This window comes from Telopea speciosissima, chromosome 5, assembly GCF_018873765.1.
Source record: "Telopea speciosissima isolate NSW1024214 ecotype Mountain lineage chromosome 5, Tspe_v1, whole genome shotgun sequence".
Lineage (NCBI taxonomy): Eukaryota > Viridiplantae > Streptophyta > Magnoliopsida > Proteales > Proteaceae > Telopea > Telopea speciosissima.
In genome coordinates, this window is record NC_057920.1 from 64,821,652 (window position 1) to 64,893,740 (window position 72,089).

At 38.8% G+C, this 72,089-nt stretch overlaps 2 protein-coding genes across 2 annotated transcripts; both read left to right on the forward strand.

Annotated features, from left to right (window-relative positions):
- Positions 1-10,909: 10,909 nt before the first annotated feature.
- On the forward strand, positions 10,910-23,941 carry LOC122663272. The gene is made up of 2 exons (XM_043858956.1): positions 10,910-10,937; positions 22,157-23,941. The coding sequence occupies exon 2, from the start codon at positions 22,160-22,162 to the stop codon at positions 23,939-23,941; it is 1,782 nt and encodes a 593-aa protein (XP_043714891.1). The 5' UTR covers positions 10,910-10,937; positions 22,157-22,159.
- An 8,515-nt stretch (positions 23,942-32,456) lies between these two features.
- On the forward strand, positions 32,457-52,268 carry LOC122661412 (chloroplastic group IIB intron splicing facilitator CRS2, chloroplastic-like). Its single transcript, XM_043856797.1, has 7 exons — positions 32,457-32,663; positions 32,799-32,883; positions 32,956-33,023; positions 44,327-44,377; positions 44,479-44,552; positions 51,986-52,054; positions 52,151-52,268. The coding sequence occupies exons 1-7, from the start codon at positions 32,463-32,465 to the stop codon at positions 52,248-52,250; spliced, it is 648 nt and encodes a 215-aa protein (XP_043712732.1). The 5' UTR covers positions 32,457-32,462; the 3' UTR covers positions 52,251-52,268.
- The last annotated feature ends 19,821 nt before the right edge of the window (positions 52,269-72,089 follow it).

Below are 72,089 nucleotides of genomic sequence, written 5' to 3' on the forward strand. Positions count from 1 at the left end.
ATTGTTCGGGTTACACAAGAGGACGTGTATTGTTGATGCGGTGCAATATTGTCTACCATACCAATCAGATAAGTCTTGTATTTACTATTTATTTATAGTATTTTTAGTCTTATACTTGCTGCCCATGATATTTTAGGCTTATACAATGAGATCTTAAATAAGGAGATTAATTCAGTACTCCTGAGAATATACAATACTGTTATTACCGGGGGAAAATATTATAATACTGTTACAACTAGGCAACTGCCAACTAGAAATATAATATTGCATTTTCAGCATTATTGGATGGCTCTCATATTCTTATCCACAAGCGAAAGGAAGTAAGAGATTTTGATCTCAATCATTTAAAATTGGTCATATTACCATGATTTTGAAAACCCGCCCTATAAGTCTGGTTTTATACTTTTATGAATTAAAACAAAAAAACCAAAAGAAAAAAAAAAAAAAGGAAAACGAAAGACCTTTCTAAAAGTATATTCTCCACTAAAGAGTAGAGGCTCTACTTTACTAAAGTTGTTAAGGTTTGAACCAGCACAAAATCCTCCTCCGATCGCTTCAAATCGTTTCTCCCCCTCCGGTAATATCTATCTGACGCGCCCCCGCGCCCCCTCCCTCCTCAAAACCCTTTTTATTCCCGTGAAAAACCTACTCTGTTACTTTCCCGCACGAACTCTCTCAGCTCTTCTTCTTATCATTTCCTCTTCCTATTTCCCATCCTCATCTCCTTCGCTCTTCTCTCTCCAGTAGTCTGCAAACAAGCTGGTTGGGGATTTTGGTAGTAAAGAGTAAAAGGTATGATTCTATCTTTCATCTTTATTTATCTGTCTCTGTGGATGAATCTGTGTTGATTTATAACATATGAAGACATTGGTCTTATTACTATATCTGTCCCTGTTTAAGTCTCTGTTGGTTTATTTTTATTAAATTACATTCCGTATTTACAATTCACTAAGATAGGACTTGCTAAGCCTGGATCTAATGGTGAGTGACTTGGTTTTAGTAGTCTCTACTCCTCAGCTCATTGACTGGATTGATCAACCAGAATAGGTCAAGGGTCTCACTTTGATTTCGAAAGCAGAAAAATATTCAGAAAAGATAAAAGAAGGGTATGGTTATCATGATCGGTTAGTTCATTACCTTGAGCTGTCCTAGTATTGAAGAGACATTTACTATTCTTGCTGAATTGGACAGCTGAAGGAGGGGAATCTACACAAGTTTGCACTGCTTGTGGACTTTATGAGCAGATCATATTTTCTCCTTCAATACAGGTCTCATTGTAGAGAAAAGAACTTTCAAGTGATCTTTCTATTACATTAGTCGATAGCAAGAAAAAGTAGCAAGGTAAGAAGCTGAAGGGGAAAATAGCTTTTAAGTGCATACTCTAGCATCTCTTGTGAATTATGGCTTCATCTGCAGAAAACTGAACTGTTTATCCAGTGACGATTCCTTTAACATCTGTTAGGGCAAATGTTAGAAGATGAAGTGAAAGTTTAGCAATATTCCGATTTCTGTTGCTCACCTATAATTTTATTCTAAACTATCAGAAAATTTCTGATGGATTGGTGCCACAGCATGGTTCCTAACATTTGATCCCGTTGATACACCCGCTCAAACTTCTATTTGGTCTTGTATGGTGAAGTAGAATTATGATAGATTTCCCTGCATTACTAAGGAAATGCAATTCTATCTCTTAGTATGAACAATAGGAAAGTGCAACACAAGGTCAATTCTAAAAGCAATGTGGATTGAGGCACTAAAGACACAAAAAATCTAGATCAGATTCAATTATCTAGAATGTATGGTGCTGAGATAATGCTACCTGTATTAATCAAGAAGGAAAAAGGCATTTGAGGAATGCTTTAGAGAACAACCACCCAATAAACTTGTAAACTTCTTTCCTGCTACTTATCATAATATTTTTAGATTTTTTTTTCCTGAAATTATATTTTAGTTGTTATTGATATTTTGAAATATTTCTTCTTAAGTTCAAAATTTATATTAATGCGCTTTACAATGTTCTTAAACATTCCAGGACCACAAATAGATCTCACATAGAGATTTCCTAGTTAAGAAGTCCTTACTCCTTACTTGTGAACGATGATTGCTCTCCATAGACTATCTTCCCCTGCCGATACAGCTATTTTGTATGAATTATTTATTGAATTGACTTTAGTGTCCAAAGCCCATCCCTCTGATCTCTTGGTTTGAGTACTTGCTTCCAGTCTATTAGAGAGTATTATAGATATATTAGGTATATTAGTAATATACCTATCTCTAATACAATCTACAAGATGGAACTTGTTCTCTACCTCCATCCTTCCCGAAGATAAAATCCCTTTGCAGTTATTGACCTGATTACCAGCCCTCGAACTGCTTCTCCATCCTTTCAACCAATGTGTCCACTGTCCAACACACTCGTGTACAAGGCATTGGACCAGACCTACAATGATGGGAATCTCACTAATCTGCCTCAAAGCATCTTAGAGTACATCTAAGATATCACAATTACCTATTCAGAGCCTCGCAATAGATCTAAGTATGAACAACAAATGGCAAGTGGCTGATGGCTGGACTGCCTTTAGTAATCATAGACCTGTTAATAAGATTTTGTTGGCTACTTTCTTAATTAGTCTTCTCCAAGTTTAAATAAACAAGTTGAAAGGAAACATGGAAGTAAGTATCCTTGAGACATTAACCAAAAAAAAAAGTATCCTTGAGACGGGGCTTTTGAAATAAAAGAGCATCTTTGACGCTCAACACTGATATGAATAAAGAAGGATCCATCTAAATGTGTAGTTTACGATGCCCCTCACTCGTTGGCGTCACAAGAACTCACACTCAAGTGCACAACTACAACATAACAACCAAATCACATGCTGTATAAATACTCTTTTCATCTCTCCTTAATGTTCTCTTCCTTATTAGTACTGTATCATCATCGGCTTTAATACATGTAACATGGTTGGAAATTATTGATAGAATATCATGTGAAGGTCATCCACAACCAATTAATTGAAAATAATCTGTTTTAATCATGCATAAGTCATATTCTGTTTTTGTTTTTTGTAAACATATAAGTCATATTCAATGTTCTAAACCATCCCATGTAACAATCACAAATGTTTGGCACCATGTGCCTATTATAAAAGATTAAATCATGTGCCAAGAAATTAAGACTAGGTTTGGATGCCAAGAAAAAAAAAATTAACTTGACAAAGAGATAGATAGATAAAGTCACTACATCATCATAATTTTTGTCTGATTATGTTTTTCTTTTCTTTTCTTTTCTTTTCTTAGCATCCAAACATAGCCTAAGTGACAAATTATCTACCGATACCAGTTCTTGGGTTTGCACAAGATTACATACATTTACCAAAACCAACTGACCCATTGTAATTTTGCATGCTGGTTTTATTCCTCATTTGGCTGCTATATATAAGAATGTCTTTCCCACACTTCATTACAAAGCACATTGTTTCACAGTGGTTAAGCATTGGTTTGAGTATCTCAATCCCATTGCTTTGTGATTGTTTGTCTGTGTTTATTTTTGAGTAGGAAATGAGTTGGTCATCGAGTGATGATTTTTTTGTGAGCTCAAAGTTAGAGGTTTTCGCAGTTGACCTCTATTCTGAACCATTAGAATTGACACGGTGCAAAGCGGTCGTCTATGATGGGCCAAAGGGTGATGATTTCAAGAGGTTCTTGCGGTTTAAGAACTTTCGAGTAAACCGTCAAGGAAAGGCTATTGTACGTGTCCAAAAGCGTGACGACGATGGTGAATTCCTTGAAGGTGAGTATGATACCTTCGTTTTAGAAACGGTGGTACCATTGGGTCCTTTTGGTTTCCAAAATGTACCGTTATTGAAGCCACAAGCCATGAACGAATTGCAAAGCCTCCTAGACAATACCAAGGCTGAATTGGCAAAGAAGAATGATGAGCTTAATGAAATGCAAAGCATCCTGGATAATACCAAGGCAGAGTTGGCAAAGAAAAATGATGCACTTAATGAATTGCAAAGACTCTTGGACAATACCAAAGATGAATTAGCGAAGAAGAATGATACTTTTAATGAATTAATGAAGCAGAAGATTAATCAAGATTGGAATCCTGAACAGTTTAGCAGACTGAATACTGTTGCGATCACGAACTTAGTGAAGAGAGTGTTTGTTGACTTTGGTCTTGAACAATCGGCAAGTGTAGATCCAGAATCTATGCTAAAGTTTATCGAGATGTTACATGATTTGATCCTTCACCAAGAATTTGGTGCTACTTTCTTAGTATCCGCGAATGGAATACTGGCCTCAATTGCAAGTATATTTGACAAACGCACCGGCTTAAGCATTGGCATGGAAACCAATAGTTCGACTGCAGCCCAACTCATAAAGAATCTACTTACCTTAAGAAGCTTTATGGATTCTCACTTCTTTATTGATGGCAGTGTGATAGTCAAGGATTTTCGTCTAATGAACGAGGAGGACCTCCCAGTAATCTTTCGGGATTCCGCAGTTGGTGTGCCTGAGCTGAAGCAGAAGGAGAAAGGTACGAAATTAATCGATAACATCGACGGAAACTCCAACTTCTATGGGTATTTCAATATTCCAATGGTGGGGATGTTCAAAGGTGTTTTGACGAGAGTTCATGTGAACCTGTCGGATGAGATCATGGTGAAACTTAGAGTAGGCAAACATAACCTTAATGATAAAAGGTTTTGGTTTGTCTATGCTAATGGGTCAGGTATATTTCAAAAGGAGCCACTATGTCCTCCTGAATCGACGGTAGACAATAAGCTAGAGGATGTCAAATTCCCCCTTTCTCGGATCTTAGGTGGCGAGACCGACTTTTTAGGGTTTATGCTTAAGATGAATCGAACCTTCGTTAACAAGAAGGGGAAATATCTCAAGTTTGATTTTATTGCAACCAAGGGTTCAACAGTGAAGGAGGACAATATCTTTTACTATTTTGACAAGGATTTTGCATTGCATAGTCCTTTTAAGTTGGTGCAATTTGATGCGAATGAAAGTGCAACCGATATCGTAGAACGGAAGGTTTCAATGCATGATTCATGGACGGATAATAGTGAGAAAAACGCCTCCTGGATTGTAAATGAAGCTCTGGGTAATAACTGTGCTTTCACATTGAAGGGTATCTGGTTTATTGGGACAATAACAAAAGTCTCCAGTACTTTTCGCAATAATGCTCTGGTCAGTGTATTCTTCGAACATAACCAACACGGGGAGAATTGTTATGTCGATGCTCTAGCAACAACTTTCTTTGTTTTAAAAACAGAGAAAATAAAGTCTTGGAACAATGGTGAAAAGAAGGCTCTGGAATTTATTTAATAGGGTCTATGGATAGTTTTTTTTTTTTTTTTTAATGTGTGTTTTATTTTATTTTAGTCTATTTAAGTTTTGTTAGATTGTGTAAACATTGTGGCTAGCTTGAATAGACTGGTCGCACTATTTGTATTCTCTTCTTAGGAGGTATAAATTTGATTGTGTTTTAGTGGGTTCTGCACTTTCTACCCATGAATCCGATCAAACAACTTGGACAAAAACTTCATGTTTCAACTTTGGGGATGGAAGTCCTTTTTCAACTGAAGGCCTTGGAAACTCATAGAAAGTCTTGAATGAAGAAGGATTGTGCGGATATCTAGTGGCAAACGGGTGATACATGGTTGCTTGATAAGCTCAAGAGCTCACTGTGTCGGATTCACTAAGCCAGAGTACAAATAAACACATTAAGAACAGCTCTAGTAGGCACAACCTCATTTAAAAGCAACTACCATAATATGTTGAAATTTGAATTTAATTTTATCCTCCTTAACTTTGAACAAGGATAGGAACTAGGTGTTCTTGCCAAAAGCTGGCAATCCAGGTATCGTCCTATAAAAGTTGTAATAGATAATTTTATTTTTAATTATTTCATTAAATGAACCAATTTGGTCCTAAAAAAAAAGTAACAAATAATTTTATTTTTATTATTTTTGGTGCACTAATAATTTTTTTAATTAATTATTTTATTAACAATATCAAGAGGCACAATACTTTGTAGTAGTTACACATTTCAACCCTTATATTGTTATCAATGAATTCATTACCAAATTGTAAACATGGACTAGGGTTAATCTGTTTAGGAATTTTGCAATTCTCTAATGTGGGATTGATCCATGAATCCTACCAAAATTTTATTTCGTAATTCTCTAATGTTATTAATTCTTCCTTTAAGTTAAGCAAACTGTTTCAAATCCAAAAATCTCTTTGGATTTTGAAATTATCAATGAAATTATGATTTGGAAGTAATTTGCTTTAAATATCAGCCCATAACTAAGATGAGTTATAAGCCAGTCTCCAACTCAAAAGAATTCTCTACAGTGCACCAGTGAGTTCAGTGTGCATCAGGTCGCTGGAAGTATCCTTGGGGCATGTGCTAGACAGCTCCAGCTATCTGATGCGCCCTGCACTCACTGGCGCACTAGAGAGGATCGGGCCTCGGCCTCGTCTCCAACCTAGCCTTAAGGGTAAGGATTTGACGTGTATGATGATCTTTTGAAAACCAAATCCCCCCCTTGTTTTAAGGCTTACACATGGTTTCCTAGTATGACACCACCAGATTTTGGATTGTAGTGAATCAATTTCTTTACATACTTTACCTGGAAATGGAAACACAACCTTCCCCCCCCCCCCCCCACCTCCCCCGTTCGGATCTTTGACTCCATTGATTATATATTTCTTCTAATGTTGCACCTAGCCGTTAAAACCTAGTGTATCTACCTCTCTCTCTTTGATGTATTGTTCTATAGATTTCTGCATTCAAAACATTTCTTTTGCTTCTAACATATTTTTAAGTTTCGATCTGTTCCACTTGTGCTAATTCATCTCTGACATCTTGAGTTGGTTCACTTCAATTAAAAAAAAAAAAGTGTTGCTCAGACACCACTTTATTTGATTTTTTTAAGTAACAATGTGACACTATTTAGAATCAGATATAGGAAATCATTTTTTTAATTTTTTTTTGAAAAAACTCAAAAGAATAAAAAATTAAGGAAAAGTATATTTTTGAATACCAAAAAACTGTAAAACATTTATCATTTTAATAAGCCAAGTACAATACTTGTGTAAAAAATTGGTAAAAATGCCTAAAATTTCAGAAAAATATGTATTTGAATATCAAAAAATTTTTAAAATACAAATTAAAATACTTAAAGCTAAAGTGCAAGAAATGTTTAAAATAAATTGAAAAAACCTAGAATTTTCTTTTGTTAAACAAAGAAAAAAAATGGCACTGTAGACTTATGTGGGTGACTACATACGCAATCACATAACAAATAACAATGCATTCCATCATTTTCATAACCAAAATTCGCCATGTCACATAATTTCACAAAATTAGTTGGTTATACCACTGTAGAATTAAACACCATTTTATTGTAATTGCTTTACGAGATTTAGTTAATGTTACTTGGAAATAGCAGTGTGTCCTTTGTTCCATATTATCCTAATATTTGCATAACACCATGAGAGACAAATTATTTAATTTATTAAAGTATCAATTTACTTACACTTTCAAGCAAATTGCATACATAAATATAATAATAGTAGATAATACATACTATAGAATAAAGTGGACATCATATAGTCCTCAAACCTCAAACAAATAATTTTGTTGCACTTTTTGCATGGCCTCCCATGTGTGCTAGTGCATTTTGAGCCAGTTGATACCCCTAAGATAATTTTGTTGCACAATTTACATTGTACCTTCTTGTCTCCTAATTTCCATCCATAGGTCGCATATACTAGTTGGTATCCACTTACTGATCAAGTCGATGAACATCAGCCATCTATTTAGCATGAATAAAAAATTAATATATAGTGGTAATATTTTGATCTCCTACTACATATCGAATTTGAGCTGACCACAGGTTGTTAGTAGTTTCTATTTCAATGATACCATCATTTAAGCAGCGGGAGCCCCGAGATTTGGTCATGATGATACTTTTTTTTAGTGGAAGACAGAAAATTCTCTTGAGACTGATCGTGTATCTCCTGCAGACACCGAAGAGATCTCCATAAGGTAGGCTAAAAGAGTAAGGGGACAACAAGCAAAGAGTTATGCTTTCATTTCTTTGTTGAGATTGAAATCAAGCGAAGAACCAAGCAACGAAAAAACACACTATCTGATCTACGAGCACCGTTGCTTCTTTGGTCTACAATCAACTCACAATTTATAATTATAGATTGTAATATTTACCAAAAAGTATTTTAATCTAACCATTTTTCCATATAATTATCTTATCCTATTTTTAATTATTTTTAAAAATTCGTAAATATACTATGTAATTTAAATTGTAAAATTTCACCAAAATTCAAGTTAAACCATTCATCTACATATTAGAAGAGGAGATCAAGGATTTCCACACAATATTAACATTTTTCCCAATAACACTGTGGATCTTTTATGGGCGAGAGAATGCTGCCTAGTCCTCTAGAATTTGCATGCGTGCGCTAGCCAATGAGAACATTCATTTTATTTTTTTTTGATAAAACAATGAGAACATTCACGTAAGCATCAATCTGGATGGGATTTTCGCTTTTCCATGGGGGCGAGGGACTGAACGAAATTTTGCTACTACACCTGTAGTAGGAATGGGCGACAACCAAGGAAATGAAATCTTAAAGGGTATTTTAAGAAATACAATAGCCTAGAAGGGTATTTATAAACCAAAAGGGGAACTTAGTTATTCCATTTCCTTTGCTGTCAGTTTTGTAGCAGGACCATAGGAAAATTTTTTCCCGAGGGACAGGACAGATCTGTGTCTTTTGCCCATCTTTTATTTTTCCTTTTTCATTAGAAGTATATTTATCCAAAGGCATTACTTTTTTTTTTTTTTAAGAGTAAATTACTCCCCCCTCCCCTCGATTATGCTCTAATGACAAACCCCTCCCCTGGGTATTGAGTAATGACTCTCCCCTCCCCTGTATTAACAAGATTCTATCAACCGTACCCATTCTGTTAAAAATGGCTGTTAAGTGATGACATCACCTTAAAAATATTCATTTAAACCCCAAGATGCCCTTATTTTTGTGATATTCCAATAATACCCCTAACCATATCAAAACCCTAAAAACATCTCTAGGCCGTTTCTCCAGTGTGAGTAATGGTCACCACCACCACCGCCACCACCACTTCCGTAGCCACTGTCACCACCACCGCCGCCCTCACAACGCCCATAACCATTGTCGCATCCACCGCAGAGCAAGAAAGCCACCCAATCTTAGAGAACGGTTGGATTTTTTTTTTGTTTTGGTTGAACGGTTGGTGATTTCAAGGTTGGGTACTGCAGGTGATGGCAGCCTTTCAGATAAGGTGGTGATTTCTGATCATATCCTTTTTTCACTTGTTTCTCGTTCTTCTTATCTTTTCTTCTCGAGACGCAGTCGATCATAATCTCTCTATCCCGCACATAACTTCCTAATTTGTTCTTTGCAGTTATTGAGCTATTGGTTGTGTTTCTTGTTCTATAACTTTAGATTTCAACTCTGTTTTCAAAATCAATCATCAAAACCCAATCTTTTCACTGTTTTCCAAGAATGCTTCTTCAAGTAGGAATTCTAAATTTCTCAATCTTAGAATCTAATTTTTTAATTATGTTTTCAAATCTAGGTATCGTTTGGAATCTTAATTTATCGTTGTTTTCAAAACCGAGATCTTTCTCTCGATTTCATGGAATCCTAATTCCAACTTGATTTCTTAAATCTCCTGTTTTGAATCAAATATTGAGTTTTGAGTTAAACCTCGAGAGAGTTGAGTGTTGCCTGGTGGAACAGCGTGTGGGATGTGGGACTGTTGGTATCTTCCCTAGCTTCCTCCTTTCCCTCCAGTAAGCCTTCTAATCTCCCTTTTCTCTTCTGTTCCTTCTTCCTTTTCTTTCTTTTCCTCCTCCTTCCTTTACCTCATATCATCCCTAATGCTTGCGCTAGTTACTGTAACAAGAGAGGCATCGATCTCCCTACGATTTCCTTCTTTTAATCTCAAGTTTTGGGACTTTATTATCTAGCGATGGGTGATCCCTTTCTTCAAGCTCGTTCGAGATCCTGCTGGATGGGAAGTTTCATTCGAATTTCGTCGGTTCTTCATTCTACCGCTAGAACTAGTTTCGATCTCCTCCGGTTCCTTTGTTGTTGGTTGTTCGACATTATAATGCTTCTATTTGGGAGGACTAGTAGTGGGGATCTCTCACCGGAATTTCATATTCAACCTTGACCATATGACGAAACATCTGAATTTCTTGGACTTCGGTTTGGAATTATTCTGCATTGCGTGGTGATATCTTGTGTGTGTCGAGTTATCATTTTCTCACCATGGAGACCCTTTGCGTCGGCCAGCAGGGAAAGGGCAAGGAGAGAGCATGAGTGGGGACGGTGAGAGGGGTTGCGTTGGCAGCAGGGTGGGGGCAGAGTTGCAGGAAAGGGATTGTAGGAGGAGGAAGAAGAAGAAGAAGAAGGAGGGGGTAATATAGTCTTTTCCTATCACTTAACAGTCCTTTTTAACGGAATGGGTACGGTTGATAGAATCTTGTTAATACAGGGGAGGGGAGAGTCATTACTCAATACCCAGGGGAGGGGTTTGTCATTAGAGCATAATCGAGGGGAGGGGGGAGTAATTTACTCTTTTTTTAATGTGACTAAAGGCATTACTTTACTTACTTGCTAAGGTTTCTTTTCCCGCAAGATCGATCAAAAAGCAAAATCCTCCTCCGATCGCTTCAAATCCTCAGTCCTCGCTCGGGTAATATCTCTCCACTCCTACACTTCCCGCGCGAACCCTCTCTGCCTCTTGTTCTTATCATTTCCTTTTCCTCATCTCCTGCGATTCTCTCTCTAGTTGTCTGCAAACAAGTTAGTTGGAGATTTTGGTTTCAGACGCAGGAACAGTAAAGGTACGATTCCATCTCTCTTCTTTGTTTATATGTCTCTGTTTAAGTGGCTCTGTTGGTTTATTTTTAAATTACATCTCATATTTACAATTCACTAAGATAAGACTTGTTAAGCCTGGAACTAAGCTGAGTCACTTGGACTGTTCGTTCTGGTTCTTCTCTGATCGATCCCTGTTCTTGGAACTCTCTAGTTTCTGATCCTATCAATTTCAAATTCTGGGAACTAAATCGTTTCCCTGCTGTGATAACGAACCAGGGTTCCACACTGATTCTGCAAGTTACTGTCAATTGCAGTTTCAGGTTGCTGGTTCTCTGTTGTTGCCTAATCTTTTGGGTAAATACCAGTAGATCTTCATAACATAAGGAACGAAGGATTGTTCGACTGAAATCTTAAGTCGAATACTGCTTGATCGAAGGAGTTCTTCTTCTAAACCTTTGCGCTTGTTTTTTCCGTCTCTGGTTTTGGGTGTTAGAGAGGTTGCCGTCTCTTTCCCTTTTCTCCATGAATTTTTATTTTTTTTTAAACTTATTTTGTTCTTTTAATTTCCATTAATACCCCTCACATCTACCAATACCATTTTCCTAGTTTATCCTAATTTTGCATACCCTTCCAAGTTCGTCTCTAGACAATAAATAACAATCCCTATCATAGCCCTTTCTCTCAACTGGCCTAGTAAACTCCTGAAAAATCTAGTTATTGACAATTGTGCCACAGCATCTTAGATTTGAGCTGTCTATTATTTGAGTGGGACCAGAAGCGATCCGAATGGGTATCAGAATCCCGGATCCGCATCAAGTTCTCTAATTCCTCGTCTACAATGAAGGCATTTGACCAGATCTATAATGATATGAATCTCACTAATCTCATTCTCCATCTTGGATGTGTGTGTGTTGTTGAAATATTATGGAATTATGAGTCAACTTGGCCCTACTACTGGTTAACAATATTAATATATTTCCTTGATTGATCTGAACATTCAGTTCTCTTCCCCATTCTAATCGTTGTTCTTTACTTTGTAAACATTTAAACATGGAAAGTGCATAGATTATCATGTGAAGGTCATCCACAATCATGTAATTGAAAATAATTTGTTTTAATCATCAACAAATCATATTCATTGTTTTAAACAAACCCATGTAAGAGTCACAAGTTGTTGCACCATGTGTGTATTACAAAAGAATAATTGATGTGCCAACAAATTAAGTGACAAATTATCTACCAGTACCTGGTCTTGGGTTTGAACAAGATTATTTATATTTACCAAAACCAAGTGGCTTGTTATTTTGCTCGATAGTTGCCTTCCCCACAACACTTCAAAGCACATTGGTTCATATTGTTTAAGCATTATTTTAGTATCTCAATCCCATTGCTTTGTGATTTGCTTATTGTGTTTACTTTTTAATAGGAAATGAGTTGGTCGTCAAATGATAATATTTTTGTGAGCTCAAAGTTAGAGGTCTTTGCAGTCGACCTCTTTTCTGAACCATTAGAATTGACACAATGCAAAGCTGTCATCTACGACGGGCCAAAGGGTGAAGATTTCAAGAGGTTCTTGCGGTCTAAGAACTTTCGAGTAAATCGTCAGGGAAAGGTTATTGTGCGTGTTCAAAAGCGTGATGACGATGGTGAATTCCTTGAAGGTGAGTATCACAACTTTGTCCTAGAAACGGTGGTACCATTGGGCCCTTTTGGTTTCCAGAACATACAATTGTCGAAGCCGCAAGAGGTGAATGAATTGCAAAGCCTCTTGGACAATACCAAAGCTGAATTAGCAAAGAAGAATGACGAGCTTAATGAATTGAAAAGCCTCCTGGACAATACTGAGGTTGAATTGGCGAAGAAGAATGACGTGCTTAATGAATTAATGAAGTGTGACGACGGTGGTGAATTCTTTGATTGTCAGGATGATTCCTTCATTCTTGAAACGGTGGTACCATTGGACACTTTTGGTTTCCAAAATGTACCATTACCAAAGTCGCAAGCTGTGAACGAATTGCAAAGCATCCTAAAAAATACCAAGGCTGAATTGGCGAAGAAGAACGATGAGCTTAATGAATTGCAAAGCGTCTTCAATAATACCAAGGCGGAGTTGGAAAATAAAAATGTTGCACTTAATGAATTGCAAAGCCTTCTCGACAATACGAAGGATGAACTGGCGAAGAAGAATGATGCATTTACTGAATTAATGAAGCATAAGATTGATCAGGATTGGAATCCTGAACAGTTCAGCCGACTGAATACCGTTGCGATCACAAACTCAGTGAAGAGAGTGTTTGTTGACTTTGGTCTTGAACCACCGGCAAGTGGAGATCCATAATCTGTTTTGAAGTTTTTCGAGATGTTACATGATCTGATCCTTCACCAAGAATTCGGTGCCACTTTCTTAGTGTCCACGAATGGGATACTGGACTCGATTGTAGGTATATTTGAAAAATGCACTGGCTTAAGCATTGGCATGGAAACAAATGATTCGACTGCAGCCCAACTCATAAAGAATCTACTTACCTTAAGAGGCTTTATGGATTCCCACTTCTTTATTGATAGCAGTGTGATAGTCAGGGATTTTCTTCTGATGAACGAGGAGGACCTCCCAATAATCTTTCGGGATTCAGCAGCAGGTGTGGCTGAGCTGAAGCAGAAGGAGATAGGTACGAAATCAATCGACAACATCGACGGAAACTCCATCTTCTATGGGTATTTCAACATTCCAACGGTGGGGATGTTCAAAGGTGTTTTGACGAGAGTTCATGTGAACCTGCCGGATAAGATCATGGTGAAACTTAGAGTAGGCAAACATAACCTTGATGATAAAAGGTTTTGGTTTGTCTATGCCAACGGTTCAGGTATATTTCAAAAGGAGCCTTTAAGTCCTTCCGAATTGATTATAGACAATAAGCTAGAAGATGTCAAATTCCCCATTTCTCGGATCTTAGGTGGCGAGACCGACTTCTTAGGCTTTTTGCTTAAGATGAATCGAACCTTCGTTAACAAGAAGGGAAAATATCTCAAGTTTGATTTTATTGCAATCAAGAGTCCAATAGAGGTGAACAACGCCGACAATATCCTTCACTATTTTGACAAGGATTTTGTATTGCTTGGTCCTTTTAAGTTGGTGCAATTTGATGTGAATGAAAGTGCAATCAATATGTCAGAACGAAAGGTTTCAATGCATGGGTCATGGACGGGTCAGAGTGAGAAATATGCCTCCAGGATTGTAAATGAAGCTTTGGGTAACGACTGTTTATTCATGTTGAAGGGTATTTGTTTTGTTGGGAAAATAACAAAAGTCTCCGGTACTTTCCGCAATAATGCTCTGGTCAGCGTCTTCTTCGAACATAACCAACACGGGGAGAATTGTTATGTCGATGCTCTAGCAACAACTTTCTTTGTTTTAAAAACAGAGAAAATAGATCCGGGGGTCGATGATAAAAAGATGGCTGTGGAATTTATTTAATACGGGGCCTCTATATGGTTTATTTTGTGTTTTATTTTATTTTAGTCTATATATGTTTTGTTAAATTGTGTAAATTCTAAGTCTAGCTTGAATGGACTGGTCACACCCTTTGTATTGTCTCTTCCTAGTAGGTATCAATTTGATTGTGCTTTAGTGGGTTCTGTCACTTCTACACACTGTACCCCATGAATCCGATCAGACAACGTGGAGAAAAAGTAACATCTTGTTCATCAAAACCATCTTAAATCGGTTATGAGGAAGACTTCATTTTCACCTTTGGGGATGGAAGTCCTTTTCCAATTGAAGCCTTCAAAACTCATAGAAAGTCTTGAATGAGAAGTGCAAATTGCATACATAAATATAATCATAGTAGAGAATACATATTATAGAATAAAATGGAAATCATATAATCAAACCTCAAACAAATAATTTTGGGTGCTAGTTCATTTTGAGCAAGTTCATACCCCCTAAGATAATTTTGTGTTGCACAATTTTCATTGTACCTTCTTGTCTCCTAATTTCCATTAATAGGTCGCGTATATCTAGTTTGTATTCACTTACTAATCAAGTTGATGAAAATCAGCCATCTATTTTGTATGAATAAAAAATTAATATATAGTAGTTAATATTTGGGTAAAGTACACATACCCCCTTATAATGCACCCAATATTCCTTGTACCCCCCTAAACTTCTGGTAAGTCCACGTACCACCCCTCAATATTCCACATACCACCCCTGCTTTATCCCCTAATGCCATTTAGGTCCACATCAGGTATTAAAAGTAGGCCTGTCAAAAAAGCCCACTCGGCCCGAACCCACCCCAACCCGCCCTTAGCCCGGCCCTGACCCGACCCTGATTTTTCAACCCAAAGGGCGGATTAGGGTTTAGAAATAACTTGACCCTGGCAGGGTCGGGTCGGGTCCTGGATAAGGCATTGGGCTTAGCCCGGCCCGGCCCGACCCTGTATTAATATAAATATATAATACTGTATATATCTGAGACAAATTAAATAGGAAAAGACGAAAAAATCCTAAGGGCAAAGTGGCAAACCCTAAATGGCTAAATCTCTTTACAATTTCATTTTCTATTGAAGCATCTTAACGCTTAATGGTTTAAGGGACTTAGGGCGCCGATTGTTTGCTCGTTGCTTTCCTCTTCCTCCTTCCCTGAGTAATCGGCTTAACACCTTAACCTCGATTCGTTGCCGGAGAAGTCGTCTGCCTGGTGCCTCTCCTTTTTTTTTGGCTTGGTTTATAAATTTCGTTTGCAGATACGACATATATAAATTTCTATCGAGTGTGACTGAAGAGAGAGAGAGAAAGAGAGTGGTAACGAAGTGAAGCACTAAAGTGCTGAACCCTGAAGACCGCGAATTGATAAAATAGTTTGGTGCCTCTCTTTTGATTGTTTTTTTTTTTGGCAAAAAGTTTCATACACGGTCGTGTATAAGAGGAATCTTTTACACTAGATTTTATTAACCGTTAGATTCAAGGGTTTTAATCTGAACCGTTCAAGGATAAAGTAAGGTATATACTCCTCCTACACAATTACATTTTCAAATACGTGTAAAAGATTACCTTTGGTATTTATCAATAATAATTAAAAAAAAAAAACGAAACAACGTCCATGTTTTTCTCTGCAACTCCCTCTTAGAAAGAAACGAAATACCTGTAAAAGATTGCCTGCAAAATTCAGAAGAGATTGTGGAACTATTTCCATTCTGCCATGTGAAATTGAAACGAAAGAAAGAAATAAGCAAGGATTGGTACAAAGGGTAAAAAGGGCGGGAAGAACACAGGACCGGTGCTCTGTTAACAGCTCCGACGATGGAAACGGCGGTAGCCATTGTGAGATCCGACTGGTTGTGATAGAAGGTGGAGCGAACTGAAAAGAAACGAGAAAAAAGGATGAAAAGATTCATGGTCGATTGAGAGTTGAGATTGAGGTGAAGAAACCGTGTTTTGCGGAAGAGAAGAAGAGAGAAAAGATTTATTTGGGCAAGAGAAAAGGGAGTTGCAGAGAACAAAAAATATGGAAGTTATTTCGTTTTATTCTACAAAAAAAATATCATTTTTTTTAATCAATAAATACAAAGTGTAGACGTATTTGAAAGAGTAACCGAAAGTAACAGTATAGGATAAGTATCTATCATTATTTTATTCTTGGACGGTTCAGATTAAAACAATTCAATCTGACGGTTACTAAAAACCAGTGTAAAAGATTCCTTTTATACACGATGTACATGAAAACCATCCCTTTTTTTTTTTTAAATAATCTTTCATGACATTAATTTTTTTTTTTTTTTTGGTTTGTTTTGGGTGATCCTGGTTTACTTTTTGTTTCTTCTCCAAGTTCATTGTTATAAGAGGGAATTAAATTAGAATAGGCCATAGTTCATTGTCTCCTGTTTCTTTTAGCAACATTGTTGATTTTTCTTTTTTAATTTTGGGAAACTGCTATTCTTTGTGTTTGTAAATGGATAATTGTGAAACCAGCCTTAATTTGTACCGTGATTACCCATTATTTTTTTCTCAAATATCTGTCACTATACTCTCCCTCATTCTATTCTATTGCCTCCCGTATAAAAGGGTTATTTGATATATATCAATCAGGGTCAAAACAGGGTCAAGACAGGGTCAATCAGGGCCAACCTGACCCTGCCCGACCCTATCAAGGTCGGGTCGGGCCGAGTCAGGTTAGGGAAAACCCTGGTAGGGTCGGGTCAGGGTTGAGGGTTTCTTGGCCCTACCAGGATTGGGTCAAGGTCAGGGTTTAGGTTAAGGCCTCTAGGGTCAGGGTCAGGGTTTAGGCAGGCCCGGCCCAACCAGACCCATTGACACCCCTACTTAAAAGCTAAAAGATGACCAAACTACCCTTTCTTTTATCTCTTCTAAAATTTGAAAAGATCTCATTGCCCTGATCTATTTGCTAAAATTTGAAAAAACCAAAATGCCCTCATCTTCCCCAAATCATCTTCTTTTACATACCCACCACCACCACCGCTTTAGAACGGATATGCAGATACCACCACCTCACTCTGTTATTTTTAGTTTGGAAAAGACTATTTTACCTTTGTGCTAAAACATTAGATATAAAATTACGCTGCTACCCTTTTCATCATCTTCAACTTAAAACACCCATATCTATCTTTCTCCTCCACCGCCACCACCACCACTAGCACTACTGCCGCCGCCTCCTCCACTGCCTTTGTTCTGAGTGTTTATAGTGTTGTTCAAAGGGCAGAGCTGCAAGCATAGTGGAATCATTCTTACAATAACAAATGATGTATCTATACCACCGAAAAAGAATTCTGGTAAATCTGTCAATCTAAACCCTAATATGCAAATCTAATCGATCGCCCACCTTGCCCTATTTGCACCACTAGACATATGAATGCAATAATGAACGGGTTACATTTCAAGAATGGGGATGAAGCTCGGTTGGACAATTTGATGATTTGAACAAAAATCACCCACAAGGCCGCAATGTTTGTGAATGTTGAGTTTCCATTGGACTTGGGAATTGTGAGGAAGAGAGAGAGAGATGCGTATTTGATTTCTACCAGTGCCACCGTCTTGATCGCCCCTCTTTTTGGTTGTTTTTCAATTTCTTCTTTCTTTGTTTCTTTTTTTTTTTTTCTCCATTTTTTCCTTTCGTTTTTCCTCCAATCATGCCTAGATTTCGTAAGCGAGTAAAACTCAATTAATCCCAATTTTTTCACTTTTGCCCAAATGAAATTGAATTTAATCCGTTCTAGAGACCAGATGTCCGATTCCCAGAAATTAGGTTAACCCACCAAACCTCTGTTCACTTTCTATGACGTAACCATAGCTAACTAATTATCACCCCAAATATTTATTGGGTTCTCGGCATCTACTGAAACTTCTGCAGAGGCACGGAGAGTTCTAGCTTGGTGGAGGTTCATAGATGAAGGAAGTCATAGATGAAGGAAGCGCTAAAGACATACAAACGGCAAAATAGATCAGGGAAATGAGGTTTTTTCAAATTTTAAAAAAAATAAGAGAAAGGGTAGTTTGGTCATCTTTTAACATTTAATACCTGGTATGGACTTAAATGGCATTAGGGGGGTAAAGCAGGGGTGGTATGTGGAATATTGAGGGGTGGTACGTGGACTTATCAGAGGCTTAGGGGGGTACGAGGAATATTGGGTGCATTATAGGGGGATACGTGTACTTTACCCTTAACATTTTGATCTCCTACTGCATACCGGATTTGAGGTGACCACAGGTTGCTTAGGAGGTTCTATTTCAATGATACCATCATTTAAGCAGTGGGTGCCCCAAGATTTAGTCATGATGATACCATTTTTATTAGAAGATCGAAAATTCTCTTGAGACTGATCGGATCTGCCGCAAACACACAAGAGACCTCAATAAGGTAGGCTAAAAGAGTAAGAGGACAAGAAGTAAAAGAGTTATACTTTCATTTCTTTGTTGAGATTGAAATCAAGCAAAGAACCAAGCAACAAAAAAACACACTAGTTGATCTTTGAGCACCCTATCTTCTTTGATCTACAATTAGCTCACAATTTATAATTAGAGATTGTAATATTTATCAAAATCTATTTCAACATAATCATTTTTTTCCATATAAGTTTCTTATTCTATTTGTAATTATTTGTAAGAACTCATAAATATACTATTTTTGTGTTAAACAAATGCAATTTCATGTAAAATTTCACCTAAGAACAAGTTAAACCATTCATCTACGGTCTACAAGAGGAGATCAAGGAATTCCAAACAATATTAATATTTTTCCCAATAATATTGTAGATCTTTTATGGGCTAGAGAACGCTGCCTAGGCCTCTAGAGCCTACACACGGGTGCCAGCCAATGAAAGCATTCATATAAGCATCGATCTGGGTGAGATTTTTATTTTTCCATGAATTGAGGTACATGGCAGAAATATATCTAGGTACAAGAGCCACAAGGTTAGCCACGCAACCAGGTAGTATTATTTTTCCCATCTTTTATGTAACTTTTCATTTAAAGTAAATTTATCCACTAAAGGCGTTACTTTACTTACTCTTTTTTTTTTTTTTTGGTGGGGTGCAAACTTTACTTACTTTACGTACTTAGTTGCAAAGGTTTCATTTCGAGCACAAAATCCTCCTCCGATCGCTTCAAACCCTCTTTCCTCCCTCCGGTTCTATCTCTCCACTCCTACACTTCCCGCACGAACCTTCGCAGCCTCTTATTCTTATCATTTACTCTTCCTCATCTCCTGCTCTTCTCTCTCTAGTTGTCTGCAAACAAATTGGTTGCGGAATTTGGTTTCAAACGCAGGAACAGTAAAGACACGAACAGTAAAGGTATCATTCCATCTCTCTTCTTTGTTTATCTGCCTCTGTTTAAGTGGCTCTGATGTTTATTTTTAAATTATATAGCGTATTTACAATTCACTAAGATAGCACTTGCTAAGCCTGGAGCTAAGCTGTGTCACTTGGTTTTAGTAGTCTTCTACTCCTCAGCTCATTGACTGGATTGATCAACCAGAATAGGTCAAGAGTCTCACTTTCAAGAGATCTATCTACTACATTAGTCGTTAGCAAGAAAAAGTAGCAAGGTAAAGACAGATCGACCTCCTCTTGTTCCTCATACCTTTTTTTTTTTTTTTGGTGTCTCTGAGTGAGGGATTTGAAGAAGGATCCAGCTTTCCCCTTTAGGGAGAAATATCTTTTAAGTTATGGCTTCATCTGCAGAAGATGAAGTGAAGGAAGGTTTAGCAATATTCCGATTTCTGTTGCTCACCTATACTTGTATTCTAAACTATCAGAAAATTTCTGATGGATTTGGTGCCACAGTATGGTACCCATAAGCCCCAATTACTTCTTGAAGTATACTTATTGGAGGTTCTTTGGCCTGTCAACCATTTAATTGTCCCTACCTAACATTTGATCTACGTTGATACACCCACTCAAACTTCTATTTGTCTTGTGTAGTGAAGTATTGAAGAATTATGATAGACTCCCCTGCATTACTATGGAAATGCAACTCTATCTCTTAGCATGAACAAAAGGAAAGTCCAACACAAGGTCAATTCTAAAAGTGATGTGGATTGAGGCACTAAAAACACAATAAATCTAGATCAGATTCTATTCTCCAGAAAGCATAAATCTTATCATAATATTCTTGGATGTTTTTTTTTCTTTTTTGAAATATTTATATTTTAGTTGTTATTGATATTTTGAATTATTTCTTCTTATGTTCATGATTGATGTTAATATGGCAAAAGCATAGTAAATAATCTATTAATATGAAAAACCTAAACATCTGAATTGTTGGTGAACTAGTGCCACTCTTAAGAAAGGAGTCTATGCGCTTTACAATGTTCTTACACATTCCAAGACCACAGGTGGATCTCACATGGAGGATTTCCTAGTTAAGAAGTCCTTACTCGTTATTTGTGAGCAATGACTGCTCTCCATAGGCTATTTTGTATGCTTTATTTATTTCATTGATTTTAGTATTCAAAGCCCATCTCTCTGATCTCTTGGTTTGAATACTTGCTTCCGGTCTACAAGATGGAACTTGTTCTCTACTTCCATCCTTTTCGAAGATAAAATCCCTTTGCAGTTATTGACCTGATTTCCAACCCTCAAACTGCTTCTCCATCCTTTCAACCACTGTGTCCACTGTCCAACATACTCATGTACAATGAAGGCATTGGACCAGATCTGCAATGATGGGAATCTCACTAATCTGCCTCAAAGCATCTTAGAGTACATCTGAGATATCACAATTATCTATTCAGAGCCATGCAATAGGTCTAGGTATGAACAACAAATGGCAAGTGGCTGATGGCTGGACTGTCTTTAGGAATCATAGACCAGTCAATAAGATTTCGTTAGCTGCTTTCTTAATTAGTCTTCTCCAAGTTTAAATAACCAAGTTGAAAGGAAACATTGAAGTAAGTATCCTTGAGACAGGCCTTCTAAAATAAAAGAGCATCTTTTTTTTTTTTTGGTGAAGAATAAAAATAAAAGACCATCTTTGATGCTCAACACCGATATGAATAAAGAAGGATCCATCTAAATGTGTAGTTTACAATGCCCCTCACTTGTTGGCTTCACAAGCACTGAGGTGCACTACTACAAAATAACCGCCAAATCACAAGCTGTAGAAATACTCCTTCCATCTCTCCTTAATGTTCTCATCCTTATTAATACTCTGTTACATCACTTTTAATAAATGTAGCATGGTCGGAAATAAATGATAGAATATCATGTGAAGGTCATCCGCAATCAATTTATTGAAAATAATTTGTTTTAACCATCCACAAGTCATATTCAATGTTCTAAAAAATCCCATGTAACAGTCACAAGTGATTGGCACCATGTGCCTATTAGAAAAGAATAATTGATGCGCCAACAAAAGAAAAAATTCAAAAAAAAAAAAATTTTAATTTGAGGAAAGAGATGGTTAGATAAAACAATCATTGCATCATCATAATTTTTGTTTGATTATGTTTTTCTTTTCTTTTCTTGCCATCTAAACATAGCCTAAGTGATAAATTTTCTACCCAATACCAGTTCTTGGGTTTGCACAAGATTACATACATTTACCAATACCAACTTACCCATTGTTTTGCATGTTGGTTTTATTCCTCCTTTTGGCTGTAATATATAAGAATGCATTTCCCACACTTCACTTCAAAGCACATTGTTTCACAGTGGTTAAGCATTGCTTTGAGTATCTCAATCCCATTGTTTTGTGATGGTTTGTTTGTATTTATTTTTTAATAGGAAATGAGTTGGTCGTCAAGTGATGAATTTTTTGTGAGCTCAAAGTTAGAGGTCTTCGCGGTTGACCTCTTTTCCGAACCATTAGAATTGACACGGTGCAAAGCTGTCATCTATGATGGGCCGAAGGGTGATGATTTCAAGAGGTTCTTGCGGTCTAAGAACTTTAGAGTAAACCGTCAGGGAAAGGCTATTGTACGTGTCCAAAAGCGTGACGACGATGGTGAATTACTTGAAGGTGAGTATGATACCTTCGTTCTAGAAACGGTGGTACCATTGGGCCCTTTTGGTTTCCAGAATTTACCGTTATCGAAGCCACAAGCTGTGAACGAATGGCAAAGCCTCCTAGACAATACCAAGGCTGAATTGGCGAAGAAGAATGATGAGCTCAATAAATTGCAAAGCCTCCTGGCCAATATAAAGGCGGAGTTGGCAAAGAAAAATGATGCACTTAATGAATTGCAAAGCCTTTTGGACAATACCAAGGTTGAATTGGCGAAGAAGAATGATGCATTTAATGAATTAATGAAGCAGAAGATTGATCAGGACTGGAATCCTGAACAGTTTGGCCGACTGAATACTGCTGCGATCACAAACTCTGTGAAGAGAGTATTTGTTGACTTTGGTCTTGAACCACCAGCAAGTGGAGATCCAAAATCTGTGTTGAAGTTTCTTGAGATGTTACATGATCTGATCCTTTACAAAGAATTTAGTGCCACTTTTTTAGTCGCCGCAAACGAGATACTGGTCTCGATTGCAAGTATATTTGACAAACGCACTGGCTTAAGCATAGGCATGGAAACGAATAGTTTGACTGCAGCCCAACTCATAAAGAATCTACTTACTTTAAGAGGCTTTATGGATTCCCACTTCTTTATTGATGGTAGTGTGATAGTTAGGGTTTTTCGTCTGATGAACGAGGACGACCTCCCAGTTATCTTTCGAGATTCTGCATCAGATGTGGCTGAGCTCAAGCAGAAGGAGATAGGTACGAAATCAATCGATGATATCGACAAAAACTCCATCTTTTGTGGGTATTTCAACATTCCAATGGTGGGGATGTTCAAAGGTGTTTCGACGAGAGTTCATGTGAACCTGCCGGATGAGATCATGGTGAAACTTAGAGTAGGCAAACATAACCTTAATGATAAAAGGTTTTGGTATGTCTATGCCAACGGGTCAGGTATATTTCAAAAGGAGCCTTTAAGTTCTTCTGAATCGACGGTAGGCAATAAGCTAGAAGATGTCAAATTCCCCCTTTCTAGGATCTTAGGTGGTGAGACCGATTTCTTAGGGTTTTTGCTTAAGATGAATCGAATCTTCGTTAACAAGGAGGGGACATATCTCAAGTTTGATTTTATTGCAACCAAGAGTTCAATAAGGGTGAAAGAGAATATCCTTTACTATTTTGACAAGGATTTTGGATTGCGTGAGCCTTTTAAGTTGGTTCAATTTGATGTGAATGAAAGTGCAACCAATATCATAGAACGAAAGGTTTCAAACCATGGGTCATGGACGGGTACGAGTGAGAAATATGCCTCCTGGATTGTAGATGAAGCCTTGGGTAACGACAGTGCTTTTTTGTTGAAGGGTATATGTTTTATTGGGAAAATAACAAAAGCCTCTGGTACCTTCCGCAATAATGCTCTAGTCAGTGTATTCTTTGAACATAGCCAACACAGGGAGAATTGTTATGTCGATGCTCTAGCAACAACTTTCTTTGTTTTGAAAACAGAAAAAGTACTTTCGTGGATCAATGGTGAAAAGAAGGCTCTGGAATTTATTTAATAGGGGGCCTCTATATGGTTTATTTTGTGTTTTATTTTATTTTAGTTTGTTTTTGTTAAATTGTGTAAACTCTAAGGGTAGCTTGAATTGACTGGTCGCACTATTTGTATTCTCTTCCTAGGAGGTATACATTTGATTGTGTTTTTTAGTGGGTTCTACACTCTCTACCCATGAATACGATCAGACAACTTGAAGAAAGACTTCATTTTCACCTTTGGGGATGGAAGTGCTTTTCCAATTGAAGCCTTGGAAACTCATAGAAAGTCTTGAATTAAGAAGGAATGTGCGGATATCACTATGTCGGATTCACTGAGCCAAACTCCAAAAAAACACATTAAGAACAGCTCTAGTTGTGGTTACACATTTCAACCCCCCATTGTTGTCATTAATTCATTATCAAAATGTAAACATGGACTAGGGTTAATCTGTTTCGGAATTTTGCTACTCTCTAAATTGGGATTCCATGGATCCTACCAAAATTTTATTTTGTAATTCTTCCTTTAAGTTAAGCAAGCTGTTTCAAATCCAAAAGCCTTTTTAAAAAAAAATATTTACAAAGAAATTATAATTCTGAAAGTATTTTGCTTTATATATCTCAACCCATAACTGAGATGAGTAATAAGCGTCTCTGAATCCCCCCTTGGTTTTTAGGCTTACCCAAGATTCCAAGGATATAAAATGGATCTTTTCGCTCCTCCGAAGTATGACCTAGTAGAATTTGGATTGTAAAGGATCTATTTCTTGACAAACTTTCCTGAGAAATTGAAACCCAAGTCACCCATTCGGTCTTTGACTCCAAGGATTTCTTCTAATGTTACACCTAGCCATTTTATGATAGAACCAAGTGTATCTACCTCCCTCTTTGATATAATTGTTCAATAGATTTCTGCATCCAAAACATTTCTTCTGCTTCCATAACATTCGTAAGTTTCAATTCCACTTGTGCTAATTCATCTACAACATCTTGAGTTAGTTGCGTAGATAACTCTTAAGAGTTGGTTACAAATATTCACTTCGATAAAAAAAAAAGAAGTGTTGCTCAAGCTCTGCTTTATTTCATTTTCTAAGAAACAATGTGATACCACTTAAAATCAGATATTGGAAAATTATTTATTAAAAAAATTTGAAAAATCTAGGTAAGTATTCCTAGCAGCTTAGAAATGGATTAGCTTTTTAAAGGAATGAATCGATGGGACTTTGTCTAAGAGTAAGGGATTATGATCAGATCCAATTGATGTCGAGGTGTTCCTCAATTCTATATGGAGCCCTTTGTTTATTTGATCATGTAAACAATGGTCCTAAGTTTGATTTCTTCTAGAACAAAGTCATTCATCAGATCTCTAAATTTATTTGTTGGTTTTGAATTTGTGGTAGATTTAATATCCTCAAATTTATCAGCCTCAATCAATTATTTTTTTAAAAATCTCCAATGATGAAAATATGTTTATAAATGATGACAGAAAAAGTTCAAGTTCAATTTGAAAATAGGGTTCTCAAATTTTGTTTAGGGGGAACACAAATGGAAACCATGCACAAAGTTATTCATATAGCATAACCATGTATAGAAATGACAATGAACCTCTGTGGGCAAGGCATTCCAAATGTTATTAAGCACAGGGTGGAGGGAGCGGAGGAGCCCAATCAACAAGATCTAGGATATCAACCACCATAGAATGCTTGGGGAGACCCAAACTATAAATAGTTCTATAACTGATCAAATGGATAAGAATCCCCATAGAATGCCAATGATCTAGCCAGAGGGACGTAGAGTTACAATAGTTCATAGAAGAAAATAAAAGCAGAGTGAATATCTAAGGCATGAATCATGAAGGATTCGAACCATCATCTCCTAAGAACAAACCTAGGTGCTCTTCCTTTTTGAGCTAAAGACTCATCTATCTACATAAACCGTGTTAGTTAAGGTCTACAATAAAAATGAAATGTAGAGGTGAGGAATTTTGCTCTTGGCAAGTAGTCAAGGTCTTCCACATTGATCAATACCGCTTGTAGCAAGGTTTTAAAACCAGGAATTGGGATTTGAGTTGGGTTCGGTTGATTTCCATCTGAATAGGGTCGGATTGGTCTAGATGGATAGAATCGGCACGACTGATCCAAAGTAAATCAATCGAAAAATTATTTATTTTTTTTAAAATAATAATAAAAAAATCCAAAAAAGCATATGTTTGAATATGAAAAAATGTAAACTATTTATTTGATAAATTAAAATTTTAAGGGAAAATTACATACCCATCCTCGGTACTTTGGCCTAATTACACCTTTCTCCCTACATTTTCCCTAATTATATACCCCTCCTCTATACTTTGAAAAAATTATTATTACACCCCTACCTTTAGCATCCATCTGTTAAGTGCTAACGTGGCGTTGTTAGATTTTTCATAATCCCCAAACTAATCCTGGGTCCTTGTGAGATGACCCATTTACCCTTTTCATAACCCTCAAACTAACCCTAGGTCCATGTAAATAGACCCTTTTACCCTTCTTCTTCTCCTCTTCCAACCCCTTTCCTGCAACTCCGCCCCAACCCTGCTCCTTCAACCCCTAAGGAATGTCTCCAAATACCTAAGCACTTTCATCTCGTATGCTCAACGATCCTTCAATTCTAGTTTCTTGGATTCTATTTCAACCTTCAATCTCAGCAACATGGAAAGGAAACACCTTGAAATTCAGCGGGGTGAGGGAAGAGCTGTTGCCATTTTCCTCCACACATCGTCTGTACTTTACTCCTCTCAGTTACCATCAAATCTCAAGAGAGCGGCGATCGAGGTACTCTCTCTGTCTTTGCAATTTTCCAATTGGGATTCGTAGTTGCTTGAGTAACTGACCTGAGTCAGTTGCTTGAGTAACTAACCTGAGTCAGTTGCAAGTCTTTGAGCTCTTTTGGATGTTGTTCCATGTAGTGGTGAAATCTCTCTCCCTCTCTTGGTTTGTTGTTTGTACTCTATACTTGAAGTGTTTAATTCAAACTTAGTTCAAGTGTTATCGTGTGTTCTCTTTAGGGTCAGTATTTTCTTGAGCAGGTTTTCAACTAATGGGCGTGGAGTCCGGTGGGTCTTCGCGTGTATTCAAAAACTACTTGGGCTATTTGGGTTTCCATCAATAACAATCCCTAATCTACGATACTGACTAAATTGGGATTGCTGCGTAATCAAGCCCATCTAAGACAAAGATTCTGGTTCAGAGTGTACTCTGGTGCTTCTTCAGCATCGCTTTTAGAGGAACACTCATTCGATTTAACACCAAGCCATGAAACTAGAATTACTGTTGAAAATTATGCTCTAGGAGACATTTTATTTGTCATCCTCTGATTTTCGTTTGAACAACACTATAAACACACAGAATAGAGGCAATGGAGGAGGAGGCAGCGGCAACAGTGGTGGCAATGGTGGTGGTGCTAGCAGCGGCGGAGGAGGAGGCATCGACAGCAGTGGTGGTGGTGCTAGCAGTGGATGAGGAAAGAAATAGCTGTTTTAGGTTGAGGATGATGAAAAAGGTATCATTGTAATTCTATTTGTGGCGTTTTAGAACAAAGGTAAAATAGTCTTTTTAAAACAATAACTAACACCAGATTAACACTGTTCGCCAGAGGGGGTTTGGAGAATGAAAGGGAGGAAAGTGTAGTTAGGCTATAGTACAGGGGAGGGAGATGTAATTTTCCCAAATTGTAATAATCCAATCCAATTACAATAATTGTGTAAAAATGCCTACAGTTCCATATTATTCTTTCCTTTTCCTTTTCAATAAAGGTATCTATCCACTTTTTTTCACCAAAAAAGAAAGAAAGAAAGAAGCTATCTATTTATTAAAGGCCTTACATTTTTCAGTTGCGAAGTTTTCATTTCCCGCAAAAAATCGTCTTCCGATTGCTTCAAACCCTCTATCCTCCCTCATCCTCCCTCTGGTAGTATCTCTCTGCAGCGATCCCTTCCACCTCAAAACCCTAAATTCCCGTGAAAACCCTACCCTGTTGCTTCTCTCCACTTCGTCACTTTCCCGCACGAACCCTCCTTGCCTCTTATTCTTATCATTTCCTCTTCCTCATCTCTTGCTATTCTCTCTCTAGTTGTCTGCAAACAAGTTGGTTGGGGATTTTGGTTTCAGGTGCAGGAACAGTAAAGACAAGAACAGGGCACGAACAGTGAAGGTACGATTCCATCTCTCTTCTTTGTTTATCTGTCTCTGTGTATGAGAGGCTCTGTTGATTCTGTTAGTTTTTATGTAAAATATGAAGACCGAAATCTTATTATTACAATATCTGTCTCTGTTTAAGTGTCTCTTTTGGTTATTTATTTTTTTATTAAATTACATCTCGTACTTACAATTCACTAAGATAGGGCTTTTCTAAGCCTGGTGCTAAGCTGAGTCACTTGGTTTGAGTAGTCATCTACTCCTTAGCTCACTTGGTTTTAGAGTCTGATAGACTCCCCTGCATTACTGAGGAAATGCAACTCTATCTCTTAGCATGAACAATAGGAAAGTCCAATACAAGGTCAATTTTAAAAGCGACGTGGAATGAGGCACTAAACACACAAAAAATCTAGACCAGATTCGATTCTCTATCATGTAAACTTCTTTGCTGCTACTTACCATAATATTCTTAGATGTTTTTTTCCTGAAATTATTTTGTAGTTGTTATTGTTATTTTGAAATATTTCTTCTTAAGTTCAAAATTTATATTAATATGGCAAAAGTATAGTAAATAATCTGTTAAAATGAAAAACCTAAACATCTAAATTGTTGGTGAACTAGTGCCACTCTTAAGAAAGGAGTCAATGCGCTTTAAAATGTTCTTATACATTTCAGGACCACAAGTAGATCTCACATGGAGGATTTCCAAGTTAAGAAGTCCTTACTCCTTATTTGTGAGCAATGACTGCTCTCCATAGGCTATCTTCCCCTACCTATACAGCTCTTATGCATCCTAAGAGATTTCAATATAGTGAAAACTAGCATTATCACCGTGGGCGTAGGTCACAGACCGAACCATGTAATCTGTTGTTCTTCTTCTAATCTTCTTCTTTATTAGTGAGCAATGACTGACTATCTTCCCCTGCCTATACAGCTCTTTTGTATGCATTATTTATTTCATTGATTTTTGTGTCCAAATCCCATCCCTCTAATCTCTTGGCTTGAATACTTGCTTCCAGTCTACAAGATGGAACTTGTTCTCTACCTCCATCTTTTCCGAAGATAAAATCCCTTTGCAGTTATTGACCATATTAACAGCCCTCAAACTGCTTCTCCATCCTTTCAACCACTGTGTCCACTGTCCAACACACTTGGCTACAAGGCGTTGGACCAGATCTGCAATGATGGGAATCTCACTAATCTGCCTCAAAGCATCTTAGAGTACATCTGAGATATCACAATTACCTATTTAGAGCCTCGCAAAAGATCCAAGTATGAACAACAAATGGCAAATGACTGATGGCTGGACTGCCTTTAGGAATCATAGACTTGTCAATAAGATTTCGTTAGCTGCTTTCTTTGTTAGTCTTCTCCAAGTTTAAATAACCAAGTTGAAAGGAAACTTGGAAGTGAGTATCCTTGAGACAGGCCTTCTGAAATAAAAGAGCATCTTTGACGTTCAACACTGATATGAATAAAGAAGGATCCGTCTGAATGTGTAGTTTACGATGCCCCTCACTCGTTGGCGTCACAAGCAGTCAGGGGCACAACCATAACATAATCACCAAATCACAAGCTGTAGAAATACTCTTTCCATCTCTCCTTAATTTTTCATCCTTATTAGTACTTTTTAATACATGTAACATGGTCAGAAATAATTGATAGAATATCATGTGAAAGTCATCCACAATCAATTAATCGAAAATAATCTGTTTTAAACATCCACAAGTCTTATTCAATTGGGATTAATGAGTGAGGAGTTATTGAAATATCCAGCTTTTAAAACCCATACCAAAGTGAACTATTGTTATCAGTCAGCAGTCTCCAACCTAGTTTTAAAAGTAGGGCCTTGTTATGAGTAGAGGCTTTCCTAAGTCCTAAACCTCCACAGAGGGACAGAGATCAAACTTTGTCTCAACTAATAAGATGAGTCTTTTTGGATTTATCCGATCCACCCAGCCAGAACTTAGAGTTGGTATAAGTCTGTAGTTAGTATAAGGTTAAATGGTTTTTTTTGCCCCTCCTAGTTAGTATAATCATTTTTACCAATCATTTTTACCCTTGTTTTTTTTTTTTGGTGGGGGGTGGTGGAGCAAACAAAGCTAAAAGAACTTTGAACTTTTTTTTTGGGGGGATAAAAAAAAGAAGTTTAAACTAACTTGACCACTTTATAGCACACAGGATCCGCACAATCTTATCTATATTTATAATCCCATTTAAAGAATTGAGACCCCAAATATGGGCTTAAAAAAGTTGCCCATTACATCAACAAACCCAAATGTTTAAAGCCCAAGGCCCATAAACCCATCCATGGGCCCAAATAAAGTCTTTCTAGGCCCAATAGAACAATCTTAACTGCATCATTTGGATTTTGAGGCATCTTCATCATATTTAAAATTAAAAGGCTGGCATTGTTGGACATATCTAACACTGTCAGTGAAGCAGCTAGTACAGTTACACTTGCATTTTGAATCTCAAGGTCTGACAATGCGCTGTGACAAGAACTTTGAGAGTTTCTTACAACAATGCCCTGAGATTCCTTTTAAGTCCACCTTTGAGTGCAAGCTGAAAAAACCATGTACCTTTGTAGAGGAAGCAAATCAATTAAGCAGCCACCAAACAGGTATGCTACTTGATTCATCACTAACCTGGGTGTGATTTCTTTCTGGCCAGCCCAACGCTAAGATCAGTCTTCATTGAAAAGTTGTTTGGAATGATGATCTGAATTCAGCCTATAATACCAACTGAAAAAGAAGCAGTAGGAGGGCCTGTTGAGTCTACTGTCTACTAAGGCCCACCATTCCCTTTCTCACTCTACAATCATATCCATTCCTCTCTTAACTCAATCTCCAATAAATCCTTAGTTTCTCTTGTAATAAGGTGTAGGTTTCCTAAAAAGAAACCAGTCTTTTATGTACCTCCCAACTCCTTGCAGTCCCACCTCTCACATCAATGATCAAACAACTAAAGTTTTAGCAAAAGCATTTTGAAAAAAGCTCCATTCTTAGCACCTCCATGAGCCCCACCTTATAGTCTGTCAGACAAATCTACATATCTACCTATCTGATCTCTTTCTTTCTCTCTTCATATAATTTTTCCTTTTTAGCATCTAATTTACATAGATTTTAGTTTCAAGTTTCTTCTTCTTCAGATGCTTTCCTTTTGTGAATGGATTGGGAGCATTATCTGTATCATTCACATCTTCACACTATTTTCCTTTTGTTAACTTCACATTTTGTAGTTCATCTTGAGAGTTTGGTTGGTCAGATTTTACTTTGTGTGAAATTTTCAATTTTTAGTATTTTCATGCATCTTTGGTATTAGAAAAGTAATTGAAAAAACAGAAAAAGATAATTCTGAGAAAAAATTGAGAGGTGTGATGTGAAGTATGGAGAGCTTTGTTTTACGGGTCTGCGATTTGATTTAGCAACCACGCTAAGTTTGATATTAGATGGGTCACTGAGGTATGTGGGCCTTGTTTCTGATAAAGCAAGTGTCTTTTTCTAATATATGGTTGAGAGTAATTAACGGCAAGTGGAGAAAATTATGGTCGTCCTTGAAGAATGTTGTCCTGTTAGTCCCAAAATCTATTCTTGAACCACATGCAGTGTAACATGGGTTACACGGTTAAAGCTTTTACTTACATTCATAACTGGAATTACAAATATGCATGGTGATTTGGCCAAGTCCAGTTTGATACAAATAATTAAATGCATGTCTGCCATTTTTTTTCTTAACTTGGTTTTCTATCATTTTTGAGTGATTCCTCCAAGACAAAATTAGTTGTACTTTAAAACGACTACTGATTCATAACTTAGAAAGAGGAAATCTGTGGTTGGTTAGATTCTTTCTGGACTAAGTGGGGAAGAAATCCTGGGTAAAAGGAATGATGATTTCCTTTTTGCCTTGCTAAAATTGTACAAGAATTCGTAAATTTTTAAAGTTAGTCCTTATGCTGTAATTCTGATGGTCAGAATTCATAGAATTCATCTTTCCCACTTGAAAAGTAGGTAAATGTGAACTCTGGAATGAATCTTTTTCTTTTCAGAAAGACAGAACATTGGTTCAAAATGAAAATGATCCGAAGGCTAAGATTTGAACTGTATTTATTATCATAAACTGAGATAAGATATCTAGTAATGATTTGGATTTATCTGTTCAATGGATTACTTCTAGCTTCTCTTGCCATTGTTTCATCCCTTGACCCTTAATATCTGTTGAAACAATCTCATGCAGTGTGCCTCTCACTCGTAAATGCTCCGTCTAGATCATTTCCAAACATATGAAAAAAAAGAAACTAAGAAAGACTGATCATTCACCAACAATGCAATCCATGTGTACTTATGTGGTGACTATATGTCAGTGTCACAGGTCAATGTTGCATGCAATTTCTGCCCCCAACACTTGTGTATGCCACCGGAAAAGCCCTGGCTTTGGAAGAAGACATTTAGTAACATCGAGGCTTTGCATTTCTTCTTCATTACCTGATGCAGATGGAGTTAAAGTGGAGTATACTCCCTGGCTGATTATTGGATTGGGAAACCCTGGGAATAAGTATCATGGAACCAGGCACAATGTAGGTAGAGATTTTGAGTGTTGAGTTGTACATCATCTTTGGATTTAATTATTTCAATATTAGGTTCCCTCTTTGCATGTCTATATATGACTACAAGATTACCTTCAAACAACTTTTGAAGATTCTCAAATCCAGGTTGGTTTTGAAATGATTGATCGCATTTCTCAAGAAGAAGGCATTATGTTGAACACAATACAGTTGAAAGCATTAATAGGAATAGGTAATTATCTTTTTCTATCTCCTTTTGGTGGTTCTTGGAACCTTGTTTCATTTATGTTTATGATCAGTGCAGGTTCGATTGGAGAGGTTCCAGTTTTATTGGGAAAACCTCAGGCATACATGAATTTTAGTGGGGAATCGGTTAGTACTATTTTTATACTTATAGTCTTGTAGTACTAACTTACATGGCTTTCTGGTAGTTTCCAAAGTTAAAAAATTTGATTTCGACCCTGTTAGAAACCAAAATATTTCGTGACACGATGAAATTTTGGTCGAAATATCGGACATTTCGGTGGTCAAATAGTTGAATTTTGAGCTGAAACTTTATGGCAAGCCTATTTAAGCGTGATTACACATTCAAACCCATTGGATTGAAAACACACACACACAAATGGTAGTTTGGCTTCGGACCTAGGTCACTACTGGACGCTGTACCAAGAAAAATCCTTATGGAGAAAAAGAGTTTACCTTCAAATTCGAATCTTGCACAAATCTTCACTCAAATCCAGTAAAAGATTGATGTAGATGCGTTGTACTACCCCACAATGTGTTGATACAGCCAAAAATGGAAGACATTTACCGGCTATTTACCCAATTCAACACATCACCTCAATTTAGAATCTTTAAATTGTAACTAGGATCCCCACCACCTCTGCATGATTTTTCAAGGAGAGAGTGTTTTGTTTTTAGTCACAGCCCAGGATCTCTATTCCTAGGCTGCATAGGAGTTTAGGCCTTTGGCCACTATAAATAAAAAGAATTCGGTGGAGAGGTTTCTCAACTCTGAATTTTTGAAAATTTGCTATTGCTGCTCTACAACTATGTTTCTTCTTTGAAGAATTGCCTTGTGTTTGATCAAAGATGGTGGGATTGGTGTTTGATCCAATCAACACCTTGCAGTGTGAAACCCGGGTGGTTCTTTTGAAGATCTCCTTCAAGTTACTTGAAGATTTCTTTGAAGTTCTAGTTAAAGATCCAATTTTTATTCAAGTTTCATCCTCAAACAAGCTGCTGCCAAGAGTAACTTGCAACTACAGTAAGTTTGAGACATCCCCATCCCCACAATTCTTCCCCTAATCCAATCCCAACCCTAGTTTTCCCCTTTGTTATTTTCAGTTTTCGTATACCCTAAATTCCCCACAGACCTAACCAGCCATCAGAACTTCATCAAACTTCAACCGTAACACCCCCTACCCATCCTTATAACTCCCATCTCAAATCAAAACCCAAAACCCTAATTTCTGCCTAGCCCAAACCAACCGTCAGAACAGTATACAAATCTGACTGATTATCCTTCATACCTTCCTAAGAAAACCATTCAAGTTTGGTTAACTTCTGTCCAGCCAAACCCTAGAAATCTTTCTTTTCCTCTTTTCCAAAACCCAAAACCGAAACCCTAACCCTAACTTGCTGCCCATTCAAATTTACACAGGTCCATCCATCAAAACATCTCAAGACCTTCAATGATAGACTCCTCTACCTCAACATGACATATCCCATACATCAAACCCTAACCCTAACCCTAATTTCACCAAAAACCCTATTTTAATCTAGCCGATTCACCTGTTCATAACAGATCTTGGTTTTCTGGTTCCTAGTTGGTCTCCTACCAATTTAGGACTACATTAAGTAGTATTAGAGCCATGGGTGAACATTTCACCTAAAACCCTATTTTGACCTAGCCGATTCACCTGTTCATAACAAATCTGGTTCCTAGTTGGTTTCCTACCAATCTAGGACTACATTAAGTGGTATTAGAGCCATGGGTGAACATGGTAGACATTTACCAACAACACCCGATCCTATGGCTGCAATGTTTGAGATGTTTCAAAAGTTCTCTTCTTAACAGAAGACTATATCTGAAGTAATAAGAGCTATGTCTGCTGAACAGAGGACTATCAATGAAAAGTTGCAACAAATTGAGCAACGACAAGTTACTTCTATTAGGGACAACAATCTGCCCATGGAAGAGGACATATATCAGGTCTAATCCCAAGTTCATCGGCCTCATATAACGCACAGGGAAGACAAGAACTGAGAAGGCCGGGAAAGAAACAGAGAAGACAGAGACTACTAGGAACAATCTAGACCTCCAGAGGCGTTTGAGTTGAGGGGATATGATGGCAGACCAGGTCCACAGGTATTTTATGATTGGTTAGCTGCTTTAGATGATTTTTTGATTGATTTGATTTATTTGAGCCTAGGAAGATGAGATTAGCTCGTACTAATCTAGTAGGGCCAGCCCGTGAGTGGTGAAGAACTATTGAGAGAAATCTTTAGTATGAAGGCTAAGCCCCTATTAATTTGGCAGAGATGAAGGAAGACCTGAGTAAAAAATATTTACCACGGGCATTCAGAGCTTGACGGCAAGCTCAATTAAATTCCCTTCGACAACATCACCGCCAAAAGACCCTTAAATTTGAAAACACCTTGAAGCCCCATTAATGAGATTCAGTTTGAAAGATGAAGAGTGTTGGAAATCTGACATCACCAATGTTAAATCAGCGGCTGAATGCAAATTTACATTGCCAAAGGAAATTGAGAGAACACAAGTTGAAGACTAAGATGTGGTTGTGAATACTCCACAAGAAATCATGGACATCCAAGATGTTGTTCTTGAAGAGGTAGAGCTTATAGCTTCAAATACGGAAAGTCAATATGTAGAAGATTCTACTAAAGAGGTCAATGTTGAAGAAATCAAAGTAGACAAAGTTGTTTTTCAATCTCAACATGCTTTGTTCTGTCATACTGGACAAGATTGTAAGCGATACTGATGGCAGCCTTGTTGTCAACATGTAGACAAAGAAATCAAAGTAGACAAAGTGTCTGTCAATATCAACATGCTTTGTTCTGTTATGCTGGACATGATTGTGAGCGGTACTGATGGCAGCCTTGTTGTCACAGTAAAGGCGTATAGGATCTTCCGAGACAATATACAAATCACTCTATAATCCCTTGAGCCATATGAATTCACAGATTCCTTGAGCTATAACACGGAATTCAGCTTCTGCATTGAAGCAAGAGATTACAGACTGCTTCTTGCTACACCAAGTGACAAGGTTCCCTCGAAGGAAAGAACAATAACCAGAGGTGGATCACCTATCATCAATGGATCCAGCCCAATTGGCATCTGTGAACATTTTTAGTCTTAGGTTCCCATTGTTGGAGAAGAGAATTTGTTTTCCAGGGGCAGATTTTAAATACCTCACTATATGATGCACTGCCTCAAGGTGAGATATCCTGGGATCATGGAGAAATCTACTAACGATGCCCACAACATAGGCAATATCAGGTCTAGTGTGTGACAGGTAAATCAGTCTTCCAACGAGTCTCTGGTATTGCCCTCGGTCAACAGGGTCTCCCATGTCACTACACATCTGATAGTTAACCTCAATAGGAGAATCTGCAGGCTTGCAACCCAACATGCCGGTTTCCTAGAGAAGGTCCAAAACATACTTCCATTGGGAGATGAAGATACCTTTTTCGGATCTTGCAACTTCTATTCCAAGAAAATATCGAAGGGATCCCAGATCTTTAGTTTCAAATTCCTTTGCTAGGCGAGACTTCAGATGAGAAATTTCATCATTGCTATTCCCTGTGATCATGGTTCAAAAACTCGTCTCGAACAACCATCTTCGACTAGGTCGAGTTTTTCGAGATCTCAGCGAGACAGTGTATTTGTTTGTTTTGTTTTTGAACTATGTTTCGATGGGAAAATGGCTATAGTTTGCTCCGAAACTTAATGGGAAGCTTGTTTTAGGCTTAATAAACATATTTAAAGGATCAAATTGAAAAAAAAAGACTCAATTTGGTGTTTTGGATTTGCACCCTTGGGTTGGCAGTAAAGGCCGAACCCGTAATGTAATATTGCCTATTCTATACATTGTTTGGAAGTAAAACAAGTAAATTAAGCAAAATAATGGATGAAGACATATAATCTTGACAAGAAATAGTTATAGACTTAAAGTTTCTACTATAAACTATATTACTTACTAGTTACTACATTGAACAATAAGTCAATAATACATAACATAAGTCCCAAGTCCCAAGTCCCAACAATAAGTCAATAATACCAACTACCAAATACATTGAACAATAATACATAAGTCTCCTAAGTCCCACGTCCCAAGTCCCAACAAGTGACTGCCTACTGATATGAACTATGACGTGGTGGATCGAGTCCACTTATGGTCCGATAGAGACGATGTGCATTGTCCTCTGTTTGCATGACATATGAGTGCCATGTCATAGTGTTCGAGAAGAAATAATAGTTGTCCTCCATATTTGCACTATAGTCTATAAATGGTCTCGTCTACATACTGCATATAACCTATCCTAGGGTATAGGTCACTGTAATGTGAAGAACCAGTTATTGAGCCACTCTCATAAGTTCCATACGGATGCATGTACGACTGGTAGGTTGAGTAGGTGAAGAAACTGTCGACAAAGGCTGATCCAGTATGTCCATGTGACTATGAGTAAGCATCATAATCATAACTCGAAATAGATGAAGAAGATCCATGCTCCCCAAATCCAATGGAATGCCCATATGAATTGTACTCTAAGATGGGGCACGTCAATGCCCACTTCCTTTGCTTTCCCCTGTACTCATCTCGCCCATAGTGCTAGACAAGTTATCAATGTCCATACAATCAGCCTGCCTATTTGCTCCAAACCGGCGACGATTTCCTCTCGTGTAGGCTGTGGATGGACGTCCTCCGTGGTCTGTATCCTGTGTGGCATGATCGAACTGGGTCTCACCCGTGAAACAAACCGGCTCTAGCTGGGCCTCTTGAACTTCCTCTCCTTGATTATACTGCTTTCATATTCCTTCATATCTATCACCCTCACCACCATCACCACTGTCATCATCGCCGTCACCGTCTCCATCACTATCGTCGTCTCCATCACCTCAATGAGTAGACGGTATGCGAGGCTGAGTCTGTTGACTACCTGAAGAAGTGGACCAATCAAGGTCCTCATCATCATGTACGCCAGGTGTGGGCTCGAACGGTCGGGGTGTTTGTGAGTTTATCAGACCCTTAGTAGCCATGAACTCATTCACATTAACACCCATCTCACTGGCTATATGTGGGTTAGGCCTACCCCCAGGTTGATCCATCACCGGCTCACCTCTATCCCTAACCCAATCCACAATGGGATCCTAATCATCTGACTCGATCTGGGAAGTGGTATTCTCCATACCAAGGCGTATGTGGTGCATCCTTAGCCTCATGTTATGATGTACATACACCAAGTCAGTTAGGCGTTGGGAACCTAATCGATTACGCCTCTTTGAGTGGATGAGCGAAAACATACTCCAATTTCGCTCACAGCCGGAGGCGGAACATGTCTTGGATAGGACTTTGACTGCTACCCTCCTCAAAATTTCTGCCGAAATCCCATACAACACTCACCATTCAAACATGTTATTTGCATTCCACAAGTTTAAATACATATGTAAGTAAGAGAATATACTAGTATACTACTTAGTACTTAATTGTTTATTTGCTTACCAGCATCACCACTATTTCGGCCAACTTCTATGGCTGGAGATACAATACTTCCTGTTGCATCCCTAAAACTTTTCATCTATGCCCATTTGAAAAATTGTATATGTTAGGAACCCATTATGAGTAATTATTTATTATATTCATAAAGAAGTACCCTACTCACCTCATTGTTGCAAATAGCCTGTTGGGTTTTACTTGGTTCCAACTTCGCAACCATTGCCTTCACTGCTTCTATAAGGTCCGTATTCATCCCAAGTCCATGGTGATACTTGGGGTTTAGGTAATATGCTGAAAATTGATATATAGACTTATAAATATTGTCAAAGTATTATATATTCTATGAAGGTATGAATAACAAAATCTAATGTGAATTAGACACATAAATTAAGTATTCACCAGCCTTATGTAGTGGATGCATAAGTTGAAGCTCCTAGCGGTCCTTGATAATCTTTAGGTACTTCTCACTGCCACGCGGCAGCAACATACAATTGTGGCATGGTGGGCTCGAAAGCACAGTCCACCATCCTTAAGATCGAAACAACTAGGCCTAACACTTTTACCACCTTACCCAACTGAGTTCAAAACTCCTCAGATGCAATGGTTGCCTGTGCTGCCCTACCACCAGGGGAACTCGACTCCTTCCATCCAAACCATTCCTCAGATGTAAACATAGCTCTGAGTCCAGTCTTCTTTGTCTCAAAACTCTTTAATGCAATGTAGTTTGTCGCGAATCTGGTGATTCCGGGCCTGACCAAGTCCCCACCATACTTCTCGCTAAGCAAATTCAGTGTAAACCCATAGTTGTAAACGAAGGTTGTCTTGCTCTCTCAACAACACTTTGCACCAATTTTAGCTTTCCCATGTCCTTTAGCATCAAGTCAATGCAATGGTGATGCAGATTCATCAGCAAAATAGGCTTGTTTTATTAGGAATAAGTCTAGGGTTGGGTTCTATACATGTTGGGCGTTTGATCCCATAGGTTTTCTATGTAATAGGCCACTTTTATGGGCCTATAATCTGGGTAATTAGGTTGCATACGGGATTAGCTGTTTTAATTCCTTAGTTTTTATTTTTATGTAATTAGTGGTCATGTGATCACTTAAGTGATCATGTGACTTGGTTAAGTGGTCATGTGATGTAAGTTGGGCTGGATTAGGACTCTATAAGTCCAGCCATGTTTTGAGTCTATTTCCTTTAGTATTTCAGTTTCCTAGACAATTTAAGTTACTTAATAGGTCAAGGATTGGGTTAGGCCTTTCCTTTTTAGAGTAGGAGTCTGTTTTTGAGTCTTTTATATAAGGTTGTAAGGGGGGCAAACATTGAACATGAATTTTGATTAATAAAAATAGCTTTTGTTTGCTGCCATTGCTGCTGCTGCCTTGCTCTATTGAGTGTTGCCTTGTGAGTAATATCAAGGTGAAGGGACTGGTGGTGGATCTCCAGTTGAGTCCTTATGTCTTGTAGACCGGGAGGATCTGTTATAAGGGATTGGTGGATCTCTAATCGACTCCTTGCATCTTGTAGATCGGGAGGACCTGCTTCTAGTCTTCAAGTTGCTGCCATTGAAGACCTGCCTTACTAAGTGAGTTGTTACTGTTATTAGTCATCACCTTCTTCTCCTAATCTTCTAAACCCACCCCCATCGATCCCCATTGTCAATACTCAATCCTTACTACCTTCCTCAGCCATCATTAATACCATAGATCCATTAGAACCCTAAAACTTGCAACTATTCTTCTTCCCTTCTAGAAGGTCACATGCAAGGTGATTTTTGTGAGAATTCTGCCCAGCCAAATCTAATCGTTAGAATCTGCTAAAATTTTGATCAAACCTTCCTCAAACCCTAAGAGAGACTCAATCCAAATTTCAATACCATCTACCCAGCCGATTGTCTGTAATTACAATTTTCCCCTTTTCTCTTATCTCTTCGAGGAAATCCCTATAACTCCAGATTTAACTATCTGATTTAGCTTTAACTTTCAGCATATATTTCCCTCCACCCTACCCACACTCGACCTAAATATTAAGCCCATTCAACCACCTGATTTCCTACCCTAGATTCCATCATCTTCCACCTTTCAAAACCCTAACCCTATTTGCTGCCCAGCTCCATCTAACCTACTTTTGTCCATTCGAAACCTATAAAACCTAGTTCAATAGACTCCCCTAAACCTGCCTAGCTTTACCATATAAGACACATTCCCATTACCTTAACCCTAACCCTCAAATTGACCTAAAACATCAATTCGGCCTCCACCAAACCAGCAGCTCATCAAGTCCTGGTTTGTCTGGCTTCTAGTAGGTCTCCTACCTATCTAGGACTACATTAAATGGGCTGCACAAGGGGTCCAAAAGAGCTGGTACTTTTTATTGTTCATCAACTTCTGGCCAGCCTTCTTAAAGTTATTTTTATTGTCCGTCACAATCTGGACAACATTCTCCACTCCCACATCCCCAACAACCTCCTTTTACAACTTATAGATATATAGACATATTTTGCATATTTTTTCTCCTTAGATGCATCCACAGATGTAAGGAATACTGTCCTCCCATCACAGTAAACCATAAAGTTGATGATGTACTTTCTTGTGGGCCCAGTCCAACCATCACACATGGTGGTAACCTCGTAGCTCTCCCACATCACCCTCAGCTTGTCTATATATTCTTGTAGCTCTTTTTCTCTTTAGGTAAATACACATACATCACCTCATATGCGTTGGGCCCCTTGCCCCCTGGGCCAGCCTCAACAACCGCATCTAGCATCGGCTGGTAATAGGGAGTGACGTTTGCTGGGATGCTATGGAATAACAACTACTTAGACACAGCTTTCCCAACCATTACCTTCACATTACCCCATGCCCCTAGATCGAGATCTCGCTTGAGTTGGGGTAAAATATCATATTGACCTCCATCTCGTCTCGAGGTCTTGAAAAAGCGAGATATTTGCGAGATCTCGCGAGTTTTAGTTCCATGATTTGGTCTTGGCTCCTTGCCCGCTGCTGGCCGGTTGTCGGTGGATCCTTCCATTCCATAGAGAATGGATCATGACCTTTGGAGGTTCCTCCTTTTATGACCGAGTGGGTAAACTTGCTTTTAGTGCCGCTATTCACCACATTTAGCTTGAGCGCAATCTTAGAAGATGGACTATAGACTCTAGATCTTTTCATCAGATTTGGGATTCCATCTGCTTTGACGTCAGAAGCAGACTATTAGCAGTTTCTTTTTGTTTTATTGACTCCCCCAGAAATAGGCACTTTGTATCTTATTGGAATTTCCACTCAAGGGTTGTAATTTTGTTGCTTTCTTAGCTCCTTTTCGTTGTTTGTAAACTTGGAGATTTCTTTGTTCGTATTGTTTCCCCTTTTGGGGCTTTCTCTCTTTGGTTAATGATTTTTATTCACCCCAAAAAAAAAAAAAAAAGGGAAAGCAATCCATTCAATCCACACCCCCCCCCCCCCCCCAAAAAAAATCACATTTGGGCCATGAATTGATTTGATCAAAGTAAAAAAATCTACTTTTCAAACACCAGTTGGCCTGCAAAATATCTTATTTTTGATGTTCCTTCTATATTTTGTTTTGTGGGGCGGGACTTATCTCAAATCTCAAAATCATGCATTCTATCATTTTTCAGGGGTTATATTGATGAAATTTTGTAGAAAACCTTTTCTCTCTAAAACTTTCACAGAAGATATTCTTTTTGTTTTTTGTTGAAAGAGTATGTGGCATTATGATAAATGAACTGTTTATCTAGGATGTGCTGTCCACTATTATGAAATATGTGACGGCAGACTTAGTTGTGCCACGTGGAAGGGTGGATGGGGCTAAAATTTCAGCCCAAATGGAGTTGGACAAGTGGAAAAATAAAGCATTAAAAAAATTCCAGAATCATCCCAAGGTGTATGTGGTAAATGGAAGGGTATATGATTGAATTTGAGTCTGAATTTTACCCATGGCCAATCCCAATTATTCCCTAGATACCCATGATAGGAGTTGTTACATCATCCTTCCATGTGGCACAATTAAGTGTGCAGTCACGTAAAACTTCTACCATAACAAATTGGAAAGAAAATTAAGTCTTATGATTTGGTCTGAAAGTTTATATTGGGAATTAATATGGCCAGTTTATACTTTGGAGGGATTAAGGTTTAAAAAAAATGTGCATTTCACCAAAAATATTTGCAATGGATAAACAATCAACAAAAAGATGGAACAAACAACAACAACAAATTCAGCCTTATCCCAACTTCGTGGGGTTGGCTATATGGATGCAAACAAAACAAAGTAGATGAGAAATGGAAAATGGACACTGACAATTGAAAGATGGCAAATGCAAAGAAAAAAGAAAGATAGAAGTAAGAGGAACGAGGCATAGCCCACCAAGTCAGGAGAATCTCAGTTAAATGGGGTTTGCTACATGGATCCTTGCCCTTCAATAGGCTCTATCCGATGTCATATTTGTTACAAGTCCTAGACTATGCATGTCCTTCCTCACAACTTCTCTTATGGTCATTTTAGGCCTGCCCCTACCTCTTTTATCTCCTTCGATCATGATCATATCACTCCTTACTAGGGCGTCCCTAGGCCTCCGTAGAACATGACATTACCACCTCAAACGACTCTCTCATTGATCGGGGCAACTCCCAAGTCAGCTCTAATACGTTCATTCCTTAGTTTCTAATTTTCTGCACATCCGTCTTAACTTGGAAATATGAGGAAACTATTTTTATTATATATGTTAACTAAACTAGAACACACCCAAACATAAATCAAATATGAGATAGAGAAGAAGAAGAAGAAATCTTTTTGATAGAAGTGTAGTGAAACCTACGAGACGCCACAAATCTATTTAAAATATAAACTAATAATAATCTGGAAAGTATAGAGATGCCTCTGTATCGACTAGCAATGACAGAAGAATCTTCAATGGAGAAGAAGAGAAGAGCAACAAAAGCTTTTTCATTAATCCCAAAAATCGTCTTCAATACTGTCCCCCCTTACAACCTTATATAAAAGACTCCAAAATAGACTCCACTAAAAAGGAAAGCCCTAACCCAATCCTTAACCTATTAGGTAACTTAAACTGACTAGGAAACTGAAATAGACTCAATACAGGGTCCTAGTCCAGCCCCACTAAACAATTAAAAGAAAACTACTAAACTCACTTAAATTGAACCATTGGTTGAACCGGTTCAATTTATGAACAAATAAAGCAAAATAAAACTGAATATGAAACTAAAACAACTAATCCTGTATGCAAACCTATTATCCATACTTTAGGTCCATAAAGGTGACCTATTACATAGAAAACCATTGGGATCAAAGGCCCAACATGTATAAAACCCAACCCTAGACTTATTCCTAATAAAACAAGCCTATTTCGGTGATGAGTCTGCATCACATGTATTTTATTGCCTGTCTTTTTGATTGAACATTAAAATTTATCTGCTTCATCTGGCACAAGCAGAAAATATCCTCTTTTGGGCAAATGTTGGTTGGATTGAAACCTGCCTCTTGATTTGGATAATATGTTGTGCTTTAGAATTGTCCTTTCCTGCACAAGGCACTGCATACTCATGGAAGTTAGAGCTCATTTCTAAAGTTAAATGTTACCCATATACAATAAACTTGAATCTTATGGTTCATTTTTTACAAGCCATCAGATTCAACATCAAGCAGTCTATTGATTATGAATGTGCTGCAGTTTAGTTACAGAAGATATCTATCACTTATGCTCCATGGCACTTTGCTCTACGTCTTCCAAATCGATAATATTTAAAAAAAATATTATTTGTCATTTTTTCGTATTTTTTACTTTTTCCCATCCTAAGTGGTTGGATTTAATAAAATTTCGCTTATTTCATTTTTTTTTTTCTCTTCTTTGATAGTCTCCGTTTTTAATTTTCTTGTCATTATTTTTTTCATTATTCTTAGATTGGACCACTTGCTGCCTACTACCAAGTACCGTTGCGTCACATCTTAGTGGTATGTTTCGTAGCTTACATAAAGTTTAAAAGATGAATCTGTCCATAAAATAAACTTTTAGAACAGTTTGACTGTTTATTTATGAAACATGGTCATTGTAGGTTTATGATGAGATGAGCCTGCCAAATGGTGTCATGAGGCTTCAACCAAGAGGAGGGCATGGCCATCATAATGGGTATCTTTTCTTGATAATGACAATGCAAAACCCCATGTAAATTTGCATCAGTATTATTTAGCTGGTTTTATTTATGTGGCAACTTTAGGATTGCAATTTCTACACAGCTGAAACAGGCGCAAATTCCTCTGCACATTGGTGGTTTTGCAAATCTAAAAGAAAAATTCTCAAAGCAGATGCTCCATTCTAGGTTTATTTGGAAAAAAAACTATTGATAAGCTGATCTACAGCATTCAGTAGTTTGGGAGTGAAACAACCTCAGATATCGGTTTCACATTCCTTGTCCATTGTACTATAAGTGTTAAAGCTTGTGTCTCAGCAGCCTAGTTTGCTTTTCTTGCTTTCCTTTTGATCCATTTTTGATGCAGTAGCATTGGATTGGCTGGACAGGCATGATAGGCTTTGGAAGCTGTGACAAACCTAGAACTTGGAACCTATTCCTGCAATTATAAAAGAGGGAGAGAACAGAAGGATTGAGGAAGAAGAAGAGAGGAGAATTGCTGAACCACGATAGACTTAACTTAGTCTATTCGTGGTGATGCTTTGTTCTATTTATAGGAGAGTAAACAGACTCTTAGTAGGAACTACTAAGAGTCAAAGTACAGGCGTACAGCTACTATAAGAAATTAAATAAGACTCAAAATAAACTTAAACCTAAGACTCAACCACTAACTGAACTAACTCATTATATGATTTTTCACCAAAAAAAAAAAAACTCATTATACGATAGGGACAATCCCCCTTATTGTGATAGGCTCTAACCAGCTAACATGTGGTACATATCTTAATACTCCCCCTCAAGCTGGAGTGTATATATCAAAAGGCTCTAGCTAGGAACAACAAGAATAAATATTTAAAGCAGCACCAGTCTTTAACATAAATAGCAATCGTAGACGCCAGTGAGCACATAGAGAACTTCTTTTTGGTAGCAATATCAACAACTCAAGCACACCAATCATCATCAGCAATACTAGAGAAAAATATTTGTCTCGAATAAATCTAGCCAGCAACAAACAAAGTATGTGGTAGAGAATACCAATCTGCAATCCAAAATATCATATCAACAACAGCATAAACCCTTCTCAAAGAAGGCAGGTAGTAGGTAGTAATCTTCATAAAGAAAGAAAAAAGTGCAACATGCAACAACTACATCATAAGCCCTTCTCAAGGAAGGCAAGTATTAATCTTCACAAAGAAGATAGATAAAAGTGCAAATATTGATGTACTTTTGAGCCCCAAATAGCAGCGGTCAAAGATAAAATTGCAGCATAGGTTGTGGCGTGCCAGGTAAGAGTGCAGTATAGGTCACTGTGAACCAACTAGCAGTTTCAGGTTGTTGGAGACCAAATAACTTAGCATAAGGTTGCTAGCGACTAGATAACATAAGGTTGCTGTGAACCAGACAACACAAGGTTGTTGTGGACCACTAATAAAAGTGCATTGTTGTTGAATACCACAAATAACTATCTTCATAGCATAGTTCAAAAACTCGGCGAGATCTTGAATATCACAAAAATCTCGAGCTTCTCGAGATGAGATGACATACAAGACTCAAAATATGCACAGTTTCGAATAACGTGACCGAAATTTTGAATATTTCGAGAATCTCAGAGAAATCTCGAATATTTTGAGAATCTCGACCTCCTTAGTATTCATAGTATTGTATTGTTGGGACTTGAGAGTTGAGATGTGGAAGACTAGGGTAGTAAGGTGTCTATGACTTATGTATTATTCATTGTACTTGGGTTGGGTGTCTATGTAATATACATTGTGAACACTTCATTGTATCTTGTGGTTTGTAGTAGAAAGTTTAAGCCTTTTAACTGTTCTTAAATAATTATTCAATATTATTTGTCTTCATCCATTATTGCATAATTTACTTGTTTTGCTTGCCAATTATGCCTCATATCATTCAAACAATGTGTAGAATAGGCAATATTACATTAAGGATTCGGCCTTTACTACCAATTAAGGGTACAAATCCAATCACCAAATTGGGTGTTTTTTTTTTTCTTTTCAATTTGAAGATTTAAATATGTTTATTAAGCCTAAAACAAACTTCCCTTAAAGTTTCAGAGCCAACTATGGCCAATTGCCCACCAAAACATCATTCTGAAACCCAAAAAAAATGCACTCTCACCGAGATCTAGAGATCTCGAGAATTTTGACCTGGTCGAGACAGAAAAAAGAGAAGGTTTGGTATAAAAATTTTATTTCGAACCCTAATTGGAATCACTAGGGTTTCCATGGGCAACCATGGGAGACCCAATTATTATTTAAAAGTTCCCATGGGCAACCTTGGGATTACCCTAGGGTCTATGGGCGACCATGAGGTGACCCAGAGATTTCCAATAGTTGTGAACCCAAGATGATCCATGACTATTCCAATAGTTAGGAACTCATTCATAGGCTTTTTCCAGGTCAATAAAGACCATATGGAGATCCTATTTGCTATCGCTATATCTTTCCATGAGCCTCCTCAATAAGTAGATAGCTTATGTCGTGGATCTACCTGACATAAATCCAAATTGGTTCGGTGAGATATAAGTCTCTCTTCTCAAACGGGCTTCAATAGTCTTCTCCCAAAGTTTCATAGTGTGATTCATTAGCATTATGCTTCTATAGTTATTGCAGGATATCACCTTTATTTTTGTAGACCGAGACTACAATGCTTCTCCTCCAATCATCTGGCATTTTCCTTGTGTTCATAATCCTGTTAAACAAGCTGGTTAACCAATAAACCCCACAATCCCATAAGGATTTCCATGCTTCTATTGGAATCTCATCTGGGCCTGGTGTCTTGCTTGTTTTTATCTTTCTTATGGTTTCTTTAACTTCCGCCATACTAACCTTTCGTACATATCTATGACATGTGGTATCTTGTTGAGTAGTGTACTCGTCCGGGTCATTTCTGTTTCACATATCTCCATTTAGTAGGTCACAAATATACTCATCCCATCTCTTCACAATGTCTTCATCCCTTGCCAACACTCTTCCATCATCACCCTTGATACACCTCATTTGGTCAAAATCTCTACACTTCCTTTCTCTCATCTTAACTATCTTATATATAGCTTTCCCCCCTTCTTTTGTGTTTAAGTTGGTATAGAGATCCTCATATTTTTTCGCCCTAGTCATCCCCACAATCTTCCTAGCTTCGTTTCTAGCATCATTATACCTCTTGTTATCCTCTGTTTCTTTATTCCTTTGCCGTGTCTTAAAACAATCATTCTTGGTCTTAATGGCTACTTGGACCTCATCGTTCCACCACCAAGTCTCCCTAGGGGTTTGACGGCTACTCTTCGCTTCCCCTAGCACATCCATGGCAGCTCTCTTCATACAAGTGACCACATTGGTGTCTCCCTCAAAGTCCCACTTACCTTTTGACCACATTATCAGTAAATGTCCATAGGGACTCCCCTTATAATCTCCACCACCTTATCTTAGGGCGCATAGGTTCCCTCCTACGCTTCTATTCACTGAGGCATAAATTTAAGACCACCAATCTATGTTAGGTGGTGAGCCTCTCCCCAAGGATAACCTTACAGTCCTTACACACTATTCTGTCTACCCTTCTTACTAGGAAGAAGTTTATTTGGCTGATGTGATTCCCACTTTTATAGGTAACTAAGTGATCCTCCCTTTTTTCAAAGCAAGTTGTTCACAACTGAAAGATCATAAGCTACCGCAAAGTCTAGGAATGAGGTCCCCTCCTCGTTCCTCTCCCCAACTCCATAACCTCCATGGACACCTTATATCCTCTATGATCCCTCCCAACATGTCTGCTCAGGTCACCTCTGGTAATAATCGGTTCACCCTGGCCAAAACCCTGCTTTAAATCATCCATGTGTTTCCAAAATTGGTGCTTACTACTTTCATCCAATCCTACTTGGGGTGCATAAGCACAAACAATATTGACAACCTCTTTCTCCAATACTAGTTTGATGGATATAATCCTGTCTCCCAGTCTTTTTGACCTCTACTACATCATTCTTTAAATCTTTGTCCACAATTTTTCCCACGTTGCTTCTGTTACTATTATCTCCAGAATACTAAAGCTTGAAATCATCCAACGTCTTAGCTTAGTTACCCTTCCATCTTGTCTCTTGGATACATGCGATATTTATCCTGTCTCTTCATAACATCTACCAACTCCAGGCTCTTACTCCTTGAGGATACAATATTCTAGGAAGCTAATCTAATCCTATGTTTTTGGGCCTAAAAATTCCTCTCACTTGCCCTTGTCTACTTATCACTGCATCCGGGCGTTGACACGGCACGTCGCTTACAGGGATGCCCTAGTAAAATGAGGACAGAAAGCATGAGGTCAAGAGAAAGGAGATCATAACACAAAAGAATCCATACAATTATACAAAAGTTTTGGCAAAAATATTAAAGAGTTGGTTGCCGACCTGACGCACCACTATAAGAAAATAGAATAAATACTAGAGAAGTAGATACAAAAGGGTAGAAAGGAGGAGACACACCTAATACATTAAAAGGCACTCTCAAAAAGGTGCATAATCAAGCAAAGCAAGGCACAACTATGGTAAAGCTGAGCTTAAAACTAAAGAAATATTGATGATAAAGTAGACAAGTATATCAGGTTAGGGTCAATTTGAGGGGCAGGTAGTACAACATGACAGATATAAGAATGCTATCAAGGCTACAGCATATCAGGCCAAACAAGATGAAACAGTAGGATTCAATAAACAACAGGAATATAATGGGTTCACACACATTAAACTAGAGCTTAACAGGGGACACCACACTAGCAGGCAAAAATTATATAGATAGGCACCCAATGGCTGTAAGAATAAAAAAAGGGGTATAGAGGGTGTCCCTTACGATACAGCAGCTCTGAGACCGTGGCCAAGGATGCGATGTGATGCAGAACCACGCACTGCACTGCTGTAGTAGTCCTTGTTAGTTTTTTTTTTAACCCATGCAGGAGGTTGCTGGGTTTAGGTTTCTTTGATTAGAGATGGGGTATGGGTATGGTGGGGATGGGTGTGGGGGGGAGGGTTCTGGGATGGATAGCGAGAGATTCGGGAGTAGGTAAAGGAGGACAGGATGAGATGGGGGTCAGGGATGGGTTGGGGAGACAATGAGCGTATTAAGGGGGTTAGGGCTTGGGTCAGAGTAAAGTGCTCTGGGAGAGAGAATTGTTGAGCAGAGAGAGCGAGGGAGAGTCGTTGAACAGAGAGAGTGAGAGAGAGCCATTGGGCAGAGATTAAGTTGGGAATAGGGTGTGAGTAAGTGATGGGAGTCGGGACAGGGGTGATAGCAAAGGGGTTAAGCTTGACCGAGAAACAAGATAGGGGAAAGTATAAAAAAGGCCGTACCCAGTGCACAAAGCTCCTGCATTTAGCAGGGTCTGGGGAGGGTCAAATGTACACAGCCTTACCCCTATTTCCAGAGAGGCTGTTTCCAGGACTTAAACCCGTGACCAAGCATTCAGCAACTGAGCACTTGACCAACGGGTCAAGCACGGCCTTCAAGATAGGGGAAAGTATATGGGAACAAAAATTTGATTTTCGGTGGTAGGTGCAATTTTCAACTTTTAAATGCTGGGCTGGCTTGGATAGCTTTCCAACAAATCCAAGATTGCTTAAATCTGATTTATATTGAAGGAGTTGTATTTTGGTCAAATCTTATTTGGTGTGCGCTAACGCTGTTTAAAATCGCTCTGAATAAAAATATTTTTTTAACCATCAAAACAAATGAACATTTTACTGTATTTTTGGTTTTTAGCAATGTTTTGCCATATTCAGATTTATGAAATTTTTAGATTTTTGAGAAAAGCCCCAGAGCATTTAAAAGTTGAAAATTGCACCTACCGCTGAAAATCCAGTTTTTATTCTTGAACTGGGGTTTGACTTTTATCCTTCTGGAATTTTATTTTTTAACTATTTTTATTGGATTCAAATAGGGGGTATTTGCTTATTTATGAATAATATTTTAAGTAACTTTTACTTAAATGATTTTTGGCATAAATAAGTGCCGCCTTTGACAACTATGAATCTTAGTACACTGTGCGTATACTAGTAAACTTGGATCTATAAGCACACGTACCATTTTGAGTGTTTTGTTTTTTGGTGAAAATAGTTCATGCATTGTGTTTAGAATGTAAAAAAATAGACTGTATAGAAAAAACCAGAGCAAAAAAAGCATTTTTGGGCCTCGAAACCTCCAACTCGAATTGGCTGGGAAAAAATCCCATGTTTTGACCAAATCTTGGTTTCTGGTTGGTCGAAACCGAGACTTAAAACCTTGGTAACAAGTAAGAGACTCGTATTATTTTACTAAGTTTCTAATTTTTTTGTAATAGCAAAGGGATCTTCTTTCTAGAAGTTCTTAAATATCTTGGCAGCCAAGTAACCCCCGCAATAGAAGGGTTTCTAACTTTTTTTTTTTTTTTTTGATAGGTAGGGGGGATGTAGGATGTGAACCAGAAGACTTGAACTCAAGACCTTCTGATAGCAATGGACCTTTACGCGCCACTAGCTACCAAATGCACTAGGCAGTTGACCACAGTTTCTAACTTTTTATTGTGGCCTATTTTTGGTTCTTATAAATAGAGAGGAATGGGCAGCTAGTCCACAGATTTGATGTTTCAGAAAACTATGCTCTATGTGAGTGTGTACTGCTGTGATGATTCAGCTACTGTCCTAATGCTGAAGCTTAGGATTGGGACTGGTGGTGAAGCCATCATGGTCATATCCCCCCTTCCGTGCACTGGATATGCCCTTTTATCTTTCTTTTTTTCTTTACTGTTTTGCAGAGATTCTAGCAGTCTAGCAATCTTTCTCTCTCTATTGCGGACTCCTCTTGGGTTATTTCTAAACAACTTCCGTGTCTTAATAATCCTTTACTGTTACTCTCATACTCTCTTTATCCTCTGTTAATTTTGCTTACTGTTTCAGGTCTGCTATATGGGTATTATACAGCATGTATGTCTGAAGTTCAGTCTATGTTTTCTGAGTATTTAACCATCACATTACACTGAGTTTTGAATATGTTATTCCTTTCCCCTTCTACTCCCTTCGACCCAAATTTGAGCACCATCGGACTGGTGGATTGAAAGTAAAAGTTTTCCTCACTAGCTGTTTTCTGGTTTTCCCTAGTTATTCATTTTCTGTCCATACATAGTTCTCCCTATCCAACCATCCAATTGTCTTGATATTTTGGCCACATAATCTCTCTGTTAAGGCCTCCATTTGACTATAACTCAGCCCCATCTGTTAAGTGGATGGAGAGTTATTATAGTACAGTTACTTTGCTGCCTATTATTGTCAGCTTTGTTTCACAGTGATTCTGGTTTTCATGAGTTTGCTAGTGTTTGTTATTTCATCCTACCTTACCTCATCACTATGGTAAACATCAAATGTTTGCTTCATGCTCTTACTTTCACCTGCTTTATTTTATCACAGGTTGAAGAGTGTGATGGACCATTTGGATGGTTGCCGTGAATTTCCTCGGCTGAGCATAGGTTGGTTTAAGTATATTGATCGACTCTTATTTATTTTGGCGTTCTTTTTCGTCTTTTTCTGTAGCTGTCAACAGTGTACTACATGCATTTTCAATGATACTTGCAGGCATTGGCAATCCCCCTGGGAAAATGGATATGAGAGCATATTTGCTGCAGAAGTTCAGTTCAGAGGAGCGAAAGCAGGTACAACTTTTCTCAAGCTCTAATGGATTGTTCTTTTCTTTAATATTGAAATCTCTACCCCCACCCAGCCACTACATTCCTTCCTGAGGCTGGCATCTTGAACAAGTGTTCCCTCACCCAGAACCAAAGTTGTCAAGGCATCCAGGTGCCTTGGTTACCTAGGCGGGCGCCTAATTGGTGTCGTCTTGAATTTTTACCCTCTCCAAGGCTTTGGGTTGCCTAGACACCGTGGTAACTATGCCTAGAACACATCCATGAATCTAAGTTTAGGGGGACAGAAAATTTTCCTTTTTCTTTTAACATGTTTTATTACATTAAATTGCCTTGCGTACCCACTAATTTCCGACTCTTAGGCAGGTGTGTACATGGTTTTGTTTTTTTTTTTGGATGTTCATACCATATCACTTGTTAGAGATTAGGTTTTAAATTTACTGGCCGTATGATATTATCTATTAAGGAATCTATTATTATTTTCTTGTACTAACATGAAAGTTCAAAACAGCTCATTTCCAATATCAATACACTATTTACTGTAAAACTATCTTGTTTCTTAGCAATATTACAAACAGCCTATAATATCGCATGGGATCCTTTTCAAAGTTTCAAGTTTTTGTGTGATGTATGTTCCCTATATCAATCTCTTATGCTTAATATCCTGTTAGCAATTATAATATGTATACTTAGAATGGGAGAAAGATCAATATGGTAAAACTAATTTACAAGAAATATCGCCCAAGTTCTTGTACTCTCGGGACCGAAAGAATGAGACCATATCCAGCATAAAGTACATAAATTCCTTGCACAAACTTCCGGGCAGAATAAAGTTGCCCATACGTGTCCGGTTCGCAATTATAATGATATGTATTCGGAAAAGGGAGATAGAGATCTGTAGGTGAAACTGATTTAGAGGTAATACCAGCCCAGCTCTTGGATGCACCGGACCGACAAAATGAGACCCAATCCAGCAGAATATACAAAAATTCTTCAGGCCAACATTCAACCAGAATAACTTAGCCTATACTCGTCCGGTTAGCGATTATAATATGTGTTTAAAAAATTGGAGATAATGATTTGTAGGTGAAACTAATTTTTAGGAAATATCGTCCCAGATCTTAGATTATCTGGACTGACAAAATGAGACCCAATCCAGCTGAAATTACTAAAATTCCATTGGCCAACTTCCAAGAAGAATAACTTTTTCTATACACGTCCGGTTAGCAATTATAATGATACGTTTCGGAAAAAGGAGAAGGAGATAGAGAACTGTAGCTGAAACTGATTTAGAGGAAATATCGGCCCAGGTCTTGGATTATATAGACCGATAGATTGAGACCCAATCTAGGATAGAGTACAAATATTCCTTTAGCCAACTTCCAGGCGGAATTAATTTGCCCATACTCATCTGGTTCGCCATTATAATGATATGTTTTTGGAAAATGGAGATAGAGATCTGTAGCTGAAACTGATTTAGAGGAAATCAGTCCAGTTCTTGAATTTTCTAAACAGACAGAATGAGACCAATTCTAGCTAAAAGTACTAAAATTCCTTAACAAATTTCCAGGAGGAATAAATTTTCCCATACTTATCAGGATTGCTATTATGAGGATACGTTTTGAAAATGGGAGATATAGATCTTTAGGTGATACAGATTTAGAGGTAATATTGGCCTAGTTCTTGGATTCTCTAGACTGACAGAATGAGACCAAATCTAGCCGAAAGTACTAACATTCCTTGAACCAACTTCCGGGCGGAATAAATTTTCTCATACTCATCTATATTGCAATTATAATGATACGTTTTCGAAAATAGGAGATAAAAATCTTTAGGTGAAACTAATTTAAAGGAAATATCGATTCAGTTCTCGGATTCTCTGGACCAACAGAATGAGACCAAATCTAGCAGAAAGCACTAAAATTCCTTGAGCCAACTTCCGGGCTGATTAACTTTGCACATACAGGTCGGGTTTGCTATTATAATTTACGAAAATGGGAGATAGAGATCTGTTGGTGAAACTAATTTAGAGGAAATATCGGCCCAGTTCTTGGATCCTGTTGATCGACATAATGAGACCCAATCAAACAAAAAGTACTAAAATTCTTAGGGCCAACTTCCGGGCGGAATAACTCTGCCCAAACTCGTCCGGTTAGCCATTCCAATATGTATTTTTAAAATGGAAGAAAGATCAGTAGGTAAAACTATTTTTGAGGAAATACGTAAATTAGTACGTAAATTCCTGAGCAAACTTCCGGGCAAAATAATGTTGCCCATAATTATCCGGTTCGCAATTATAATGAAATGTATTTGGGAAAAGAGATAGAGATCTATAGCTGAAACTGATTTAGAGGCAATATCAACCCATCTCTTGCATACTCCCAACCGACAGAATGAGACACAATCCAGTAGAATGTACTAAAATTCTTACAGCCAACATCCGGGAAGAATAACTTAGCCCATACTCGTCCCTTTAGCCATTATAATATGTGTTTCAAAAATGGGAGATAGTGATTTGTGGCTGAAACTAATTTATAGGAAACATCGGCCCAGATCTTGGATTATCAGGACCGACAGAATGAGACCCAATCCAGCTGTAATTACTAAAATACCATTGGCCAACTTCCAGGCAGAATAACTTTGGCCATACACGTCCGGTTAGCCATTATAATGATACGTTTCGGAAAAAGGAGATAGAGAACTGTAGCCGAAACTGATTTAGGGGAAATATCGGCCCAAGTCTTGCATTCTTTGAACCGATAGAATGAGACCCAATCTAGCATAAAGTGCAAATATTCCTTTAGCCAACTTCCAACCGGAATTAATTTGCCCATTCTCATCCGATTCGCCATTATAATTATATGTTTTCGGAAAAAGGAGAAAGAGATCTGTAGGTGAAAGTGATTCAGAGGAAATCAGTCTAGTTCTTGGAATCTCTAAACCGACAGAATGAACCAAATCAAGCTAAAAGAACTAAAATTCCTTAAACCAACTTCCAGGCAGAATAAATTTTCCCACACTTATCCGGATTGCAATTATAATGATACGTTTCAAAAATGGGAGATAAAGATCTTTAGGTGAAACTGATTTAGAGGTAATATTGCCCCAGTTCTTGGATTCTTTGGATTGACAGAATGAGACCAAATCTAGCCGAAAGTACTAAAATTCCTTGAACCAACTTCTGGGCGGGTTATAGTCAATGAGGAATGGCTTTCAGCCTTCCCTTCTTCTCATGCCAACTTTGATAGCCCAGACATTTCAAACCACTCCCCCATCTCTCTAGCTATTCAGCCCTTCTCTTCCTTTGGCCCCAAACCCTTTAAATACTTCGACACGTGGGCCTCTCAACCCCTCTTTTTGAACCATAGTCCTTCAGGCTTGGAAAAAACCTATCACTACTTTCTCTTCCCCCCTCATTGCATTTTCTAGAAAGCTCAAAAATGTCAAGGCAGCTTTCAAGGATTGGAATTCCAGTACATTTGGGAACATATCTCAACAGGTTTTGGAATGCAAGGACAGACTTGGCTCAATTCAGATTCGGCTGCAATCGGATCATTGCAATGGTGCTTTAGCAGATGAAGAAAAGGCTACTTCTCAATACTTGCTCGAGAAGAGAGCTTTCTGAAGTAGAAATCCAGAATCAAGTGGCTTAAGGTAGGGGACTCTAATTCTGCTTATTTTCACAGATCTTTGAAGGCCAAAGTTAATGCAAACTCCATTGCTCATCTTATAGCCCAGGGAGGTTCCATTGTCTCCATTGTTAAAGGTATCAAAGACTTGGTTGTTCAGCATTTCAAGGGCCTCTTCACCAGCTCTCCGTTGGCCTCCCCTCCCATCCCGAATGGCCTGCTCAACAAATTCATCCCCTTGGCCCTCCATGACTCTTTGAGCTCCATTCCTAATGAAGATGAGATTGTGGCTGCCATCCACTCTCTCAAGGTTTTGGGAGCCCCAGGCCCGGATGGCTTCAGTATGGGGTTCTTTTTAGCTGCTTGGGACATTATCAAGCTGGATCTTATTGTTGCCATTGTCAGCTTCTTCTACAACCCTTATCAGGTCAAAGGTATCCACACTTTTCTTTGCCTCATCCCCAAGAAGGACGGTGCCTCTGCTATGAATGATTTCAGGTCCATTGCTCTTTGCAACCTCCTGTACAAATTTATAGCCAAGATCCTTGCTAGGCGGCTCAAAAGTGTGGTGGATATTCTTGTCAGTGACAACCAATCTGCTTTCATCCCTGGAAGACATATCTCGGACAACATCCTTATTTGTCATGACATTGTCAGAGCTTTGAGAGGAAAAATCATTCCCCTGCTATTCTCTTGAAGATTGACATCCACAAAGCCTTTAATTCTTTAAGGTGGGACTTCATAAGTCAGGTGATGACCAAGATGGGATTTCCTTGTATCTTTGTCAATTGGATTCAGGCTTACATCTCTTCCCCAAAGTTTTCTGTGCTTGTTAATGGCAGCCCGGCAGGCTACTTCGATGCCTCGGTGGGAATTAGACAAGGCTGCCCTTTGTCCCCTTATTTGTTTACTTTGGCTATGGAAGCTCTGTTCAGGGACATCCAAATTTGCACTGAACAACAGCTTATTGTGCCTATGCCTAAGTGTAAAGCTCTCAACCTCTCTCTTTTGGCCTTTGCGGATGACCTGATGATCTTCTCCAAAGCTTCGTTAGCCTCTCTGGAGTCCATTATGCTTTGCTTGCAGCACTTTCACGAGATATCAGACCTGCGCATCAACCCCTCAAAGTCCCTCATTTTCTTTGCGGGGGTCTAAGCTAGACAAGGCTCCTTTGCTTCAGAGATCTGGTTTTCAACAAGGTCACCTTCCTGTTAAGTATTTGGGTCTTCCTTTGATCCCTGCCAAACTTTTCAGCTCATCACTGCACTCCTATGCTTGACCTCATTCGGAAAAGGCTGCAATTATGGAAAGGCAAGCTTCTCTCATATGCTGGTAGGCTGGTTCTTATCAGATCAGTCTTGGAATCTTCATATATCTATTAGTCTGGAATCTATGGGCTGCCTCAAGCTACTATAAAGTCCTTGGAATCCCTTTTAGCTTCCTTCCTCTGGAAGGGCAAAGATACTTCCAGATTTCTTCACACCCTTCCCTGGGCTGCTGTGTGTCTGCCGAAGAATGGAGGCGGCTTGGGAATCAGAAGAATCAAAGAAGTGAACTTGGCTGGTATCTTGAAGTTAATTTGGAAGATTGCTTCAAAGAAAAAGAGCATCTAGGTTGACTGGATCTACTTAGGGCCCCTTCGGTCGCCATGATTCCATTTGGACGGCTTCCCTGTCTGCAGATTCTTCTTGGGTTTGGCGCAAAATCTTAGGCTCCCATCACTTGGTCATCCATGTCATCAAATCTCAGATTGGGGATGGTCTCTCTTCCTATCTTTGGCTAGATCACTGGCATCCGAAGGGGATCCTCCTCCCCCTGATTACCCCTCGGATCATTTATGCTTCGGGCCTCCATAGGCTCTCTTTGGTGGCTAACATTTTAGATCAATCTGGCTGGGCTCCCCCTCCTACTTCCTCTCCGGACCTTGCCATCATCTGGAATGACCTTTCTTCCACCACCAGAAGGCCTTTGGGCAGCCAGGATTGTGTAAACTGGCTGGCAAGCAATCCTCCTCTCTTCTCCTCAAAATCTGCTTGGGACATCATTCGGCATAAGGGTCCCTTAGCCCCTTGGAGAAAGCTTCTTTGGTTAAAGCACCACATTCCTAGGCACTGCTTTACTGTTTGAAGGATCTTCAAAAATTGTCTGCCAACTCAAGCCTTTCTTCTGCATTGCCACATCCCTGTCTCCCCCTCTTGTTGCCTCTGCTGGAACAATATGGAAGACACTGATCATCTTTTCTTTGAGTGCCCCACTGCAGCAGCAATCTAGAAAGGCATCTTGCTTAAATGTTGGCCTGCCCCAAGAAGAATTCTGCCTTTCTCCAGGGAATAGATTTGGAACAACATAACTTTTGCTGGCCTCTCTTTATGTGATACTGTTGCAAAGCTTGCTTTTGTGCTACCGTGAACCACATTTGGATGGAGCACAATATCAGGAAATGGACCTCTAATTCTAGATCTTCCCAGCAGATTTGGGATTCCATTTCCTTTGATATTATGGCGAAGTTATTGTCAGCCCCTCCTTTTTGCCCAGACACCCCAAGGAACAGGCTCATTGTTGTCTCCTGGGATCTCACCTCTGTCTCCCTTGTTTCTCCTAGCACACAAAGCTGAGGCTTAGGGTCACTATTTTTTGTTTTGTTGCTCCCCTTTGAGGGCCCTGTAATTCTTTTTTTCCTTCTTGGTAATGAATTTCTTATTCACCTAAAAAAAAAAACTTTTGGGCAGAATAAATTTTCTCATACTCATCCGTATTGCAATTACAATGATACGTTTTCGAAAATAGGAGATAAAATTCTTTAGGTGAAACTGATTTAGAAGTAATATCGACATATTTCTTGGATTCTCTGGACCGACAGAATGAGACCAAAACTAGCTGAAAGTACTAAAATTCCTTGAGCCAACATCCGGGCAGATAAACTTTGCACATACTTCTCAGGTTCGCTATTATAATAATATGTTTACGACAATGAGAGATAGAGATCTATTGGTGAAACTAATTTAGAGGAAATATCGGCCCAATTCTTGGATTCTCTGGATCGACAGAATGAGACCCAATCAAACAAAAAGTACTAAAATTCTTAGGGCCAACTTCCGGGCGGAATAACCTTGCTCATACTCGTCTGGTTAGCCATTATGATATGTATTTTGAAAATGGGAGAAAGATCAATAGGTAAAACTAATTTAGAGGAAATATCGCCCAAGTTCTTAGACACTCGGTACCGAAAGAATGAGACAAAATCCAGCAGAAAGTACATAAATTCCTTGAGCAAACTTCCAGGCAAAATACAGTTGCCCATATTCGTCCGGTTCGCAATTATAATGATATGTATTTGGAAAAGGGAGATAGAGATCTATAAGTGAAACTGATTTAGAGGTAATATCAGCTCAATTCTTGGATACTCTGGACCGACAGAATGAGACCCAATCGAGCATAATGTATTAAAATTCTCAGGGCCAACATCCGAGCAAAATAAATTAGCCCATACTCGTCTGGTTAACCATTATAATATGTGTTTCAAAAATGGGAGATAGAGGCATCAGCCGTATTTTGTCTAGGAACCTCTTTCTCTTACGGAGAAAGAGTTGATAGGAAATATACTAAAAAAAAAAGTGAAATGCGCCTGCTGTGAAACCGCCCTTTCGAGCATCTTATTCGCAATCCCTTCCTAAGCAAGGATCAAATAAAAGAATCGACTTCTTAAAAAGGTAAAGAAAACCACGAAGCAAAGAGAGTCCACCTAGCTACATGCCCCGCAACCCTCACTCAATGCTCCCCTTGCCCAGCTCTTCTCTACCGCTTCACTTCGCTCAGCTCCTACATCTGCTCCCTTGGCCCCAGCGAAGTGTGAAAGTCACTCATTTGATGTATTCCTCGTGGAACATGCAATAGACACGACCTATCTAGCGGCTTCTGTCTCTGCTACTGATAGTGACCGGATTGGGGTACCAGCCTACTCATTCGGACATGACAAACTCAGAATCTGAGGGGTCATCGTTTTTTGAAAATGGCATGTATGAAGACAATGTGCAGTCATATGTAATTAGTATAGTGGTAGAAGATGCCTCATCTGATAACGAAGAAGAATTGGCTAGAGTCCGAGAAGCATACTTCTGCGACAGTTAAGTCTAAGTGCCTATCCCAACATTGCAGCATGCTCAGGACATCGAAGACCCGAATGGGGCATTCTTTACAGTGCCGACGAAGAATAAGAATGATGAGATCCTGCGCTACAGGGGTCTGTATCTACCTCCACCACCGCTAGGGCCAATTATCTCAGATGGTGTTCCAAATGTCGAAACATTCAATGATACGGTCCAGACAATGATGAGGAAGATGGGCGTCAGTTAAAGCGAGCCTGATGGATTCCACAACGGCCAGGGCATATAGGAGTCACATAATGAGCCTTACATGACGAAAAGGCAGAAAGAAGATTGGTTAGAAGATCGGAGGCTGGGTCTCTCTCCTCATAGTTGGGGAGATCTGCCACTTGACCTCCCTTCCCCGAAGAAGTATTAAGAAGAAACAGATCGAGAGTCCTTTTACACAGAAAGTTGGGATTTGAATATAAGCATACCCGACTTGTTCCCTTTACCTGTAAACTGTACCACAGCGAAGCCATCGACGCCTCCGGGAAATGAAGAGAGGCTAATAGAGAGGCAAAACCAAACTAAGGTTGGAGAACTCCAAGAAAGATGGCCAATTGATGAGTCACAACAGCTGGGGATCAACCGGAGCACCCTTTTCGCTTTTTTAGTAAGAGTGAAAAGGTGAAGAAGCACGAATAGAAGATGCAAGAGTATAAAATGTCATTTGTACTAGCTACAACGTATTCGAATGGAACTGATCCCATAGAGGACTACCACAAGCTTGATGCATGAATGAGAGTGGATTTGTAGGTGAAACTAATTTAAAGGAAATATCGGCCCAGATCTTGGATAATCTGGACCGACAGAATGAGACCCAATCCAGCTGAAATTACAAAAATTCCATTAGCCAACTTCCAGACGGAATAACTTTGTCCATATATGTCTGGTTAGCCATTATAATGATACACATCGGAAAAAGAAGATAGAGATCTGTAGCTGAAACTGATTTAGAGGAAATATCGGCCCAGGTCTTGGATTCTCTAGACAGATAGAATGAGACCCAATCTAGCATAAAGTACAAATATTCCTTTAGATAACTTCCAGGCGGAATTAATTTGTCCATACTCGTCCGGTTCGCCATTATAATGATATGTTTTCGAAAAAAGGTGAGAGATATGTAGCGAAAACCGATCTAGAGGAAATCAGTCCAGTTCTTGGATTCTCTAAGCAGACAGACAGACAGACCAAATCTAGCAGAAAGTACTAAAATTCCTTGAACCAACTTCCAAGCGGAATTAATTTTCCCATACTTATCTGGATCGTAATTATAATGATAAGTTTTGAAAATGGGAGATAAAGATCTTTAGGTAATCCAGATTTAGAGGAAATATTGGCCCAGTTCTTGGATTCTCTGGACGGACAGAATGAGACCAAATCTAACTTAAAGTACTAAAATTCCTTGAACCAACTTCCGGGCGGAATAAATTTTTTCATACTCATCCGTATTGCAATTATAATGATACGTTTTCGAAAATAGGAGATAAAAATCTTTAGGTGAAACTGATTTAGAGGTAATATCGGCCCAGTTCTAGGATTCTCTGGACCTACAGAATGACACCAAATATAGCTGAAACTACTAAAATTCCTTGAGCCTACTTCAGGGCAGATTAACTTTGCACATACTTGTCGGGTTCGCTATTATAATAATATGTTTACGAAAATGGGAGACAGAGATCTGTTGGTGAAACTAATTTAGAAGAAATATCGGCCCAATTCTTGGATTCTCTGGACCGACAGAATGAGACCCAATCAATCACAAAGTACTAAAATTCTTAGGGCCAATTTCTGGGCCGAATAACTTTCCTCGTACTCGTCCGGTTAGCCATTATAATATGTATTTTCAAAATAGGAGAAATATCAATAGGTAAAACTAATTCAGAGAAAATATCTCCCAAGTTCTTGGACTCTCGGGACCAAAAGAATGAGATCTAATCCAGCAGAAAGTACATAAATTCCTTGAGCAAACTTCCGGCCAGAATAAAGTTGCCCATAATCGTCCGGTTCGTAAATATAATGATATGTATTTGGAAAAGGGAGATACAGATCTATAGGTGAAAATGATTTAGAGGTAATATCAGCCCAGTTCTTGGATACTCCGGACCGACAAAATGAGACCCAACCCAGTAGAATGTACTTAAATTCTTACAGCCAACATCCGGGAAGAATAACTTAGCCCATATTCGTCCGGTTAACCATAATGTGTTTAAAAAATGGGAGATAGTGATTTGTAGGTGAAGCTAATTTATAGGAAATATCAGCCCAGATCTTGGATTTTCTGGCCCGACAGAATGAGACCCAATCCAGCTGAAGTTACTAAAATTCCATTGGCCAACTTCCAGGCAGAATAACTTTGTCCATACACATCCAGCTAGCCATTATAATGATATGTTTCGGAAAAAGGAGATAAAGAATTTTGGCTGAAACTGATATAGAGGAAATATTGGCGCAGGTCTTGGATTATCTGGACCGATAGAATGAGACCCAATCTAGCATAAAGTACAAATATCCCTTTAGCCAACTACCAGGTGGAAATAATTTGCCCATCCTCGTCTGGGTCGCCATTGTAACAATATATTTTCAGACAAAGGAGAAAGAGATCTGTAGCTGAAACTGATTTAGAGGAAATCAGTCCAGTTCTTGGATTCTCTAAACCGACAGAATGAGACGAAATCTAGCTAAAAGTACTAAAAATCCTTGAACCAACTTCCAGTCGAAATGAATTTTCCCATACTTATCCGGATCGCAATTAAAATGATACATTTTGAAAATCAGAGATAAAGATCTTTAGGTGAAACTGATTTAGAGGTAATAGTGGCCCAGTTCTTGGATTCTCTGGACCGACAAAATGAGACCAAATCTAGCTGAAAGTACTAAAATTCCTTGAACCAACTTCCTGGCGGAATAAATTTTCTCATACTCATCTGTATTGCAATTATAACGATACGTTTTCGAAAATAGCAGATAAAAATCTTTACGTGAAACTGATTTAGAGGTAATATTGGCCCAGTTCTTTGATTCACTAGACCGACAAAATGAAAACAAATCTAGCTTAAAGTACTAAAATTCCTCGAGCCAACTTCCAAGCAGATTAACTTTGCACATACTTGTCGGGCTCGCTATTATAATAATATGTTTACGAAAATGGGAGATAGAGATCTCTTGGTGAAACTAATTTAGAGCAAATATCGGCCCAGTTCTTGGATTCTCTGGACCGACAGAATTAGACCCAACCAAACAAAAAGTACAAAAATTCTTAGGGCCAACTTCCGAGTGGAATAACTTTGCCCATAATCGTCCGGTTAGCCATTATAATATGTATTTTGAAAATAGGAGAAAGTTCAATAGGTAAAACTAATTTAGAGGAAATATCGCCCAAGTTCTTGGACTCTCGGGGCCGAAAGAATGAGACCCAATCTAGCAAAAAGTACATAAATTCATTGAGCAAACTTCCGGGCAGAATAAAGTTGCCCATACTCGTCCAGTTCCCAATAATAATGATATGTATTTGGAAAAGGGAGATAGAGATCTGTAGGTGAAACTGATTTAGAGGTAATATCAGCCCAGTTCTTGGCTACACAGGACAGCCAGAATGAGACCCAATCCAGCAGAATGTACTAAAATTCTTAGGGCCAACATCCGGGCAGAATAACTTAGCCCATACTCGTCCGGTTAGCCATTATAATGTGTTTAAAAAATGGAAGATAGTGATTTGTAGGTGAAACTAATTTATAGGAAATATCGGCCCAAATCTTGGATTATCTGGACCGAAAGAATGAGTCCCAATCCAGCTGAAATAACTAAAATTCCATTGGCCAACTTCCAAGCGGAATAACTTTGTCTATACACGTCCGAATAGCCATTATAATGATACGCATCGGAAAAAGAAGATGGAGATCTGTAGCTGAAACGGATTTTGAGGAAATATCGGCCTAGGTCTTGGATTCTTTGGACCGACAGAATGAGACCCAATCTAGCATAAAGTACAAATATTCCTTTAGCCAACTTCCTGGCGGAATTAATTTGTCCATACTCGTACAGATCGCCATTATAATGATATATTTTCGGAAAAAGGAGAGAGATCTGTAGCTGAAATTGATTTAGATGAAATCAGTCAGTTATTGGATTCTCTAAACCGACAGACTGAGACCAAATCTAGCTGAAAGTACTAAAATTCCTTGAACCAACTTCCAAGCAGAATGAATTTTCCCGTACTTATCCGGATCGCAATTATAATGATACGTTTTAAAAATGGGACATAAATATCTTTAGGTGAAACTGATTTAGAGGTAATATTAGCCCAGTTCTTAGATAATCTAGACCTACAGAATGAGAACAAATCTAGCTGAAAGTACTACAATTCCTTTAACCAACTTCCGGGCGGAATAAATTTTCTCATACTCATCCGTATTACAATTATAATGATACGTTTTCGAAAATAGGAGAAAAAAATCTTTAGGTGAAACTGACTTAGAGGTAATATCGGCCCACTTCTTCGATTCTCTGTACCGACAAAATGAGGCCAAACCTAGCTGAAAGCTTAGTACTAAAACTCGCAAAATTTCAGTCGAGATATCGAATATTTTGAGTATCTCGACCTGTCCAAAACGAAACGCAAGTCCGAAATGAAAAAATGCAATACTTCAAATATTTCGGATCGGAAATTTCGGTCATATCGTTTCAGAAATTTCGTAAATCTCGGTAATTGTGCTCATCTCGTTTCGAAAATTTCGGAAATCTCGGTCATTTTTGGCATTTTACACCCCCAGAAAAATACCATATTTCGACGAAATTTCGGTCAGACCGAAACACCGAAACGAAACGAGATTTAGTACCATGGTTGAAAGTAATAAATTCCTTGAGCCAACTTCCGGGCAGATTAACTTTGCACATGCTTGTCGGGTTCGCTATTATAATTATGTGTTTACAAAAATGGGAGATAGAGATCTGTTGGTGAAACTAATTTAGAGGAAATATTGGCCTCTTGGATTCTCTGGACCAATAGAATGAGTCCCAATCAATCAAAAAGTACTTAAATTCTTAGGCCCAACGTCCAGGCGGAATAACTTTGCCATACTCGTCCGGTTGGCCATTATAATATGTATTTTGAAAATAGGAGAAAGATCAGTAGGTAACACCACTATTTTAGAGGAAATATCGCCCAAGTTCTTGGACTCTCGGGACCGAAAGAATGAGACCCAATCTAGCATAAAGTACATAAATTCCTTGAGCAAACTACCAGGCAGAATAAAGTATCCCATAATCGTCCGGTTCGCAATTATAATGGTATGTATTTGGAAAAGGAGATAGAGATCTGTAGGTGAAACTGATTTAGAGGTAATATCAGCCCAGCTCTTGGATACTCCCGACCGACAGAATGAGACCCTATTCAGTAGAATGTACTAAAATTCTTACGGCCAACATCCGGGAAGAATAACTTAGCCCATACTCATCTGGTTAGCCATTATAATTTGTGTTACAAAAATAGGAGATAGTGATTTGTAGGTGAAACTAATTTTTAGGAAATATTGGCCCAGATATTTGATTATCTGGACCGATAGAATGAGACCCAATCCAGCTGAAATTACTAAAATTCCATTGCCCAACTTCCAGGCGGAATAACTTTATCCATACACATCCGGTTAGCCATTATAATGATACACATCAGAAAAAGGAGCTAGAGATCTGTAGCTGAAACTGATTTAGAGGAAATATCGGCCCAGGTTTTGGATTCTCTAGACTAACAGAACGAGACCCAATATAGCATAAAGTACAAATATTCCTTTAACCAACTACCAGACGGAATTAATTTGCCCATACTCATCCGGTTCGCCATTATAACGATATGTTTTCGACAGTGTGCTATCCTAGGCAGCTTATTAGACTTTTTGCTTGTATGGGTTGAGTATGTACTCCCCGCTTGTCTTTGGTGTTCTTGTTTATTGTCAAATCCCTTCCATCAGGGCTGCTTCAGATGCATCTGTGCTTCGTACTACCGATTCACAGCCCCTATCGTTGTCCCTCGGTTGGCTTAGAGTACTCACCAACAGATTTCTTTTGTGAAGCTTGATGGCACTAATTACCTAGATTGGTCACATTCTGTGAGACTTTCTCTGAGGAGTAGGGGAAAACTTGGATATATCACAGGTGCTATCAAGGCTCCTACAGCTGATTCACCTACTTTTGATAAATGGGAGACTGAAAATTCTACAGTTATGACATGGTTGATCTTATCCATGAAGCCCAAGATTGGGAGAAGGTTTATAGGGAAGGAAACAGCCAAAGCTATTTGGGATAGTGTCTCTGTGGCCTTTGACAAAGTAGGTGACACTGCCAAGGTCTATCAGCTCCATCAAAAAATTCACTCATTGAAACAAGGTGACAGCAGTATTTCTGAGTACTACAGTGCGTTCCTTAATCTTGTGGAGGAGTATGATCACTACAGGGACCTTCATTTGACCAACCCAAAGGATGAAGCAAAAGTGTATCTGACTCTTGAAAAGGAGCGTGTCTTCTCTTTACTTGGTGGTCTGAACCCTGACTATGAGCCAGTTAGACTCCAGCTGTTAGGCCGGTCTCCCCTTCCCTCTCTTAGTGAAGTCTGTAGTTACTTACAGAGTGAAGAGACCAGGCGGCTTACTATGGCACCACCACCAGCATCATCTGAGAGGTCAGCCCTCAACTCTAGTTCTGTTCGAGACACCCGTGGAGGTGGTAGAGGCCTAGGGACTAACCGTGAGGAAGCCAATACTGTGGAGACTGTTGGTGCCAATGGAGTTGGGCAAGACAGATTTAAATGTGATCATTGTGGACGCACTGGACACACCAAGGATAGGTGTTGGTCTCTCCATGGTCGTCCTCCTGGTATGCGTGGTCGTGGTGGCCGTAGAGGGGGAGCTCGAGCTCATTCCGCGACGGCAACTGATGCTGATGCCCCACAGGATGACTCCACCTTCATGGATGTAGTGGTTCGCAGGGTTGTGTCACAGTTGAGCACATCTTCTACATCTAGTATGGCTGGATCCTCATCATCCTCAGCTTTGTAGGTCTCCACCTCAGCTTCTACTGCCGCTCAGTCTTGGGTCATTGACTCGGGTGCCACAGACCACATGACTGGTACGTCTCATTATTATGATTCCTATACCATTTGCTCTGGTAAGGACAAGGTTAGGGTAGCTGATGGCTCCCTTTCCTCCATATCTGGTAAGGGTAATATCACTGTGACATCATCTATTTCCCCCTCTTCTGTTCTTCTTGTCCCAAACGTTACACTGAATCTTTTATCTGTGAGTCATCAGACTAAATCTCTCAACTGTTGTGTCACAATTTTTCCTTCTCACTGTCTTTTTCAGGATTTGGTGACGAAGAGGATTATTGGTAGTGGACGTGAGGAGCAAGGCCTCTATTTTTTTTATCCGTTTTTTTCCCACAGCTCATTCCTATGTGTGTGGACGTAATGATAGTAATTCTGTGGATTCTATTATGTTATGGCATCGTCGTCTTGACCATCCATCTTTTGTTGTAATGAGCAAACAATTGCCTCACTTATTCTCATCTATTGCCTCTTCTCGTGTTTCTCAATGTGAACCATGTATGTTTGCCAAACATTGTCGGTCTTCATATCCTTATCATGGTAATAGAACTGTTGCTCCTTTTCATATTGTGCATATTGATGTTTGGGGTCCTTCCCCTACTACTTCTTTATTTGGCTTTCGTTACTTTGTGTCATTTGTTGATGATTTTTCTCGTGCTACAAGGACTGTACTTTTGAAGAATAAGAGTGATGTTTGTGATGCCTTTCAGAACTTTTACCAAATGATCCTTACTTAATTTGAGACCCGCATCAAAATTGTGCGATCTGATAAAGGGGGAGAGTACATGTTTGGTGGCCTTGAAACCTTCTTTATACTCATGGCATTATCCATCAGATAGTGTGTGTTGATACGCCCCAACAAAATGGGGTTGCTGAGAGGAAAAATCGCCATCTATTGGAGGTCACCCGTAGTCTATTGTTTGGCATGCATGCCCTCAAGACCTTCTGGTTCGTAACTCTTCTCACTGCCTCCTTTCTCATCAATCATATGCCTACCAAGCTTCTTAATTTCAAATCTCCCTTAGACATCTTATCTCCTAAGGCCTCTGCTTTTTCTCTTCCTCCTAGAGTCTTTGGCTATGTTTGTTATGTGCAGGTTAACAAATCTGCCCGCACTAAACTTGACCCCAAAGCTCTCAAGTGTCTCTTCCTTGGGTACTCTTCTACTACCAAGGGGTACAAGTGTTATCATCCTTCTTCCCGCCGATGTATCATTTCCAAGGATGTTACGTTTCTAGAGTCAGTCCCTTTCTTTGTCCCTTCTCAGCATCCTCCTTAGGGGGAGAATTGTGGGAGCGAACAGGCTACTGATGATTTCTTTCTTTCTCCTCTACCTACATCTCCTTTATGCTTAACATTGGGAAACACAGGACTGTAGATGTGGTTGAGGTTGATAACCAACCACCAGGGGGGAATACAGATTTGGTAGTTGAAAGTGGTTCTGGTAAGGAGAAGGATTACCACATGACATACAAAAAAGGTGAAGGCTTGCATAATAAAAGAAAGAAGACCTACCAAGAGTCCTCTTCAGATCCAGATCCACATCCTGAGATTCATTCTTCTCAATCAGGTGACATTTCTTCTCCTCCATTTGATTTGGACCTTCCTATTGCTATTAGGAAAGGTAAAAGAACTTATACTAATCCAATATCCCAGTTTGTTTCCTATGATGCAATTTCTCCTACAGGCCTTGCCTTTATTACTGCTCTCTCTACTGTTTCCATTCCCAAGAATGTCATTGATGCTATGTCTAACCCAAAGTGCAGACAAGCCATATCTGAGGAGATGATGGCACTTGAGAAGAATGGTACATGGCAACTTGTTGACCTTCCCAAGGGACGTGTCCCAGTTGGATGCAGATGGGTCTACACAATCAAGTACAAATCTAATGGCAGTATTGAGAGATACAAAGCAAGGTTGGTGACCAAGGGGTATAGCCGTACAGTCAAGTTTATGGAATTGACTACCAGGAGACATTTGCCCCTGTGGCCAAGCATAACTAAATAAGAGTTCTTTTATCTTTGGCTGCCAATAAAGATTGGCCTTTATATCAGTTGGATGTGAAGAATGCCTTCCTTCATAGTGTGATGTGGAAGAGGAAGTGTACATGCAAACTCCTCCAGGCTTCAAGATGCCTTCAACTGAAGGGAAAGTGTGCCTCCTTAAGAAGGCTCTATATGGTCTCAAACAGTCACCAAAGGCATGGTTTGAGCGCTTCCGGCAGGCTATTCTGAAGAATGGATATTCCCAGAGCCAAGCAGATCACACTCTCTTTACCAAGCGGAGTAATGGTACTATCACAGCTCTCATTGTTTATGTTGACAATATCGTGGTCACAGGAGATGATACAGCTGAGATAGGTAAATTGAAGAGCTACTTGGCACAGCAATTTGAGATCAAAGATCTGGGTCCCTTGAAGTACTTCTTAGGAATAGAAATATCAAGGACCAAGAAAGGAATCAACATATGTTAAAGGAGGTTTGTCCTTGACTTATTGACAGAGACAGGGATGTTAGGCTGCAAACTAGCAAGCTCTCCTATTGAGCAGAATCACAAACTAGGAGAGGACTGTGGTCCTTCTCTTGTTGATGCGGGGAAGTATCAAAGGCTAGTGGGGAAGCTTATCTATCTCTCTATGACTCGGCCAGATATCTCTTATACAGTGGGAGTTGTCAGCCAATTCATGCATGCTCCCAAGAGTGGCCATTTGGATGCTGTGTATCGCATTCTAACGTATATGAAGTCCTTTCCAGGGAAAGGACTGTTGTATACAAGGCACAACCACTTGAGAGTGGAAGGTTTCACAGATGCCAATTGAGCTGGTTCCATTACAGACAGGAGATCTACCTCCGGCGATTGTACCTTTGTGGGAGGTAACTTAGTCACCTGGAGGAGTAAGAAACAGCATGTTGTGGCGAGATCTAGTGCCGGGGCAGAATTTAGAGCTATGGCACATGGAGTGTGTGAGCACATCTAGCTAAAAAGGCTTGTTTAGGAACTGGGATTCAACACTGAAGGACCCATGAGACTGTACTGTGACAACAAGGCTGCCATCAGTATTGCTCACAACCCTGTTCAAAATGACCGGACGAAGCACATTGAGGTTGATAGGCATTTCATCAAGGAGAAGATAGACTCTGGCTGTATTTGTACTCCTTTTGTGAAGACTGGTGATCAGTTGGCAGATATCTTCACCAAGGCTCTTGGCTCTCCCCTGTTTAGTTCTTTCCTAAGCAAGCTGGGAATGCATCATTATATTCTCCTGCTTGAGGGGGAGTGTTAGAAGTCATGTAATAGGGGTAGTTTAGGAACTAGTCCCATTACATGCTGCCTTATTATGTAATTATGTTTTTCTTCCTTATTTCCCTTGTACCTCCCTAGGGAGGTGGATGTAATTTCCTAATTATTATGATTGAATTAATATAGGTGTATGGAGAAGCCTCTCCAACACAATCGCTTATAACCCAAATATTCCCTTCTCTCTTCTCTCTCTTCTCTTGCTATCTTCTTCCTCCTCCAACTGCTTCCTTCTCTCTCCTTACCTCCTCAACCTAAAATCTAACTTCAACCTCTCTCATTTGGCCTTTGCGGATGACCTGATGATCTTCTCCAAGGCTTCGTTAGCCTCTCTGGAGTCCAGCACTTTCATGAGCTATCGGGCCTGCGCATCAACCCCTCAAAGTCCCTCATTTTCTTTACGGGGGATTCTGAGCTGGGCAAGGCTCCTTTGCTTCAGAGATCTGGTTTTCAACAAGGTCACCTTCCTGTTAAGTATTTGGGTCTTCCCTTGATCCCTGCCAGGCTTTCAGCTCATCACTGCACTCCTATGCTTGACCTCATTCAGAAAAGGCAGCAATTATGGAAAGGCAAGCTTCTCTCAAATGCGGGTAGGCTGGTTCTTATCAGATCAGTCTTGCAATATTCGTATATCTGGAATCTATGGGTTGCCTCAAGCTACTATAAAGTCCTTGGAATCCCTTTTAGCTTCCATCCTCTGGAAGAGCAAAGATACTTCCAAATTTCTTCACCCCCTTCCCTGGGTTGCTGTGTGTCTGCCGAAGAATGAAGGAGGCTTGGGCATCAGAAGAATCAAAGAAGTGAACTTGGCTGGTATCTTGAAGTTAATCTGGAAGATTGCTTCAAAAGCAAAGGAGCATCTGGGTTGATTGGATATACTCAGGGCCCCTTCAGCATGATTCCATTTGGACGGCTTTCTTGTCAGTTTCACATAAAGATAATTTATCTCCCATTTTCAAAACGTAACATTATAATTGCGATCCGGATAACTATGGGAAAATTTATTCCGCTGGGAAGTTGGTTCAAGGAATTTTAGTACTTTAAGCTAGATTTGGTCTCATTCTGTCAGTTTAGAGAATCTAATAACTAACTGATTTCCTCTAAATCAGTTTCAGCAATACATCGTTCCCCTTTTTCCGAAAACATATCATTATAATGGCGATCCGGACAAGTATGGACAAATTAATTTCGCTTGGAAGTTGGATAAAGGAATATTTGTACTTTATGCTACATTGGGTCTCATTCTGTCGGTCCAAAGAATCCAAGACCAAGGCAGATATTTCCTCAAAATCAGTTTCACCTACAGATCCCTATCTTCTTTTTCCGATCCGTATCATTATAATGGCTAACCGGACGTGTATGGACAAAGTTATTCCGCTTGGAAGTTGGCCAATGAAATTTTAGTTATTTTAGCTGGATTGGGACTCATTCTTTCGATCCAGATAATCCAAGATCTGGGCCGATATTTCCTATAAATTAGTTTCACCTACAAATCACTATCCCCCATTTTTGAAACACATTATAATGGCTAACATCTGGGTAGAATAACTTAGCCCATACTCGTCCGGTTAGCCATTATAATGTATTTAAAAAATGGGGGATAGTGATTTGTAGGTGAAACTAATGTACAGGAAATATCGGCCCAGATCTTGGACTATTTGTATCGAAAGAATGACTCCCAATCCAGCTAAAATAACTAAAATA

Excerpts from the sequence above, each read along its gene's own strand:
- LOC122663272 (XM_043858956.1), top strand. The coding sequence starts at position 22,160 with ATGAGTTGGTCGTCAAGTGATGAATTTTTTGTGAGCTCAAAGTTAGAG.
- LOC122661412 (XM_043856797.1), top strand. The coding sequence starts at position 32,463 with ATGTTGCATGCAATTTCTGCCCCCAACACTTGTGTATGCCACCGGAAA. Across the intron at positions 32,664-32,798 it reads ATCATGGAACCAGGCACAAT|GTTGGTTTTGAAATGATTGA; the intron begins GTAGGTAGAGAT and ends TCTCAAATCCAG. Across the intron at positions 33,024-44,326 it reads TGAATTTTAGTGGGGAATCG|ATTGGACCACTTGCTGCCTA; the intron begins GTTAGTACTATT and ends CATTATTCTTAG.